Raw genomic sequence first — 60,948 nt, 5'->3', positions numbered from 1 at the left:
TCTCTGACTTTCCGTGGTAAACAGAGGACTGTGAGGCTAGCTGAACTGCCAGCCACTCAGACAAAGCTCCTGTGTGTCCCCAGCTCCACACCCAACATCGTTGTCTGCCTCCCCACACTCTGCAAGGGACCAGTCACAATTGTTTCTGGTCGGCAATGGCCTGTGCAGAATGGACACTGTGTTCCCTAAGTAAGGGACCGTGTCTTCCCCTGTTCTGCTGTGTTAGAAGTCCCTCGACTATACATCTGTTATAACAGACCCATGGGTCGGGTTCAATCCCCTATTACATTGGAGAAAGAACCTGTGGTGTGGAGTGGCACTATACAAGGGTCTACCACCAGGAGAGACCCAGACGAAGGCTGTTCCAGCAGGACATCCTGCAGGGATTCCTATTGTTGATGTCAGCTGTCCAGAGACGCATGTGCAGCGGGGCAGAACCCTGCAAATGGAAAAAACAAAGAAAGCAAATTCTCTGTGTTCTAATCCTGAGCCTTCCAAGAAGCAGTGAGTGTCCGCTGGGTATTTTAAGTGTGCCTAGAGAAGCAGCAAAGTGGCCACGGGTAAAGATGCTTGGGCAAGCCCCACCCCCAAGGAGAGAGGGGAATCCCACACACTGTCCTCCTACCTCTACACTCTGTGCTATTGCACACAAGCACACTCACGCACACAAACATACACAAGTGCACATGCACACAAACATGCACAAGTGCGTGCATACACACGCACAGAGACAGAGAACACATAGACTACATATATACAGCACACAGATACAATACAGCACACAGACACAAACAGGGACATACAGTGCACACACACACACACACACACACACACACACGAAGTAGGATAGGGAGCAGTTGGGCGGAGCATGAGGAGAGTTACAGGAGTGGAAGGAGACAGGGAGAAGGCAACACAGACTAGGATCACAACACACTGAACACAGATAAGAACTGCCAAATAGAAATTAACAACTGAGGCCTCTTCTCTACTGCCACACACTGCTAGTGTTGGGCTGCCAAACTCACACAAGCAGATTTTTTTATTCCAGGAAAGCTGTTTGAAAGCAGGGAAGCTGCATGCTCTCACAGGGGAACTGCATGCTCACACAGGGGAGCTGCATGCTCACACAGGGGAGCTGCATGCTCACACAGGGGAGCTGCATGCTCACACAGGGAAGCTGCATGCTCTCACAGGGGAGCTGCATGCTCACACAGGGGAGCTGCATGCTCACACAGGGGAGCTGCATGCTCTCACAGGGAAGTTGTATGCTCACACACTGAAAGACAAGGGAGCAGGGGAGTTTTGCTGTCTTTGCTTTGTTAACCTTGGATAAAGGACCCTGTTTGTAAGCAGATAAAGTCTTCATGAGCTTCTGGCATCCTGTTTTGCCTAGTCCCCCAAACCAACCAAATAGGTATATATTTTAATTATTTCTTCATAGCTGCTGAAACCAAAACTTTTTAAAAGACCTTATTTTTTAATGAGGTGTGTGTGTACATGTGAGCAGAGTACTCATGAAAGCCAGAGGATGGCCTCAAATTTCCTGCAGCTGGAGCTGCCCCAGCCAACATCTCCTTAAAATATCAAAGTTAGGGGGTGGAGATGCACTTGTCTCTTTTGTTACTTGTTCTGGGTTTGGGTTTTTGTTTTGTTTTGTTTTGTTTTGTTTTTGGTGGGGAGGGAAGTATTTTGGTTTGGGTTTATTTATTTAGGGTGTGTGTGTGTGTGTGTGTGTGTGTGTGTGTGTCTGTTTGTGTTTTACAGGGTCTCACTATGTAGCCCTCGCTGTCCTGAAACTCACTCTGTAGACCAGGCTGGCTTTGAACTCACAGAGATCTTCCCACCTCTCTTCCCAGCTGTTGGGATTACAGACTTGTGCCACCACACCCTGTCTTGTTTTTATTTTTAAAACTGGGTCTTGTTATGTTGCTCAAGCTGACCTCAAATTCACAGCCCTTGCTTATACTGGTTAGTTTGGGCTGTCAATGATACAACTTAGAATCAGCTGAGAAAAGAGTTTCAAACGGGGGGGGGGGGGGGGGGGCGCACATCAGATTGACCTACGGACATACATATCTTTGGATGATTGTCCGGATTGTTAATTGAGCCAACCTTTGTGGGTAACCCCAGGTCTTGGATAGGGGGCTCTGGGCTGCAGAATTATGCAGAGTCTGGCTGAGTGTGAGCAAGTGAGCAGGCAACGTGCAGAGTGCAGCCTGGGTGCGTTCATTTGTCTCTAAACTTGACTGAGGCAAACTGACTCCGCCTCTGCAAATTCCCTGCCGTATGGGACAGTAACCTGGATTCGTAAAACCCTTTCTCCCGTGTTGCTTTTAGTCAGCTTTTGTTTGGTTTGTTTTTAATCACAGCCACAAAAAGCAAACTAGAAGCTCTTCCTGCCTCGACTGTGATTTCTAGCTGGTGCCACAGGAAACAGAAGTAATTCCGGTCAGAAGGGGTCTGTGCTGGCAACCATGGTACTGCACTGCCCCCTGGTGGCCAGGGTAAGTCAGTACCAACAGTTAAAGGGTATTCAATTAGGATGGCTCTTCCTGGATTGCCCCTCCCTGTAGCTACCTTATGGTCACATAAAGCTGTGATATTAACCAAAACAGTTCCCAGACATCATCAGGTCCCACGGAAGGTAACTGACGTACTGACAGAGATCAGGAACTAGTCAGAACCTGAGCCTAGTTCACTGACAGTTCAAGAGTTTCCACGTTGTGACAGTATTGGTCCTAATCACTGTATTAAATATCCAGGGTGAACTGGGCACGGCGAATATGCACGGCGATGCTCACCTATCATCCCAGCACTTGGGAGGCTGAGGCAGGAAGTCTCTGTGAGTTCGGGGTTGGAAATGTAACTCTGTTGTTACCGTGCTTGTCTAGCATACAGAAAACCCTGGGTTCAAACCATACAGAAAACCCTGGGTTCAAACCATGCACTGAATAAATCCCAGCAAGGTGGCTATTGTGTAACTTTTCCTTGGGAAACGTAAACAAACATGTATTAACTTAGATAAGCACAGACAACAAAAAGAACAATTCCACCCACAAGTCTAGTTCAGTGAACTAACAAGTTTATGAATGTTATTTACAAGAGACTGGATGAGTTACAAGAACATAGATTACTCCAGGGAAGGTGGATCACCACTCCAGTACAGGTAACAACCCACAAAACCAGCATCCCTAAAGCTCCCTGCACAGTTTTCAGCCTGTCTGAGAGTGTATTTGTCCAGCAACCATGGATGACTTTATAACATTGGGGAGGCAGTCTTCTGAACCATGTAAATTTCAGGAGCTTCCTTAGACTTGTGTGTTTACTTTCTGGGTCTTAAGGAGCCCCTACCACTCCAGGCAGTTTCTCACAATAGAATCTGTGTCTGTGACACAAAAGCCCTCTTAACCTTGTTGTTCAGACTAGGTCCTTTCACTGGTGCTTCTGTATTTCTTAAGGTAATTGATATGTCTTTCTGGTCCAGGTTTCCAGCCTGGCTGACTGACTCTAAGTGGTGGATAATTCCCAGGTATACCTGCCCTTGGGAATGGTGGGAAAACAGCTGATGCCCCTCTACCTAGATAGTTCCAGAAACTAAAGTCACCCTCCAAGTACGTTTGAATTTGCATCTCAGTATCTCAGTTTCCCATTTGCTGTGAAGATCTCTCTTTTTTTTTTTTTTTGGTTTTTCAAGACAGGGTTTCTCTGTATAGCCTTGGCTGTCCTGGAACTCACTTGGTAGACCAGGCTGGCCTCAAACTCAGAAATCTGCCTGCCTCTGCCTCCCAAGTGCTGGGATTAAAGGCGTGCGCCACCACCGCCCGGCTAAAATGTGTAGCCCAGGCTGGCCTCGAACTCATGATCCTCCTGTCTCTGCCTCCTTCAGCAAATCCTACCGGCGTGCGCCACCACAACCAGCGTGAAGATCTCTTTACTGATGTTTTTATTTTTATGTATGGGTACTTTTGTGGGGAGGGGGGCCATGTGCACCAAGTGTATGCAGGAACCCAGGAGGCCAGAAGTGAGCATTGGATATCACACACACACACACACCACACACATTCTTTATTTTTTTTAACCTAGACACAGTAGTACACACTACTGTAATCCTAGCACTGGGGAAGCAGAGACAATAGGATCCCTAAGGATTGATGGCCATCAGTGTAGCTAACCTATTTGGAGGAACGTAGACCACCTAGAGCAGTGGTTCTCAACCTTCCTAATGCTGTGACACTTTATTACAGTCCCTCATGCTATGGTGACCCCCCACCCAGCCATAAAATTACTTTCATTGCTACTTCATAACTATAATTTTGCTACTGTTATGAATCATATTGTAAATATCTGTGTTTTTGATAGTCTTAGGGGACCCCTGTGAAAGGGTTTTGACCCCTAAAGGGGTCATGACCCACAGGTTGAGAATCACTGACCTAGAGACTCTGTCAAAAAAAAAAGTGATGTCATCAGAGCAATGACACTGAGGCTGTCTTGTGCGCGCGCACACACACACACAATCAGTTCATGACACTGGGCCTGTCGTCTTGACTTGTGCACAGAAACACACAATCAGTTCACATCATTTTTAAGCCAGGTATGGTAGCACACACCTCTAATTCCAGTGCCTGAGAGGCAGAGGCAAGTGGATGTATGTGAATTTGTGGCCAGCCTGGTTTACATAGTGAAGTGAGTTTCAGGTCAGGTGGGGCTACATAGTGAGGCCCTGTTTTTAAAAAAGAAACAAAAGGGAAACATACACTTTTTAAATAAAGTGGTAAAGAAACACCATACATGTTAATGCCCACATCCCACCCCTAAAGCTGCTATGTAATGGAGTTAAAGAGAAAGAGGCAAACCTCAGCTCAACCCCAGCACTCAGGAGGCTGAAACACCAGTTCTGCAAGTTCAAAGCGAGCTTGAGCTACATAGTACATTTCAGACCAGCATGGGCTGTGTCATGAGTTCCAGTACAGCATGGGCTGCAGTGTGAAATCCATCTGAAATACAATAATGATTTGAAATTCTTAAATATATATGTGTGTATATTTCCGTGATGGTTTGTATATACTGGGCCCAGGGAGTGGCACTACTAGGAAGTGTGACCCTGTTGGAGTAGGTGTGCCCTTGTTGGAGTAGGTGTGTTAACTGTGGGCATGAGCTTTGAAACCCTCATCCTAGATGCCTGGAAGCCAGTATTCTGCTAGCAGCCCTCAGATGAAGATGTAGAACTCTCAGCTCCTCCTGCACCATGCCTGTCTGGACACTGCCATGTTCCTGCCTTGATAATAATGGACTGAACTTCTGAGCCTGTAAGACAACCCCAATTAAATGTTGTCCTTATAAGAGTTGCCTGGTCATGGTGTCTGTTCACAGTAGTAAAACCCTAACTAAGACCATTTACATACATACTATACAATACATATATATGTTTGTGTGTGCATATATATAATATATGTATATATACATATACATGTGTATATACATATATTATAATACATATATATACATGTGTGTATATACATATATTATAATACATATATATATGTGTATATATATACATATATATTATAATTTGAGACTAGTAAGATTGGTAAGATGGCTCAGTGGTTAAGAGCACTGGCTGTTCTTGCAGAGGGCCCATGCTTGGTTCCCAGCACTTACATGGGAGACAGGCTCACAACGATTTTCTAAGCCCAGCTCCAGGAGATCCAATGTCCTCTTCTGCCTTCTGCCTGCCCTAGGCATGCATGTGGTGCGCAAACATATATGAAGTAAAACACTTACACAAAGCAAAAATAAATATTAAATTTATATCTAATTGAAAAATTTTAAATGCCACCCATTATTTTGTGCACCTAATTGGCATGTCCAAAGAACGTTCTGGCCTTTGGGCGGAGCTCCAGAGCTCATCTCTTAAGCCTGGTGGCATTATGTCTTGCCCATCACCTAATGACAGGAGACAATGTCTGTACCTGGAGGAGCAGGATTAAATGTCATCTGTGTGCCTGTCAATCACAGGGCAGGCACTAACTGTAACTCTCAATGCCAAGGCTCAGATGCACCTGGGAGAGACTCCTTAGATACAAAGTTCATGTCCATATCCTGGCCTACGAGACTTCAGCCACATTGCTGAGTCAGCTGCAGGCAGCAGATGGTGCAGGCTTGCAGGCAGACTCCTCTGACCATTCCTCAGTACTTCTCCGGGGATGAACAAACCTGAAAGTGGCCACAACTGCCTCTTAAGTTTGCATTAAAAAAAAAATTATATATATATATATATATATATATGTGTGTGTGTGTGTGTGTGTGTGTGTGTGTGTATCTATTATATATAAATTTAAATGTTTAATATATAATAAAATTTAAATATAAATAGAATTATAAACGTACGTAAAGATATAAATTTTAAATAGTATTTGATATAATAATATAAATAAAAATTTAAATTTAATAAAATTTCATTTTATTAAAAATAAATAAAACAATACAGCCGGGTGTGGTGGCACACATCTTTAAGCCCAGCACTCAGGAGGCAGAGACAAGTCATCTCTGAGTTTCTAGGCCAGCCTGGTCTACAAAATGAGTTCCAGGACAGCCGGGACTATGCAGAGAAACCCTTTCTCGAAAAACAAAAATAGATAGATAGATAGATAGAGAGAGAGAGAGAGAGAGAGAGAGATAAAATAAAGATTTTTGAATTACTTGAATTGGTATAAAGAGAGATTTAAGGGCTGGTGCCTCAAAGCCACAGGTGTTTCTTAGGTGTACGTTGTCAAAGTCCCATTTCTTTGTAGTGTGCACCGTGAATCTGGAAGCCCTCTCCTTCCGCAGAGACACTCAGAGGAGTGAGTGGTGCTGCTTTCGGGCACAAGGCCCCTTAAAGGAGGCCGAGGGCCGGCCACACAGGAGGCACCCCTAGTACAATACAACTCACCCTCCCTTCTGCCTAGGTCATGTAGACTCCTTGGAAACCCCATCCTCCACTTGTCTGGACTTGTTTCCTCGATCCCCACAACGCCAGTCACGCATCTGCTGGTCTCGTGGCGGCTTCTGCCTCTACTTTCCTCCCAGCTGTGTGTCAGAACCTCAGCTCAGCTCCAAATTCCTTCCCAGACTCTGCTGCTCCTTCAAGGACCTTGTTTCCCTCAGCGGCTCCTGGCCCAACCCAGGCTCTTCACTGGAAACACCCTCAACACCTCCAGGAAGGCATCTGGACCCAAGGGCCAGCCTAGACCTGTAAGGCAGGTAGGCTAAAGTCTAGCTGGCATCTTGAGGAGACAGGTGAGGACCCTTGGTGGGGAAGGGTGTTCAGGAGCACTGCGGGGACGCCTAGGGGCCCTTGAAGTCAACCACGCCCACTGTGGACTGGCTGGGGGATGCATTTATTGGAGGACACGAGGGACAGGGTGGAGACTGTTGGAGTTGATTGGGGCCGTTGGGGATAGGCCTGCGACCGTTGGGGACAGAAGGGTGTGGCTGGGAACTGATGACTTTTGGGGATAGGCTGCAGGCGGTCAGAAGCTGATCGGTGAACCTTGGGGACGGTCTGGGAGCTGTTGGGGCTGGGGGTTTGGCAGAAACCGTTGGGGACAGGTTAGGAACTCTTTCTTAGGACCAATTTGGAGACCCTGGGAGCTGGCTGGGTTGGGGCCACTAGGAATGCATGGAACCCTGAGGGAGGCCAAGGGTGTGTCTTGGGTGGATCATCCAGGACCACGGAGGCCAGAAAGTGGGAGCCAAGGAGCAGGCACAGTGGAGGCACACACCCACCAAAATGTCCTGCCCCTGTGGCCTCCACCCAACCTGGAACCTAGTAGGGTGAGGACCAATCCAACTTCCCACCCAGCTGTGGAACCAGGGCTGATGGGCGAGAGCATCCAGGGAACAGAGCACCAGGCCTGGGACTCAGCAAAGCCGGACCGGCATGGGGCTCAGTCAGTCTCCAAATCCCGGAACTCGCCTGCGCAGATCCAGGAGGTCCCTGCGAGTGGGCTGCTGAATCAACAGAAGGATGAGACCTTGGGTTGGACTCAGTTTCCCGTCATACTGTGGATGTTTCCAGACTTGTATGAACACAGGCTACAGTATTAGAGGTCTCTGACGGGCCAAATACCTCTGACTGAAGATACACTCTGTGAACCGCAATCCAGGTAGCTTGAGCCAGCTATGCAGCTTGTTCCTATGAAATCCTGGCGTAGGCCAGTGGTGCTCTGTGTCAGGTAGGTGTGTGTACATGTGTTTATGTGTGTGTTTGTATGTCAGCATGTGCTAGTGCACTGAGGCCAGTAGAGGCCATCAAACTCCCTGGAGCCGGAGCTAGAGCCCTCCGCAAAAGCAAGTGTTCTTGACCGCTAGCTACCTCCTAGCCGGGAACCTCCCTTTTATCATGGCAGCGCCTTTCAGAAATGCTGTCTTTGTTCCCTAGGCTGCGAATAAGCTCATGACCTTCTTTGTCTCCACTCATGGGTGTTACTGACAGGGGCGTGGACACTCAGATCCTGATGCTCTGCTTGTCGTTACTGACAGGTGAACAGTGAGGCCAATGTGACAAACAGGACAATTAGAGAGCAGTCGCCATAGGCAACCACACATCTCCCAGTCAAGCTGTCTTCTGCCTCTGGCCACATAGCCCACCCCAGGACCTCTAAGCCTGTGGAAGCCTGAGCTAAGATTTGGTGTCAGAAAGATCTATGACCTGCAAACCTGGTTCAAATCTCTGCGGTCCCTCCCCACCCCAGCTCCTGTCACTTGCGCATACCGTGAGTCTGGAGTCTGGAGGAGGCCCAGATATATATCTATTTCTAGATCTAGATCTAGATCTATAGACATATAGACATATAGACATATAGATATATAGATATATATAGGTATATATTTATATATCTATATATAAGATATATACTTTTTTTTTTCAAATTGTGGGGTTCATGTGAGGAAATCAGAAGACAGATTGCAGGAATCCAGTCTCTTTCCACCATAGTCTGAGGACAGAACTCAGGTCCTCAGGATCCATGGTAGGCACCTTGTTGAGCAACTCATGGCCAGTCAGCACTTTTTAACACGGGTGGCCCTTTACAAGTGTCACTTGGAGACTCTTTAGGAACTTTGTCCTCCCACTGTCACCCTTCTCCTTCCCCTCCGCAGGCATGGCTCCAGGCTCTTGACTAAGATCACCCCACGTGGGAGCCTGGAGGACAGCAGGACTCAAGAGGACCAACCTTCTGACCCTCACGCCCCATGGCCTATACCTGAAATGTTGCTGCAGAATTAAGCCCATGGGAAGAGGCCCTCCCACATCTGAGTTCAGGAATTAACGAGAGGAATGGTCAAGTTTGCAAGAATTCTGTCGGCCGTGCAGCTCCTGGCATGTGTTCTACAGAGAAACTGCTCGGAATTCATGCCCTAACAAGCATAAACCCAGCCCCCGACCCCCTCTGCCCATCTTCAGAAAGTGAACCCTAAAGGATGACTCCGCCAGCAGCTCCCCCACCTCTTTCTCTCCCAGCACAGGCTCTTCTCCATCCTGGACAAGGATGGAGCAAAAAGCTGTTCTAAATCTACCAGCTCCATGCCTACGACCGATGCACAAGAACCAAACTGTTTTGGTTCTGCTAAATTCCTCCATGCTTTATCTTTAGCCTATCAATGTCTTGGTCCTTAAGATTCCGACATTTGGAATCTCCCTGATCCATTTAAGTTTTTCTTGACAGTCCCAAGTTCAGAGGAGACAACAGGAAGTAAACCATGAGTGGCACTGCTGTGTCTGAGAAATGAGAAAGGCCAGCAACGTTGTGCACCTGCGCCAAACTGTGCCTTGTGGCTGACATGTTAGAGATGTCTTTTGTAGATCCTAGGGCAGAAGCTGTGAAAGTCCAGTGTCAAACTCAGCCGGAGCTTTTCTTCGTTCTCCTGTTTGTATCTTGCCCATTTCCCAAGCGTTATTTCCTCTTCAATTACAGCACTATGTTAAATAGCCATTGCTGTTTGTCTTACCTGAAATGTAAAACCTAGGAAAACATGGCAGTGGGGTTTAGTTTGGCTCATCCTGGATGGGCCTGACTCTATCTAGACTTTAGTTGCCCTGCTTGAGATGGTCTGAGGTCTAACCTGGGCTGGAAAGTGTAAAAGGCAGAAAGTCCTGCCCTAGGGACTTCCTTCTTGTAGCCATCAACTTCTCTTTGTAGCCATCAACTTCTCTCCAAGAGACTTGCCTTTGTTCTCTCCCCACTACCTCCTACCCTCAGGATTCTTGTGTGCTCCTATGGAGAGGCTTGGCCATCATGGCCTTAGTCTATCAAGTCTCTTAGGTGTATGAGTAGATACAAAACCACTACATGGTTGGGACTTCCTTCTCACTGAGAATTTCCTCTGGGGCCAACTAGAAGTTATGAGCGCAGTTGCTCTCCTAGAGCCCCTTTATGTTGTTTTAAACCTCATATGATAATGATATAAAATGTTTGGTTGTATACACACCACCTTCACAACAGACACCTGTATTCTCTCTGAATTAGAGTACTTCCTAAAGGATGGTTCCTGACTCTGTCGGAGATGGGGTTGGCTTTAGCACGTATTGCTAAATAGCAAAATGGTAAAGCTGACTTTGCTTATAAACAAAAATATTGAACATTCAAGTCAAGGGAAGAACAAAAAAGGCAAACAGAAAAGACAAAGAGCTTCAGAAAGTGTTTTGTCCCATCAAGAAAAAAATTACAAATAGGTTAGGTGACTTTAAATATTTGGTCGTCTTGCAGTGATTACACCTGTCCAAATCTTTTAAGTTCCTGTGGCAGCTGCAGTCCTGCCAATCTGAGGCAGAAGGGTCACCAGGCCAGCTGGGGCGACTTAGGGCTCCAATACACAAATGTCTTCCAAGAGCTCAGCAGGTGGTAGGCAGGGCCTATTTCCCAGTTCCTTAAGGAAGCACCTTGCGTTTTGCTTCATTTGTTGTGTGAAGCAGCACTTGCCACCTTAACTGTAAAAGACATAGACCCCTGGTGAGTATGTACGCAGGCAGTACCTGAAGAAGTGAAGCCACTACCATATTAATGTCTTAAAATGTTTAAGCTTTATTATGTATACAGCATTCTGCCAAATCAGAAGACTGCACCACTGCCGGGCGGTGGTGGCGCATGCCTTTAATCCCAGCACTTGGGAGGCAGGGGCAGGTGGATTTCTGAGTTCGAGGCCAGCCTGGTCTGCAGAGTGAGTTCCAGGACAGCCAGAGCTACACAGAGAAACCCTGTCTCGAGAAGAAAAAAAAAGACTGCACCAGATCCCTTTACAGATGGTTGTAAGCCTCCAGGTGGTTCCTGGGAATTGAACTCAAGACCTCTGGAAGAGCACAATGCTCTTACCCTCTGAGCCATCCATCTCTCCGGCCCTTAAAACGTTAACGCTTAACACCATTAAGCATAATGCTTATTTTAGCCATGCTTCAACAAACTTACACCCATCTTCATTCACTTGTCCTCAACTGCCTAGGCTTCCTTCTGAACTGGAAAATGTCACTCAAGAATGTGGACAATACAGATCCTTACCAAGGGCACAATTTGTCTCAATACCTGTGTGTAATGCAGTGTCTTTGTGTTAAGAATTACAAAGTACCATCTGTACACTAGACTGAAAACAGCAAGCATTGCTCAAAACTGTAAAACCAGCTCAAACCCTGGCCAGTCAGCCCAGCACACCATCATGGTTCCAAACAAGTAGCACTGGGAGAGAGAAAAGCTCTACAAAGATGGCTCCCTGGTAACAGCGTTCTCTTCCTTGCAACTCATGACTAGGATGGCCTCTAGAGGCAAACAGCCCCTAGGTTTGCTCGACAGTCTGCTCATGACTGGAAGCTCAGACTACTAAGGACTTGTCAGCAACTTAGTGCTGCTCTGACTTATGGAGAGCCATGGTTCCCAATCTCAAGGACATCAGCCCACCCTTCTTCCCCTCCCAGCCTGGCTAGGATCAACACACACCATTGGGGAATACTCCCTTTGCACACCAGATCCTGTTCACAGGCAGCTCAGTGTAGAGGATAGACACCCTTTCCTGCAAACTTTAGAACCCTTGTAAATTCCTGAGTGCGCCACCTCTGCAATGCCACCTCTCCACCTATCATGCAGCTCACAGAATGCCATCTGGCAATCCCAACCACTTCCTGAGGTGGCGACTATTAACTTTGTTTCTGGGACATAATCCTAATCTGGCCAGGTTGAGCAGTACAAACTTTCTCTCCAGTCTGGAAGCAGAAGGGTCTGTGAGGCATGACAGAACAGAGCCCATCTAGATCACATGTATGAAATTTCCAGAGGCACCAAGTAGCTATCAAAGCCAACTACCAATATTTACAGAATATTGTTACTGCATTTTGCATTAAAAAGCCCCAGTGTGTTCACAAAACTGGTCAGTAGAACTGGAGAGAAATGCACCCTCCCTCCCCTGTTCTATACCAAACACCAATTCAGGTATAGTCTGCAGTAAAGACCACAAAAAGCAGCTTTTGGGAACTTTATTTTTCTTCCACCTTTTTTCCCTTTGCTCAGGTGTCTGCAGATCAGCTCAGGACCACTCAGTGGTGGCTCCAACCCACTCGGTGGCCTGAGCTGTGGGAGCTGCTGACCAGTCCTCAGTGGCTGTCTGCGCACTCCAGTCTTCTGTTAAGGAAGTATAAAAAAAGTCATCAGCTCTAGGAACAGAGTGTAACTTTCCCCAAATCACCCCAAGAGCACACAATGCATCCACCCTCACATCCAGCCAGGAACCACGCACTCATGGCCACTGAAAGCTCACAGTCCATGCTATAAGTTCCCTGGCAGCCTGATGCCCTGGCCTTGATACGCACCCGTGGGGAACTGCTGGATGGGCACAGAGGGTACCTGCACACCCTCAGACCAGTCAGCCACCTCAGGCTGAGCAGCAGTGAACTCAGGAGCCGGTGCGGTCCATTCGCCCTGGAATTCCTCCTTGGTCACAGCCTTCTCAGCAGCAGCCTGTTCCTCCTTCTCAATCTAGTTTTTTAAAAGCAGAATGAACAAATTTAGCTTCGCTGGACCAGACCAAGGTGTCTCATCACTTAGTGGCCACCAGCATTTAATAGAGTAAGCCTTACCTCCTCTGGGTCTCTGTAGAAGTAAAGATCAGGCATAACCTCCCATGGGTGCTCACGGGAGATGGTACCTCGCATGCGGAGTACTTCCCGGGCCAGCATCCACCACATCAGACCCACTGAATGAGCTCCCTGCAAGAAGGACAGTCATTAAACACAAGCCAGGCCTCATTCACCTCACCCGGCCCTTGCCAGAGGTCCCTTTGTACCAAGCTTAGACTCCACACACCCACATGCAGCTCATTACCCCAGGTACAGGAGGAGCACACTGGGCACATACAATGACCCCTCATCCCTCCCCCCAAACATTAACATTTACTTGTGAGAACACACAGGCCCATGGTTCACACATCAAATTTGTAGCAAAGGTTACTATCAAACCCCACTCACTGGACCAGAGTGGGGTGTTAGCGAAAACCTTGCCACTCGTTTAGCACACTACCTACACTTGAGAGTTCATCGACCAGCATGTGACCTCAACTCCAAGCTCTAACAATGTGCAGGGGACCATGAAGGCTTTCCCAGTGCCTTCATCAACTCTGGAAGACCAAGTACCTTGTTGTTGCATGGGATGGCAATGTCCACATAGCGCAGGGGAGAATCTGTGTTACACAGAGCAATGGTGGGCAGGTTGACATAGGAGGCCTCTGTGAGGGGCTGGTGGTCAGCCCTGGGATCAGTCACCACCAGAAGCCGAGGCTCCCTGAAGGCTGCTTGGATCTGGTTAGTGAAGGTCCCAGGTGTGAAGCGGCCAGCAATTGGAGTGGCTCCCGTGGCAGCAGCAAACTTCAGCACAGCTCGCTTTGAAGGGAGATTTTGTCAGCATTATCATGCATGCCTTCACAGGGAAACTGCTGATACCCACTTCTAGTCACCTATCAAACACCAAAGCATCTAAGTAGCAGTTTGCTGAAGCACATTCTTAGGCTAATTGTAACACTTGCATGACCAACAGCAAACACCTCTGACTTCTGGACAAACTTATCAGAACACAGCAGGCACATCACCCCTCCTTCTCTAGTGGATAGTTTTTAATTTAACATAGGAGTGATTTGCTTGTAATGTATGTATATCACCCACATACATGGAGGTCTGGTATTGGATCCCCTTGAACTAAACTATGGATGGTTGTAAGCCACCATGCAAGTGATGGAACTGATCTAGGGCCTCATGAATTGACTCTTCACCAACTCAGGCAGCACATACCAAAAATATTCTCAATGCTTCATATCTCATACTTTACAACCCATATACTCAAGTTAGCAAAGACTCTTAACTTGGCTATTTTGTGGCTGACACAGCCTTTCCCTTTAAAGTCAGCAACAATTTTCTCTTAAACACACAGCACTGTCTGGCACTAAGTGACCCAGGATTGTTTCCTGCATGGTTTGCCTCCTCAGTCATTGTCCACAGGACTCTGAGAAGTTGTAGGAATATGCAGGTGCGAGCACAAAGCCCAGCTTTATCTCCAACGCTGTGGAAAGGGACTGTACATCACTGGGCAATGCCTATGCTCCCCTACGCCACTAGGACAGAGCCCAGGCAGAGTGACCTCCTGGGTTATCCACGTTGGGTACTTTGCTGTGTACTCCCAATGTATTCTGTCGATTACTGCCCCCAAACAAAACTCAAGCCCACTGCACAAACCTGGCCGGTGTTCCTGGAGGAGATGACGCTGACATCTGCAGGGTTCTCAATGGCAACAATGGCTCGAGCCGCGAGCAGCAGCTTCTCCCAGGTCCTCTTCAGATTTATGATGTAGATACCTACGCCAGCAAACGGAACTCTTAGACATGGCTGGTCAGAGATTTACCTGCCTGCCTCCTGAGCACTAGGATTAAAGGCATGAACACCACAACGGGCAACATGTGGATTTAAAGTGGGTGCCCCAGACAGGTTTGCTAAGCTCACTGTAAACAGACACTGTAGATATGTGGCAGTGACCACTACCAAACTCCAGTCATAGAGGCAAGCTCTACTGGTGTTAGCGAAAATCCTGCCGTAAATTCAATGTAGCACACTTCCGACACTCAGAAGTTCACTGGCCGGGACTGGCCTCCACCCTGAGCTTTAATAGTGTGCAGGTTCAGTCTGTCTCTTCCCTTCAGTCAACCATGCATCATGTCCTCTGGCCTCCTTCCCAAACATCCTCTTGGATACATCTCACAAGTAGTAGTCCCCCAAACACCAAACATTCAGTACCAACACTACACCCACTAGAACACCAGTCAGGAACTATCAAAAGTGGCAACTGACCATCGCTTTTCCTCTTGTAGATGTACTGCTCCATCTGAAAGTCAAGGTTGGTGCCACCTAAGTGGGTTCCTGCAGCAAGGAATTTGAGGACATCCTCCTCCTTCATCTGCAGGACGTCAAGGGCTCCGGACATTGTGTAAGTTTCCCTTTTAAGTTACGACGGGAACCTAGAAAAGGAATAATTCATCCATTTTTTTTCTTCTCTGAGACTAGAACCCACAAGATTACCCTGCCTCCGGAGAGGGGGATTAAAGGCGGATGCCACCAGGCTCGGCACATCAACTGAGTAAAGCTGGTTGTATTCTTACTCCTCTGTCCCTTTCAACTTATCTGGCCATTTAATCACTAAGTGGCTTTAGCAGCAGGGCACATGTAAAAAAAAAACTGGCCAGTTATAAGTTAGAACTTCCGCAGCCAGACTAAGCAAAAAATAGTTATTACTAAAGTGCAGTTTCGTTTCTGCACGATGTGCAAAGACAGCCATGTTTGGGGTGCTTCGGGTTTTGTATTTCGAGACTGACCGGCAGTTCCCGCCCCATCTCCATGCGCCTCAGAAGCACTTTTCCCAGCATCTTGCCGACAGGCCCCTCGTGCCTGGTACGAACCGCAGAAGGGCCTCGGAGTAGCGCCCGCCACACCTCACCACAAGCCATCACGGGCCACCACGTGGCGCCGCCGCCGGGAACCAAGCCGCTCCCGCACACGCAGCCTCGGCGCCCTCCGAGCCCATCCATGGGGCGGGAAGCTCGAGATCGCGGCGTCGAGTGGCCCCGAAGGCTCCACGTGAGACTCACCAAGAACAACGCCGTATGGGCCCGTACCCGAGTAGCGCGGAAAGGACGGGCGGCCGGAAATGACGCCCTTAAATAACCCACAGCCAGCCAATAGCAAAGCAGGTTGTTCAAAAAGAGGGCAGAACTTCCGCTCCGGAAAGAGACTGTAGCGCACGCGCAGATTCAGCCAGCGGGCCCGCCGTCGCTCACGCGCGGAGCGGAAGTTAAAGTGGCCTCCGCCTGCCGGGCTGCAGCCGCCGCTTATACCGCGGCCCGGAAATAGCTGATGGTTGGAAGCCCGTAGTTTGCATATCTTGTTGGACGATTTATAGAAATCAGGTCTGTGTACAGCAAGCACAGCCTGAAGGATCGCCGCGTGGTCTCTGGAGGACGGTTTACCGACGGACGGGCAATTCAGACTTTATCTCTGGGATGTTTTCTCGAAAGTATAAGGCACAAGACTGTACGCATAAAATTATTTTTTTGGCCAAAGCGAAAATGCAGTTAGTAAGTTTGTTCTGTCCAATGGAACGCTATACGGCCATTTAAGGATAAATAGGTCCTATGGTACAAAAGAATTGGAACGTGAGAACAAAAATGACACCCTGTGTATGAAAGATGACGGTCAGTGAAAACAAGGTGTTTACTTTCCCTCACAGGCAGCCTAGGGCATGGCGGTATACTCTCCCCATTTCTTTGGCTATCAGCACCACAGCTAAGTGAAGAACAGGCTTCAAGCCTGGGCCACCTGTGTCAGAACTAATTCACTTAAAGGAGCAGATACCCACCTGCTCCTTGAAGAAAGTACTGGCTTCTTCCTACATTTGAGAACAACAAAATGGCTACCCAGTAAGATATTACAAAAGTGTTGAAGGGGGTGGGGAGAAATCTGGACGAGTCATCTGTTAACAAAGCTTTTATACTGTATTCCATGTAACAAATAATCTGGAGTGGCAGCCTATGCCCATAATCCTAGCTAGCACTCCAATCCTGGTTTACAAAAGTGAGTTCCAGGACAGCCAAAGCTACACAGAAATCTTGTCTTGAAAAAGAATAGAAAGTGATTGGTGGGTCTGGGAATGAGGATTATGAGTGGGTATGATACCTTATGGGGGCGGTGGGGAGCAGGGGTGGAAATGTTCTAAAACTAGTTTAGGGTCGTGGCTACACTTAGAGGGTCTCACAAGTGTAGGATGACTGGGCTTCCAGTTCTGTCTCTGGCTTCCGAAGAGGGGACGGCAAGCTTGCATCCCACACTGGACCTGTTTGCTCTGATGCTGATACAGATGATCCCACAATTATTTATTAATTAGCATGACACTCAGCCACACATCCAGCCCCAAACCACCAAACTGTGGGCTTCAAACAAGTAGGAAGCCTCTTTGAATACATAAACTAAAGGCACATTTGTTTTTCCTTTGGTTTTTGAGACAGGGTTTCTCTGTGGAGCCCTGGCTGACCTAGAACTTGCTCTGTCAAAACAGGCTGGCCTTGAACTCAAGAGATCTTCCTACCTTTGCCTGCTGAGTGCTGGGATGAAAGGCGTGTGCCACTGTGCCCAGCTCCAAAGCTGCTTTTAAAAGTTAAGCTCCCGCCGGGCCGGTGGTGGCGCACGCCTTTAATCCCAGCACTTGGGAGGCAGAGGCAGGCGGATTTCTGAGTTCGAGGCTAGCCTGGTCTACAGAGTGAGGTCCAGGACAGCCAGGACTACACAGAGAAACCCTGTCTCAAAAAACCAAAAAAAAAAAAAAAGTTAAGCTCCCATGGCAGGTTAAAAACGATGTCACCCTAAAGCTACTTTGCTATTCTCAAGGAGTGAGACATATTAGTTAGGTTTAAAAACCAGATCTTTTTTTATATGTATAAATAAATACAGGGTTTGGTCACATAGCCCTGGCTGACCTACCTCTCCCTCAAGTGCTGGGATAAATGGCTTGTTCCTATTTCTGTATGTGAGTACACCATCGATGTCTTCAGACACACCAGAAGAGGGCATCGGATCCCATTACAGATGGTTATGAGCCAACCATGTGGTTGCTGGGAACTGAACTCAGGACCTCTGGAAGAGCAGTCAGTGCTCTTAACCACTGAGCCATCTCTTTAGCCCCCTCTGCTATGGTGTCAAACTGCTGTCATTCAAAGGGCTCTATTGTGTTCGTCTGAACTTTAATTATGGAAAGTGTGACAACAGCACAGATTACAACAGTACATTTGAAGCCTGGGAAGGCCCATCCCATTCATTCTCTGGGGCCTACAGGAGGTTCCCTAAGAACAAAACTAATGCCTGTCTTGGTTTTCTAGTTCTGTTTTTTTTGTCACAGACAGTATCCACCATGCTGATGTCTTTATTTAGAAAAGTATTCACTTATTTGTTTATTGGGTCTGGGTGCTTGCCACAATGCACAGGAGGAAGTCAGGGGACAACTTGCAGCAATTCTTTCCTCCACCTCGTGGGTCTGGCGAGCCAGCGCAGGCCTCTGACAAGCACCTTTCCTTGCTGAGCCATCTCACTGGTCCACCGTAGCTCTCTTAGGTCCAGTCTTCCCTAACTTGAGACTCCTGCCCTCAGACATGGCAGGAGGCCCACACCTTCTCTATTGTGGGATTCCTTCGTTACCAGCATTCTAAGACGCCCTGTAATGTAGGCAGGTGGCTGAAATGGAGACCTCGCAGAGGCCTTCTCTCAAGTAGCCTTGTGGGGCAGCCATGGTCGACTTCCACTGATGCAGCACTGATGGGGAGTGTGCACGGAGCGATGGGCACTGGCAACTCCACACCTGTGGCTCCAGGCACCCAGCTACTCTCTCTGAATGCAGGGCTAAAGGCAACAGCACGTGTGCCTGGCTCTTCAGACAGCACACTCCTCAGCCGACTACAGGAGAGTGAGCTACAGCAGCTCACAGCAGGAACCAGCAGGACTGCTGAGCTTCCTTTCCCAGCCCTCTTGTCAGGACTTCAGGCCCATCCTGGCCATCATCTCTTCATAGACAGTCCATGCCATGGCGGCCATCAGCGTTCTACGGAGGGCCCGGGGAACACTACCATGAAAGAAGCCACGCAGCCCATGGTTCTGTGATGGAAACAAGAAAGAAGCCTTCAGAAGCAAAGCAGCAATGACACCAGACAGGGTGCTACACCACTTTAGAATCTTGTTTAAATGTCATGCCAAACCTATGACTTATGGGCCCAAGGAGATAACCAATGAACCTCCACTTTTACTGTAACTGTTGAGGCCCACCCCTTTAGATCTGCACTACCTACAAAAACTTCTTAGTTTAAAAAAAAGAATATTTAGAGCAAGCAGTGGTGGCGCACACCTTTAATCCTGGCACTCGGGAGGCAAAGGCAAATTCTGAGTTCAAGGCCAGTCTGGTTTATATAACAAGTTCCAGGACAGCCAGAGCTATGTAATAGAGAAGCCCTGTCTCCAAAAAAAAAAAAAAAAAAAAAAAAAAAAAAAAAAAAAAAAAAAAAAAAAAAAAAAAAAAAAAAAAAAGGACATTTAGGAACCAGAAAGACAGATCTTGCTGCCCTTCCAGAGTGTGCTTCCCAGCACCCACATGGCAGCTCACAATCGTCTTTAACTCCAGTACCAGGCGATGTAATATCCTCTTCTAGCCTCCACAAGCACACATGCTCACAAACATACACGCATGCATACATACATACACCACAGGCACACACACACATGCATGCATGCATACATACACCCACACACATACACCCTTTTAAATTAAAGGGATTTTTAGAAGAACATTAAAAAGTTCTTCTGGGGTGCCAGCAATTAAAACCAGACCCAGACGCTAAAAAGCTCTCTGTACTGGGAACTCTCTTAGTTGAAATGTAGGCTTGTGTGTACAGTTTTGGTTGGTGTGTATGTGGTTCTGTTTTTATTGTTCTGGTTCATTTCCTCACTTTGAGATGATCCTCCTTCCACAGATCTCAGAGCTAAGATGGCAGGTGTGCACCACTGTTCAGCCAGCTGTACCATTTATACACTGTAAACAAATGCCAAGCAGCATTCAAAATACAGACAAGGGCTGTCTGCCAAACCAGGGATCAGGCCATCAGAGATGACATCCTCTGCAGGAGACATTAACTGCTGAGCCATTGCTGCAGCCCCTGGGAAGGCACAATTCTAATGCTCCCCAGTGTTGCTAACACACTGGGCGGGGTCTGTCCAGCTGCTCCAGAGACATCGCCAACCACAAGAGCAGCACACATTTTGCAGCCTTACCTTGAAGATGACAGTGGCCACTTGACCAATCCACTGACACTTCACTGGGGAAAGCTGCATATGAGTTTTGATCACATCTGCAGGTTGAGTCACCAGTGAAGCCAGAACACCAGCAAATATCCCACAGCTGAAATTAACAAGGGGCATCAGAGCAGCATCCAGCTGGGCTGAAACAACAGGGGCAGCAAAAGGTTACAAAACTCAGATTCTTTAGACACTGTGCTCAGAGCAGACCTGACCAAGGTCTGTGATGTGTCTATCACTGAAAGCTGTGCAACACCTAACTCGAACAATGCAGGTGTAGACTCTCTCTGACTGGAACAATGCAGGTATAGACTCTCTCTGACTAGAACAATGCAGGTGTAGACTCTCTCTGACTGGAACAATGCAGGTGTAGACTCTCTCTGACTGGAACAATGCAGGTGTAGACACACTGACTGGAACAATGCAGGTGTAGACACACTGACTGGAACAATGCAGGTGTAGACTCTCTCTGACTGGAACAATGCAGGTGTGGACACACTGACTGGAACAATGCAGGTGTAGACTCTCTCTGACTGGAACAATGCAGGTGTAGACTCTCTCTGACTGGAACAATGCAGGTGTAGACTCTCTCTGACTGGAACAATGCAGGTGTAGACTCTGACTGGAACAATGCAGGTGTAGACTCTCTCTGACTGGAACAATGCAGGTGTGGACACACTGACTGGAACAATGCAGGTGTAGACTCTCTCTGACTAGAACAATGCAGGTGTAGACTCTCTGACTAGAACAATGCAGGTGTGGACACTCTTACCTTGTTACTGACTCTAGAAAGGAAAACTTGAGTTTTTACTCATCAAGAAGATTAAATATATCCATTATTTTAAAATTACTGATTCTAATTTTAAGAGATTTTTTATAACTAATGGGTGGGAAATTTTATTTTTTTACTTAACATGTATTAATTGTACAAGATGGGTCAAGCCTGGTGATTCATCTTAGTTCTAGTGCTCCAGAGATGAAGACAGGCTGATCTCTAAAAGTCTGAGGCTAGCCTGGTTTTCAACAGCGAATTCCAGGCCAGCCAGGATGACGTAATAAGGCTGGGCTTCAAAACAAAAACAAAATACAACCTCTATGTTTCCTTACTGTCTTAAATTTCTGTTGCAAAATGAGGCTGTAACCTGCAGGGTCACACCTGATCCCTGGGGGAGAAGCCAATCTCCTCATACACTCTCATTGCAGCTGACTGGCAGTCCTGGGGTAATGTGTTCACTTCCACAGTTGTCCACATACTTTCCTGAGTCCAGGTCACCCGGCAGAATAGGTTTCAGGCAACTCTGCTCTGTTTGGAAAGCATTTAGCACCCACAGGCATGGCCCATGTGTGGTCCACAAGCTTATTGGTGAGAAAAGCCTACAACAAACACCTCAAGTTTACAGCTCTACTTCCACCCAAATGAAGGGCTCAAAAGAACAGGGAATACAGAAAGGGAAGGAGAGGAAACTTATTTTTCCTCAAGTCCACAGCTATCAGTGTTCCCAAACTGGTCTGGGGGAGTCACACCAAGTACACACTGGAAAAACAGACTCTCAAGGCTGCACCCCAAAGCTCTGTCCTAGGGTCCCTCAGGTCATGTGTGCAGCAGTGCTGTTGCAAAACCTTGGCAAAACACACTTGTCTCTCCCCTAGCCTACCCTCTTCCCTTAGAAGACACAAGGCTTCTGTTGGGGCAGAGTCTGACACCCTACCTCTGCATCCCAGCTCCCAGCCCCAAAGTGGCTCCATTCCTAAAGCTGCTAAGAATACCCCAGAGAAAAAGGCAAAAACCCAGAGGCTCTGCCACTCCTCTGCCCACTACACTCTTACCTGTGCCATGGAGCACTGTGGTTCTGGTCTGGCTGTAAAACATCAGGTAGAGCCCTGAGAAGGGGGCATCACGGAGGAGAGTTGCTGTCAGCCCCCTGAAGAGGCCACGGTGGCCCTCGCTGCAATAGATGCTCCTCAGGGCTGCATAGATGCTCTCATAGCTGTAAGCCCCACTCTGCAAAGGGAGGGCAGAGGTAAGTGACTGGCACAGGCCAGCATCTGAGTGGTGGCCTAATGTCAGGAGCAGCTTTGCTTATACACTGAAGGCCTGGAATCAGCCATAGGCCTAAGTCAGCCTGCTAGCACAAAGTCTTGGGTGTCTGTGGAAAACACTGGAACAGATGACTATAAGGTATTGTAAACAGGCAGCTTTGGTGGAAATAGCTGGACAGGAACAAGTAGTCATAGGTCTTGTGGACAGTCATAGACCTTGGGTAGCCTTGGTAGACAGTACCAACTTAGATAAGGACAAGTGAATCATAGGCGGAGTCATAGTGACCTGTCCCCTAAACCTTCACCCAGCTGACACTCTGTTCTGGAAGATATCTGTACTCCCCCTGAACACCTACGTTCCTGCGTCATCCCCTTCCCCACATCCTGCCTCTATGTGCATATAACCCCTGTGTGAAAAAGTAAAAATGGTGATTTGATCAGCCTAGACAGATCGCCATTCTTTGTGTCTTTGCCTGCCCCCCCCCCACCCCACTGCTCTCTTTCAGGTGACCTCCCTGGACCCTTGTTTAGTGCCCTGCTGGACAGGACAGCCTAAGCAGACTTCATGTTACATGCCAGCCAAGTCACCAAGGCTTTGGTGCACATATGGCTTGCCCTGCCTACAAAAGTGAGTTATCTGAACATATTTGACCCTAAGTCAGACTACACACCCAGGGCTGACACCAGTGCTCGATACCCAGAACCCCAAGGTTCTAGAACTATGAGCTCACCTCATAGCGTGTCTTGATCACTGTGATGGGTGACATGCAGACTCCTGCCACAGAGCGTGAGCCCATGCCCAGGATGACCGACTCCAGGGCAGTGGGAGGATGGCCTCGCAAGAAATACTGCTTTGAAGAATACAGGGTACCAAAGTAGATTCCTACACCAGGGACACATCTCAAGATGGACTGCAGGGAAAGGCAAAGGGAAGAAAGAGGGAACCAAAGACTCAGAACTGCAAGATGCCTCTGAAGGGTGGTCTCTAGAGATCCCAGGTGATCCACATGCAAGGTGTTTATGGTGTGAAGGGAATGCCAGAGAGAGGGGCAGAGAGGACAGGCAGCAGCCAATAAAGAGCGTATTAAAGCAGTTACAGCTGTGGGTGAGTTAGTTCTCCCCCCATCCCACCCCCTACCCCACAAGCTCTAGCAATCAGTGAACACCCCACCCTCTGGGATCTTTCTGCTGAGGGGGAGGGTGTAGTTTAAACATCACTTTCCATCTTCTAGTGGCTGGAGGCTGCTGTGGGGAGGGTGGAAACCAATGCCTTGGTACTTCCAGCAAGGTGGGTCCTTAGAGCCAGAAAAAGCCTTTGGGCAAAGAAATAAAGGTGTGGGTGTCCCAGCCCATTTTCCCAGTGGTAGCCAAGGCGAGGCTGCATGGGCTAGCAGTGCACGCCAGCTTTAGAGCTGGTGCTGTGCTAACAGTCATACTTCAGAGGAATGAACAGTCTCCACATATATGTTGGGGTAGCCAGACCAATGGATGACAGAGCCCTACGCACACTACTGTCTCGACTGTCCAAACACACATAAGCTTCACTTACAAACAAGGCATAGCAACTAACAAAACGTGTGTGACTACACCCTCCCTCGCCTCACATCCCACTGTCCGCTTCTCCCTCTTCCTGTGTTGTTGGAACCAATGAAGGGCCTGGGTGAGATGAGGTAGGAGCACTAGGTAGGTCAGGCTCCTACTGACCTTGACCTGTCATGGGGGATCGAGCCATGTGACCTCATGTCTGGGCTGAGGAGCAGGTGATGCCGACAGATGAAAAGTTGACTTATTTCTGAAACTGCTCAGAACACCACCATGATCCGGTGTCTTCCCTTCAACTCATCAAAGCTGCAGGAGCCACAGCCTTCAGGGCTCACTCAAGGGCGATCTGATCCCACAATCTTGTCCTTTACTGTACAATCTGGAACATTTTGGCAAATTTCAATATCCACATGGCTGGATCTGATCTATTTTTTCTCCATCTTCTGATATGTGACTCACCGAATCCTTCCCACTCTTTGCTTTGTTTCAGACAGGGTCTCACTATATAGCCTTGGCTGGCTGCTAATTCATAGATCCCCTGCCTCTGCCTCCTGAGTGCTGGAATTATGCCCAACAGTTACTTTTTTCAAAGCTTATTTTAATTATGTATACACACGTGTGTCAGTATATAGGCTTGCATGTGTGTATGAACAGAGTTCAGAAAAGGGTGCTGGCTCTCCTGGACCTAGAGTTACAGGCAGCTGTGAGCTGCCTGATGTGGGTCCTCTGCAAGAGCAGAGCATGGCCCCACAGGCTGGGCACCTCTGAGAAAAGGCTCACTGCTTCATGTCTGACTGCCTGCAGTCTCCTTTCTCCACAGTCATGTCAACTGTGCCGGAAATGTGTCAGCAGCTCCGTGGCACATGTGGCCTGTCCCTCAGGGAACTGTATCTCTCACTTGTGCTGAGTAGCAGTGGCCACTCATTTCAGGAGATTTCTCACTGAAATCTTCGAGCAGGCTCAGTGCCCTCCAGTATAACATACTGTCATCAAGTAGACTGTATTCTCTGTTCCTGTCCTGCTCACAAATGCAGTGACCTAGCACCATCCACACACTGAGGCTGTGACTGATCTAAACTATGACAACAAAAACTGTGGGTTTCTTCTTCTTCTCCACAATGTCATGGCCACAGTACTGCTTCCTGCTGAAGGGAGGGTTTTCTTTTCTTCTTAAGAGTTTCCGCCGGGCGGTGGTGGCGCACGCCTTTAATCCCAGCACTTGGGAGGCAGAGGCAGGCGGATTTCTGAGTTTGAGGCCAGCCTGGTCTACAGAGTGAGTTCCAGGACAGCCAGGGCTACACAGAGAAACCCTGTCTCGAAAAACCAAAAAAAAAAAAAAAGAGTTTCCACCTTCCCAGAAAGCCTTTCCCAGCTTCTTGCTGGCACACCATACTGCCAGCGCTCCTGTGCTCTGAGAACCTCACTAAGTAAAATATGGGTCCTGCCTGGTGACTCCCCAGCAGGTGATCTGGCCATGAAGCAGCCACAGTGAATGAAGGCAAGTGGACCACAGCTAGGACATGCCGCATGGACAACAGTGAAGCCTCACACAAACTCAGAACAGGGCGCAACTAAAAAACTATCAGCTAGTCATTATAGAACTGGACAGGAGTAACTGGGGAGCAAAGCCAAAGAACACAGTTTGAAAGGCTTCCCTCCCTCCCTCACAGGCCATGTGTCTAGACACCCTGTCCCCACTTGGTGGCGCTGTTTCGAGAGGTTGGAGAACAAGAGGTGGGAGGAGTGGCTGCTGGCAAAGTCATTGGAGTTGGCTTCTGAGCTACATCATAGCCCCGCCTACAGCTAGCTAAGGCTCTCTGCTTCCTGTTTGCTGAGGTGTGACCAGCTGCCTCATGCCCCTCCCACAAGGATGCTGAGAGCTACTCCAACTGTTGGGCTTTTCCCATCCAGATAGACTACATCCTCACACAAGCCCAGATTAGTGTCTCCTCTCTTAAGCTGCTTCTGTCAAGGACCTGGTCCCAGCAGTATGCAGTAACTGATCCACACAATGAGGAGGGCCCACGCCACGGGAAGCCTGAGCTCCAGGTGGGGAGGAAGGGGTGAGTGAGTGCTGAGAAAGCCCAGATCCGAAAGGCAGCTTACAGGAGACATCCCTTTCCAAAGGCCCAGAAGACTTTCTGTGCGAACCACCTTCAAGAACACAGCCAGCATCCCAACTCGCCTGGGCCTGAAGAAGACAAAACGGACAGGGCAAGAAACAGAGTCTGTTAAGACATCCTCACTGTGGATTTTCCCTCGCACAGACGATCTGAACACACAGCAATCTCTATACTGCATCTTAGAACTGCTTTTAAAATTTTATTACAGTGTGTGTGTGTGTGTGTGTACATGTACACACGTGTGGAGGTCAGAGGACAACTTGCAGGAGTCAGTTCTCTCCTATCAAGTGAGTCCTAGGGATCAAGCTCAGGTTGTCTGGCTTGGCAGCAAACACTTTTACCAGCTGTCCCATCACACCTGCCCAAGAATCAGTCTTGATTTTCATGTGTTCATGGTTTGGCACATACATACTTACCTATCTTCACACCACAAGCAATGAGATAAATTCCACTTTCAGACACTAATGTGTAGTGCCCATATTGCCAGTAGACACAAAACACACATTTAAAATGGATGTTATTTCCACAAAACCCAGTACTAGGCAGCACAGTTATAACAATGCAAGCTAGCAAAAGAAAATGGCAAACATCGCCCAGGGAGGCCCTCTGGAGCCCATCTAGTCAACAAAATTAAATTATAATATGTATGTATATAAAACTACATTAACTTTTTTCTTCAGAAAACAGTATCCACAAAGCACACGGCCCAGAACTCAGGAAATGAGGCAGGAGGATTGCAAGTTCAAAGTCAGCATGGGATACAGGAAGAAAACTCTTGTCTAAGCAAACACAACAACAGACAGGAATTCCAGCCTAGCTTGTGTTTCTCTAACGTAATGAAGTAATTTAATCCTGGCTCCTCTACCAGACAGGGCAATGGCCTACCCTAGGTCTGAGGGCTGCAGGGTCTGAAGGCGGGTTTTGAGGAGATCCAGAGGCTGGAAGAGGAGCGTGGAACAGGTCCCACTGATGGAGCCACAAAGGAAAGCCTTAATCACTGGATGTAACTGCAAGACAAGAGAGAACATGGCATCAGCAGACCTGCCCACCACACCCAGCTCCTTTCTCCACATATGCATCTGTGGTTTCTCCTCTGAAGCCCTTCAGGGACCACCTGTCACAGCCTGGTTCTATCTCCCCCTCTCTGAAATGTGCACAGCAAAAGGGGTCCCTCTGGTCTCATATCCACTGAGCAACATGTCCATTTTCTTAGCACACTTCCTGTCCAGCATAACTGAAACACTACTGACCATCTCCTTATGTTGCATATACCTTTAGCTGCCGGCTTCCCCAGGCTACCTGGTTAGAGGATCTGTAAATATTTATAGAAACATGTCAAAGCATGAAAACATAAGCTTGGCCACTGTGTATAGTACTCCATGTGGTAGTGCACGCCTTTAATCCCAGCACTTGGGAGGCAGAGGCAGGCGGATTTCTGAGTTTGAGGCCAGCCTGGTCTACAGAGTGAGTGCCAGGACAGCCAGGGCTACACAGAGAAACCCTGTCTCGAAAAACAACAACAACAACAACAAAAAAAAAAAAAAAAAATTACTCTGCCTTTCAAGCTGTCGGTGAGGCACACCTTTAATCTCAGCACTGGGGTCGGGGTAGGACGGTAGATCTCTGAGTTCCAGGCCATCCTGGTCTACATAGAGAATGACCAACAACAACCCTGCACAACTGTCACTTCTGGCTTATGAACCCTCCCTCAGCATCCAGAAACTGGCTTATCTTCTGACTCCACACAGAAGGGCAGCACTCTTTCAGATACAGAAGTATCGCCCTCAGGCATGCCCCAGGAGCCTCGGGGCAGGATACTGGAGCTTCCTTTAACAGTGTCCCTTTTCCAGAAGGCAGCAGAATCCCAATGACAACAAACAGGCACTTGGATACTCCCTCTCCTCCAAACAGGACACCCGGCAAGCCCATCTGGAGCCCAGCTCTTCCCCCATTTAGTGGCATCTGCACACTCCCCCACCCCCACTCCTGAGATCAGACCAGAGTGGATGCATTCCAGGTGTGGTCATAGACTACTGTTTAAATAACTGACACATTGTAGCCCTGATGGCTTACTACAATGGCTCTGAAGTCTCTGTTACACCAAATTACCAGGAACCAAAATGTCATCTAGAGTATCCACTTCAAAGAAGAGAAACTGCCTTAACTTCTATCAAGTACGAGGAGTTAGTTTCAAGACCACTGGGACTAAATAAGTTCTGAGGGGTGAATGAATACTGGGCCTGACCACAGCCCTGGGGTGCCAGCAGGGGCTCTCAGAGGACAGCAGGCAAACCCAGACAGTGTGTATTTCAACACATCTGCTATACTGGAAGCCTATGCTCCCTCCCCAGAGCTGCCCGGTTCTTCCACTGATGAATGCTTCCAAAACTGCACCTCAGCCTCACCTGAGCCTTTACAGTGTTGGGGAGTTCAACCTCCTCACACACACGGTCGTTTTCTTCCTGAGACATCTCTTCTTTGCCTGGAAACCAGTCCCAGAGCCTCTGTGTCCAGTGCCACACTGTGCCACCTCCATTCCCCCTCTGCCAGTCACCCTTCAAACCTTGGGCTCGCCATCAAGTCAGAAGCCTCCAGTAAGGCTCTGGAGACTCAGCCTAGGCCCCACCTTCTGCCCTCTCCTTAACTCACTTAAACCCTTAGGTACATTTGATATCAGTGACTACTTTTCTCTAAGTACTGGATTCTTCCACTGGCACCGCACCCACCCCACCCCAATTGGCTACAGGTTTCTCTTCCCCCTGCCTGCTCCTCAGAGATGCTGCATCTCTCATCTCCTCAATCTGCAGCCCTTTCAGAACAGCCTCACCCACGACCAGACTTCACAACATTCCCACTGTGCCATCCCATCCTGTCCACTCTGCCACCGTGTCCCCTCCTGCCCATGGCAATCTCAAAGTCAACAGTCCAAACTGGAAACGTGGGCAACAACCCTCCACACATACTTCCTTCCTAGACCCAGGAGACTCTGCCTGCTGCTTCCTGACCTCTCCTGATGATGACCCTCAGTCTGCCCTATCTGCTCCTTGAGCCTGAACAGCAGAGAGATACTAAAGACTGAATCTACTCAGGAACGAGCTAGGGGTTACAAGTGTGGTGGTGTGCCAGGAGAAAGCAGACATACTCGTGAGTCCTCTTCCCCGGCCAGCCCCAGCGATGCACCCATCCTCTCGTCTTGGTTCGTTCACCTCTCATGTCTCTGGCCACTGCTCACTCTCTTCTTCCACTGAACCATGCTGTCACAGCCCTCAGCCAGCGTCAGTTTCTATCCTTCCATCCGTACAGAACCACTCCACACAAACCCACACTGCCCTTGCTCAGATATCTAACAGGCACCTCAGTGACACTCACAGACACTCACTGAGCTTATCTCTCTCCCTCACTTCAGCCTGCTGCTCCTCAGCAGACCCAAGGGAACACCCATTCCGGGCTGGGCCTCTCCAAACTTGCTCATTCAGCTTCTTGATCAGCTCCCAACCCACCTCCTTGAGCCATCCTGGTTCAAAGGTCCACACTTTCCTTCCCTGCTGACTGCCACAACCTTTTTACCTCAACCCTTGACCCCTCCAATCTACTTCCTATCCTGCAGCCAGGGTCATCTTTAAAAACTGCCAACTGGAGCCTCAATTCCAATGAGACGGTGCTCTGTTCACATATAAGTCACCAGCTCAAACAAGAAAACAGGATGTCATCAAAATTATTAGTAATGATAAATGTATTAGAAATTACTAAATATGACAAATTTGTCATTAGTCCTCATCTGGTGTAAATAAAAATACGATTTGGCTGCTCCATCTCTCTCCAAGACAATGTCAGTGCTACTGCAAGGCCTGAGGCAGCACACAGCCTGCTGACCCCCCTGACCCACACACGCCATACTCTACTGCCATAATGCCACTTTCCCTGCCTTCCTCTCACCTCAAACACCAGACATCATCCTTCTGGCTCAGCTCCTCTTCTGCTCACAAAGCCCTGTGTCAGGGCCCAGTGACTGGAGCAGTCCCCGTGGCCATCATCCTTACGACGCAGGACAAGAACAGACCCCCCCCCCCCCCAGTCCTTCATGACACTGTGAGGAACTGACATGGAAGCAAGGCAGGGTGGCACATACTCATTCCCAGCATTCCAGAGGAAAGGCAGGAGCAGCTCTGGGAATTGGGGGTCAGCCTCATCTACATTTTGAGCTCCAGGACAGCCAGAACCACATAGAGAGAACCTCTCTCAAACAAAACAAAACAAAAGAAGACTGACCACGGAACTGGACTGCAATACAGACATGCAATACAGCTTGAGCAGAGACCCACAGGAGAAAACCCAGCAGCCCCTGGATGTCCCATCGCAGCAAAGGTTAAAATCTCCCTCCAAGCTCTTTCCAGCTGTTTGGTGCAGCAAGGCTACAAGAAGGGACAGTACCCTCAAAGGCACTGGACCCATTTATCCATCTGTTCTGGGAACTGAACCTAGGGCCTCATGCCTGCTGGGCAGACTTGTTACTACCGAGCTGTATTCCCAGCCCTGTACCCACTTATTTTAAGGTTGGCTGCTGTCCTTCAACTTCTGATGACAGAAATTGCTTTTTAAATGTCTTACCTTCACAGCACAGTGACTGAGAACATCACTGGCCCAATACTCATAGAAGCAACAAAAAAAGCCAACAGCTTTTTTTTTTTTTTTTTTTTTTTTTTTTTTTTTAAATACAGGGCTTTTCTATTAACTCTGGCTCTATAGACCAAGCTGCCCTTGAACTCAAAAGAGCCACCTGAATCTGAGTTCTGGAATTAAAGGTGTGTACCACCACCACCTTAATGTCGATTCTAATAGATAAACCGAAAACTATTAAAAAAAAAAAAAAAAAAAAAAAAAAAAAAGCAGTAAAGCAGTTAACTTGAACAGCCTTGTGCTTACAGCATATCCTTTGAGAATGGATTCTGTGGGTCTGTTGTACTTGGGTTATTTTTGTTTTTTGTTTTGTTTTTTTAAAGATTATTTATTTCTTTCATGTCTGTGGGTACACTGTCGCTGTCTTGAGACACACCAGAAGAGGGCATCGGATGCCCGTTACAGATGGCTGTGAGCCACCATGTGGTAGCTGGGAATTGAACTCAGGACTTCTGGAAGAGCAGTCAACTGCTGAGCCATCTCTCCAGTCCTGTACTTGTTTTGAGACAGTCTCACACAAGTAGCTCACAAGCCTGCCTCTTCCTGAGCCAACATGCTCGTCCTGGGCTTAGTTTTGTTATAGTGATAGAGACAAAGGTGCTTTCCTGAAAGGCTACACCTCTGACTTTAAAACAGATTTAATTTATTTTAGTAGCTCAACCTTATTCACGGCTTAAAGCTAAATATTCCAATTTCTCTAAGAGTGAGAACAGATCAAAATAACCAGAAAGGGCTAATTGACAAAAGTGAACAGTATTCTTCTAGAGGGACCATAAGGTTCCCAGCACCCATACGGAAAGGGGTGCTCACAACCAACTCTAACTCTAACTCCAGCTCCAGGGTATACCAAACGCCTTCTTTTGGCCTTCTTGGTCCTCTGCACTCTTGCGCACCTACCCCCAACACACACATGAATAAAAATAAAAACTAAAAGCACAATGAGCAAACAGCACTACACAAAGCACGATGGGAGTAAGCAGCATTTCAACAGCCAAATAGTTCCACAATTTCTACCACCCCGCAGCAAAACGAGAAACAACAAAATCTCTACGTCCAACACAAATCAGAAAGGGAAAGATGGCGGGCCAGAGAGAAAAGGTATGCAGTTTTGAAAGGCATGGTCCTGGAGCCACAGTGGTTATCTTTAAAGATTTCCAAAAAGAGCCAGACATAGGGGAGCACACCCCATTAATATTAGCACTCTGGAGTTCGAAGCCAGCCTGGTTTAAATAGCGAGTTCTAGCCCGATCTACACAGTGAGATTCCCGACTCAAAAAAATAAGAATTTTTAAAAAGGCATCCCCAAAGCTGGGCATCCTCGCCCCTCGGAGGCGCATCCCTGCCCAGGCCCGCCCTCCGTCTATGGTTGGCTGCGAGGAACTCCGCCCCGCCCCGCCCCGTCTCCACCAATAGCATCCCAGCAGCGCAGCCAACCCGGAGTAAGGGGCGTGGCCTCGGCGAGCCAGGAAAGCTGAGGCAGCACCCTGCAGGGAAGCGGGCGATCCGAGGGAGGCCCGAGGTGCCCCGAAGCGCTCATATCGGTTACCGTTATAATGTTCTAGACTGTTCTAGAAGCATTGTCCTGCCTCACAATGCCGTTCCCGTCCCGGTCCCTTGTACCCACGAGCTCACCATGAGCGTCTCCACCGTGTCCTCTACATCCTGCGACGGCAGCAGCGCCGAACGCGCCTTCTCGATCACCGGGGACGCGAGCCCGGTCCCGGCGACTGAGAGGCTCCGGGACTCCGCGCTCACGCCCATCCCTCTCCGCCCGTCCGCCCGGCCTCAGGCATCAGTACCTGAGACAAGCCGCTCTATGTTTCCGGGGGAGGGGAAAGCTGGAGGAACGAGTCAAAAAGGTGAGATCCTGCTTCCGGTGACGTACGCATCCGGCGACGAGATCTCATCGCCACCTGGTGGCTGCACCCAGAACTGCAGGGTCCGGGGTTCTCTGTTGCAGAGCTATAAACTTGCCTCCTGCTCGGCGCTTTTTTTTTTTTTTTTTTTTTTTTTTTTTTTTTTGGCACCTAAAACGCTTTTTGAAATGGGTGACTGGCTGAGTTTTAATTGTATTTAATTTATATTTAAGAACTGATGCAGGGGGCTGGAGAGATGGCTCAGTGGTTAAGAGCATTGACTGCTCTTCCAGAGGTCCTGAATTCAATTCCCAGCAACCACATGGTGGCTCACAACCATCTGTAATGGGATCCAATGCCCTCTTCTGGTGTGTCAGAAGGCAGCAATAGTGTACTTATACATAAACTAAATAAATATTTAAAAAAAAAAAAAAAAAAGAACTGAAGCAGGGTGGAATGCCTTCTTTTTATACAAGAATCTTTAAAATTATAATCCACATATCTCCTTTTTTGTTTGCTTTTTGTTTTTTGGAGACAGGTTTTTCTCTGTATAGCCCTGGCTGCCCTGGACCCTCTGTGTCTCGATCTCTGTGTGTCTGTGTGTAGACCAGGCAACCTTGAACTCCTAGAGCTCCACCTGCCTCTTTAGCCCCAAGTACTGGGACTAAAGGCATGCTCACCATGCCTGGCTTTTATTTTTAGTTGTATGCATGGGTGTGTATGTGTGAGTAGCTTCTTGCATTGCCCAGGTGCTCAAAGGCAGTCCTGAGCTGCCCTTCCTGGGCGCTGGAAACCAACCTCAGATCCTCTGCAAAGCAAGTGATCCAACCGCTGCCTCTGAAGCCTCATCTTTATGCTTTTTGTTCGTTTGTTTTGTTTTTCCAGACAAGGTTTTCCTTTATTTTTCTTTTTAACATTTATTTATGTATGTATTTATTTAGTTATGTATTTTATGTGAGTACACTGTAGCTGTCTTCAGACACACCAGAAGAGTACACTGGATCCCATTACAGATGGTCATGAGCCACCACGTGGTTGCTGGGGATTGGACTCAGGACCTCTGGGAGAGCAGTCACTGTTCTTAACCGCAGAGTCATCTCTCTAGCCCCAGATAAGGTTTTTCTTTGGAGCCCTGGCTGTCCTAGAACTCATTCTGTAGACCAGGATGGCCTCAAGCTCAGAGATCCGCCTGCCTCTGCCTCCCCAGTGCTGGGACTAGAGGCTTTGTCAACACATCTGGCTGCTTTTTTTTTTTTTAATAAGGGGAAAACTAAACCTGGGACCTTCAAACACCAAGTGAGTGCGCTAGCATTAAGCTTTTAGCCCCAGTCATCTTTGCTTTCTATTTTGAGAGGGAAAAAAAATTTTTTTTCATGAAATTGCTCATACATACAGACATTGGATGGATGGAGCAGAGCCCCAACAGCCAGACTTTATTTTTTTTCTCTCAGCATTTTTATACCTTCTTAAACAAAAGTTCTTTATAAAATTACCTCATAGATAAAATGTTACACAAAAAAAAAGGAGTTACAGAAGGAAATTGCAAAAAAGAAAAAAAAGAAAAGAAAAAAAAAAAGAAATTGCTCATACTGCATCTAACTCACTCTGTAGCCCAGGCAATCCTCCTGCCTCTGTCTCCTGAGTCATAAAAACCCAGGGTTTTTTATATTATTGATTAGTTGGGATTCTTACACTGAAGACCCCCAAACTTGGGAGACCCTTTGTTGAGGCCCACACTAGCCCACGTTTTGGGGCCAAAAATGTTGAGGCTCGCACTAGCCCATGTTCGGGCGACAAAAATGTTGAGGCCCTCTCCACTCCATGCTTGGCGGCCACTGTTTCCCGGACCAAGCTGCTGCTCTGGTCTGCGGGTTATGGTTCAGCAAGAGAGTGAGGACGGACTCGAAGAATGGAGACCAGACAGAGTGTGATTCAATCCCGTTTATTCTTCAGTCTCTCTTCCAAGTCCAAATCCCAAGTCTTGAGTTCCTAGTTCCTAGTTGTACTCCTTTTGTTCCTTTCGAGTGTCTAATGTCTACTCCTGCTCCTAGTGTCTGAATCTCTGTTACCCCAAATTGTTCTCTCTAAAGTGTCTGATTCTCTCACCTTTTATTTGTCTCACTTCTAAGCCATGCCTTTTGGTCACACCTTTAAGTCTTGCCCTTAGGTCTTGTCTCTAAATCTGATCTCTAAGTCACACTCTTAAGTTACACACCTTTAATCTCACACACCTTTAATCTCACACACCTTTAATCTCACACACCCATGGAAAGATCCTGGGTACCTAAAGCAAGATGTTATCAGAGTGTGCTCAGCTGTTGTAGGCTATTGTAATCCAAGTCTCATGTCAGGGTATATGGCTCAAGATGGCTGCAAAACTGATAGCCGCTTTCTGCTAAAAGTCGGCTCCCAACAACCCTTCCTCGAGTCCCAGGAAATCACGACCACCCAAAAATCACGAGAAACCATATCTGGATGCAATTAGCAGAGGTTTATTAGGGAGAAAGTTGGCTACCCAAGGTCAAAACTGCTCATCCACGCAGGAACAGAATTTGACAAAAGGCCAGCAAGCTGAGGGTTTTTTTTATAGCATGGGGTAGAGAAAGGGAGGAATTTTCAAGCAGTTACACATGAACAATTGAACCTGGGTCTTCCAGCAAGAGTGGTAAGCATCTTAACTGCTGAGCTACCTCTCCATCCATAGCTCTCCCTGGTTCTTAATGATCTTCAAGGGCTAGCTTCTCAATTCACCCCACAAACACACAAAGGCTGGGATCTGGGATATGGCAATGAACAAGACAGGCAGGGGATTCCAATCGTACCCCAGACACTGTTGGAAGCGTTTACCTGCTTGCTTGTCAACATGTATTCAACTACATAGTGGAAATGCAGGTTTGCCAGATGATCCCAAAGCATCCTGCATGTGTTTCAAGGTCGCACATTCCAGTGAGCCATCCTTGAATCTAGATCAGCTCTTCAGCCTTCCCTTGATAACATGTTCTTAACTGGAACTGCTCTAGTAGACAAGAACTTGTGGTTCTGTTGACTGTGAGCGTATGGAGCCAATGAATCCTAAAGGACTAAAGCTTCCACAGGGATCCCATGCAGGGGAAGGGGAAGGCTGAGCCCTGACAACAGCAAGAAGACAGACTTGAACCTGCCTCCAGCAAGCAATCACACACAGTTCAGCCACTTGCTTGACCACCGTGCCGGAGAGATGGAGCCCAGACAGCGAAGATGTCTGGGACCACACTTACCAGGACTGCTTAGCTCTACATCTGGCTTGCCATCTATTTAAACCCAGGTCTTGTGTCAGGACCCTGAAGATGGATGTGGGAATCTCTAGATCACTGTATTTGTTCCTCTTCCCAACATCACCACATTGAAGAAACCTCTGCATTTCACCATGACTTTTCTCTGTTTTATAAAAGCGGGGGAGGGGGAGGCATGGAGTGTGTGCTTGGGCATCAGATCCACTACAGCTGGAGTGACAGGCAGTTACGAGCTGTCAAACCAACCTGCCAAACTTGGGTACTGGGAACCGAACTCAGGCCCTCTTGCAGGAGCAGTCCGTGCTTTTAGCTACTAAACCATCTGTTCACCTCTATGACTCACCTTGTTTAATTGGCATGTTTGGGAAGAGTGGGTGAGTGTAGCTTTCTGGCACCCCAGGAATAACGAGGCATGTGGACACACGGATGCACACTGTGAAATGAGAAGTCCAGTTTTTTTGCGACTGTGGGCAGCTGGTGGTACCGCTAGTCCATGACCAGCAGGTGGCGATAGAGCACAACTTCCTTGTTCTAACCAGTTCCTCAGCCAGCTCTAAGGAATTGGAAGCCAGCAAACAGGTAAATCAAGTAACCCCAAGTTTGATAACCAACAAACAAACAAACAAACACCCTATCTACTGTTTATTTTATTACATTACTAAAATGTATCGTTGAAGAGTGCGAAGGGAGTTTACATAAGGATATCAGGCAGCTGGGTGGGCAGGCAGTCTCTGCTGATCCCAGCCCCATCTCACCCACGGCACGGCCTCCTGAGTTCAGAGAGGCCAGCTGTACGTGATGCAGCGGAACCGAGTCAAGTCCTTGCCCCATCAGAAAGCTCGATGTGATTCAAAACGCCAGAGTGGCTCTTGTTACAGGAGCATCTGAGCCGGACACAAGGAAGGGAATCCTGGGAGCTGACAGTCTGGTAAAATGTCCGGGACATCCCCTCTCCACTCTCCGAGCCGAGCCTCACACACACTGCAGAGCTGCCTGTCCCGCCCTGGGCTACACAGTGAGTTCCAGGATAGCTAGGGCTATGTAGAGAGATCCTGTCACAAACCTACCCACCAAAAAGAGGTATTGTTGGCCATGAAAGGGATTTCATAGTAACAAAAGAGGCTATTTGATTTTTAAAAAACATGCAGAACAATTCTTTATTTGTCTGTATCCAATGACAGCTTCAAAATATACAGTAAAAATAAACAGAATTAAAATGGAAAATAAATAAACCATAATCAAAGTTGGGTGTTTTGATGTACCTTTCCTACCAACCAGGGAAAAAAAAGTCATCAAGGATTCAGTCGCTCAAAGGTGAAGGTGCCTGAATTCCAGGGAAGAGACTGCCAACCCTGCAAGTCATCTTCTCACCTGACCTCCACACTCATAATAAACAATTTTTTAAAATAAAAGTTATTTTAAGCAAATAAAGAATGCAAATGTCTTGGTGGGCAGACATTTTCTTCATTGACGTGGCCCCTGGTAGTTGCTCATCCTCCTGCAAAACACTCTTCACCCACAGAGCTCTGAAAGCAACCCTCATTAAACTCACTGACTCACAAAAGCAACAAGAAGGAAGCAGAAAGGAAAGAAGCAGAAGAAGAGCTGGAACTCGGAAGCCTTGAACGGTGTCACCAGCTTCCCGCAGAAGCAACCTGAGAAGAGTGTACGTAGGCAACCTGAGAAGAGTGTACGTACATACCTAGATACCGTATGAATGTTAAGTGAGAACCACCCCATAGGTTCCTATATTTGCATGCTTAGTCCCTGGTTGGTGAACTGCTTGAAAGGGATTAGAAGGCATGGCCTTGTTGAAGAAGGCCTGTAACTGGAAGTGGGCTCTGGGGTTTCAAAAGCTCACTCCAGACCCACGCTCTCCCTTCTCCCTTCCTTCTCCCTTCTCCCTTCTCCCTTCTCCCTTCTTCTCCCTTCTTCTCCCTTCTTCTCCCTTCTTCTCCCGTCTTCTCCCTTCTCCCTTCTTCTCCTTTCTCCCTTCTCCCTTCTCCCTTCTTCTCCCTTCTCCCTTCTCCCTTCTCCCTTCTCCTCCCCTCTCCTCCCTTCTCCTCCCTTCTCCCTTCTCCCTTCTCCTCCCTTCTCCCTTCTCCCTTCTCCCTTCTTCTCCCTTCTTCTCCCTTCTTTTCTCCCTTCTCCCTTCTCTTCTCCCTTCTCCCTTCTCCCTTCTTCTCCCTTCTCCCTTCTCCCTTCTCCTCCCCTCTCCCTTCTCCCTTCTCCCTTCTCCTCCCTTCTCCCTTCTCCCTTCTCCCTTCTTCCTCTCCCTTCTCCCTTCTCCCTTCTCCCTCTCCTTCCCCTCCTCTGTCTCCTCTCTCTCTCTCCCTCTCTCTCTCTCTGCCTGCTGCCTAGCTGTTTCTCTAGCACCATGTCTCCCTACCTGCCACCCTGCTCCCCACCATGATGATAAAGGACTAACCATCTGAAACTTTCAACAAGCCCCCAATTAAATTTTTTTTTAATAAGTCACTTTGGCCGTGGTGTCTCTTCACAGCAATAGAACAGTGGCTAAGACAGGAGTAGAAGACAACTTCTCAGAATTCTGGCTAAGATCAAACTTAAAATGTGTAAATTGGGGGGGGGGGGGGCTCAGTAGTTAAGAGCACTGACTGCTCTTTCAGAGGTCCCGAGTTCAATTCCCAGCAACCACATGGTGGCTCACAACTATCTATAATGGGATCTGATGCCCTCTTCTAGTGTGTCTGAAGACAGTGACAGTGTACTCCTACATAAAATAAATAAGTAAATCTTTAAAAAAAAAAAAAAAAGATTTGTGTACCCCAAAACAAAAGTGCTCAGATGAGACTATGTAGCACTGAGTAACTACTTAGATAATTGAAGATTCCAGGAGCCCATAGGAAATGAAACACAAAGCAAATAGGTGAAATGAAAATAAAAACAGAAATCAATGAGCAGAGGAAGCAGGAAGTCAGTGAGGTCAAAGGCTGGCTCCCTGTAAAGATTTAAGCAACAGATAAGTCCCACAAAACTGATCTAAGAGAGAGGGGGGGGAAGGGGGAAGGGGGAGGGAAAGAGGAGGGGGAGTGGGAGTGGAAGAGGGAGAGACAGAGAGAGAGAGAGAGAGAGAGAGAGAGAGAGAGAGAGAGAGAGAGAGAGAGAGAGAACCACAAAGTATAAGCATCAGGACCGGGAAGGGCCATCCCCATGCTAAAGAAAGATTGTTCAACAAAATTAATTGTCAAAATTTCAAGTTCATGTATTTGTGAACTTAAAGAGAATAGCAGAATTTCTTACAAACCACAAGCAGATAAAAGGGCTGAATGTTTCTGTCTGGTAAATGAAATGCAAATCTTTGTACAGAAGTACCCTGGATTGCTTTATTAATAAGTTGTACCAAACCTTCAAAGAGAAAGTAATGCCATTTTTTTACACAAACCATTTCAGAGAATAGACTTTTGTTTTATTCTGTTCTGTGTGTGTAAGTGCTTCGCCTGCAGTTATGTGTGCTCACTATATGTGTTCCTAGTGTCCACAGAACCAGATGGGGACACCAGATCCCCTGAAACTGGAGTCATGGATGGTTTGAACCACCATGTGGGTGCTGAGAACTGGACTCAGTTCTCAGAGTAAGAACAAGTGCTCTTAGCTGCAGAGCCATCTTTTCAGCTCCCGAGAATAGGAGTATTTGTCAATACATTTTAGGAAACCAAACCGGGCCAGATCATTATAAGTGAGAAAAACCTATAAGACATTATGTGTCGTAGACACAGGCACAAAAATCCCAAAACTAAGAGGTCACTTTTTTCAAGGAAGAAAACCATGTATTCTGTCTCTTTTAAAGTAGGGTGGGGCTGGTCCAGCACTCAGGAGGCTGCAGAAGGGTTGAGAGTTCAAAGCCAGACTGGGCTATAGTGAGACTCTTGTCTCTGTGAGCCAGAATTAGGAGAAGGAGGGGAAAGGAGAAATGAGTTGGGGGAGGGGAGAAGATTGGGGGCAGGAAGGGCAACGCAGGTGGAGGCTGCCTGCCATGCACACCACCCCTACAAAATGTAGTCCAGCGTAGAAGAGTGGGAAGATCGCTGGTTCGAGGACAGCTGCCTTTCCAACCCCCCAACTGGCATTTGTCTCCCTACGTAGAGGAAGATATGGCTGCAGGTCTTTTGAAACACATCTATGAGGTGTTTCTTGAACTTCTCTCCTATGAATGCATAGATGACAGGGTTCACGCAGCAGTGTGCAAAAGAGATGGCCTCTGTGACATGGGTGGCCAGAGCCAGCCTCTGCCTTGTGGCACAACCATCCAAGATGTGCATTTCGTGCAGGGATGTGAGGAAGAGGGCCACGTTGAATGGGACCCAGAAGAGTAAAGACACGGTGACTATGGTGAGCACCAGCTTGATGGCTCTGGTCCTGTTGTGGTTCAGGCAGCCTCGCAGCTGCTGCAGGATCCTGACGTAGCAGAACAGAAGGATGGCGAAGGGAAGCAACAGACCCAAGGTGTTGATTTCAAAGTGGGTGAAAAGCTTCCACCTCAAAGACTGCTGGTCATAGAATTGGAAGCATTGTAGCATGCCGTCTTCAGAGGACACTTGGTAAAAAACCATCAATGGGATGGTGGCTGTGATGGCAACCAGCCACACTGCCAGGCTCAAGGCTGTGCCCACACTGGCCGTCCTCACCTTGATGGCATAGACAGCGTGGACAATAGCCAGGTACCTGTCCATGCTCATGAGGGTGATGAAGAACATACTGCTGAAAAAACCAATGTAATAAAGGCCAGAGACCACCTTACACATCGCAGTCCCAAACACCCACTGGTCCAGCAGGTTGTGGGTCTGAAAGGGAATAGAGAGGACAAAGAGGAGGTCAGAAGCGGCCAGGTTCAGGAGGTAGATGTCTGTGATGCTCCTCAGTTTCTTGTAGACCACGAGGACTAAAATGACCAAGCTGTTTCCCAGAAGGCCCAGCACAAACAAGATGCAGTACAAGACGGCCAGATACAACATGCTGCCTCCGACGAGGAGCTCTGTGTCACAGGGGCTGGTGGAGAAATCAGGGTAGTAGTCCGTCATCGTGACATCGGGCTCCAACGTGTAATCCATCGAGACAGGAAGACCTGGTCAAACAGGCACATGAGAGGTGCTGAGAACTTTAGTCAACACCCCCCTCTCTCCCTGGGGCTCAATATCAGTGTTAGTGTGTGGCAAGTGCTCTCCCACCTACCTGTTCTCCCCACATGATCCTCCTGCCTCAGCCTCCTAAATGGAGGTATTACAGATCTGTACCACTTTGCTTAGTTTCCTCTCTCTTTCTCTCTTCCTCTGTCTCTCTCTCTTTGTCTCTCTCTCATTGTAATTAGTTAATTTTAGTATTTTTAAGATAGGTCTCAACCAGGCAATGGTGGCTCACGCCTTTAATCCCAGCACTTGGGAGGCAGAAGCAGGCCGATTTCTGAGTTCAAGGCCAGCCTGGTCTACAGAGTGAGTTCCAGGACAGCCTGGGCTATACAGAGAAACCCTGTCTCGAAAAACAAAACAACAACAACAAAACGATAGGTCTCACAATGTAGCCCTAGTTGTCCTGGGACTTACTATGTAGACCAAGCTGACCTCAGAGATCCACCTGCCTCTGCTTCCCAGGTGCTGGGATTAAAAGCATGAGTCACCATACATAGCTTCTCTTTCATTTTATGTATCCACAAACAAACTACAGGCCAGGTGTGTTGGTACACATCTTTAGTCCCAGCACTTGGGAGGCAGAAGAGGGTGGATCTCTGAGTTTGAGACTAGCTTGGTCTACAGAGTGAGTTCCAGGATGATCAGGGCCACACAGAGAAACCCTGTCTCAAATAAAGTATATATGTATGTAATAGACAATATTTGTATACACATTCCTAAGCTCTATGCATGATGTCTCATTTTGTATTTTGCTTTAGATGTATCCCATAATAGTCATTAATTTAGTTCATTCATTCATTGCTTCCATAATCCCCCAAAATGATTTAAAATGCAATAGAAAAGAAATGATTCTAATTACTCTCAAAGTGAAAAGCACCAGGTTCACCAGAAGTAAACCTAGTAAAGACTGAAATTCAGTCATGTCAAACACCGGGGCTGAGGAGACATCTCAGTAAGCGAGGTGCCTGCGAAACAAGCATGGGGACCACAGCAAACCCATGCGTGGTGGTGTGTACTTGCAGTCCCCATGCTGAGGAGGCAGAGACAGGCAGATCTCCATGGCCCTGGCCAGCCTGGCCTGCTTGGTGAACACAAAGCCAAGGAGAGAGCTCCTGAGGGACAGAACCAAAGCTGACCTCTGACCTCTTGTACATGCACACATACACATATTCAGACACACACAAAACTAACACAAAATAAAACATACAGGGCTCACTGGTAGAACACATGTTTAACCTACCCAAGGCCGTTCCCAACACCCCCACACCCACACACGCAGATTCTAAAACTCCATTGAAAGACATATGAGCAGGTTGGATTGAATGGAAGTTTTCTGTGTAGAAAGGTTGACCGACCCACCCCCCCCCCCAAGAAGATCCTGTCTTGCTTAAATTTTCCAATCTTGTGAGAGCTTTCAGCCCTTTCTCTGTCCTGAAGAGCAAGGGACATGCTCCTGTCAGCCACCAAGAGATACACACACTTGTGGGCTCAGGCTGTGGAGACACTCAAAATTTTTAGGATCCGGTCATATGAGCCTTCTCCTGACCTCTCTGTGAGGAGATGAAAGTGGCCCCTACCACCGCCCCTGAGCCCTAACCCCAAGGACGCTTCTTACCAGGTACCTGAGCAAGCCTTTCTTCTGAGGTTTCAGAGCTACCCACTCCTGTGCTGCATGTCTGCTGCTGTGCTGACTCCTCTTCCTGGGCACTTCAGCTATATACCGTGCTTCAGCCAATCCAAAGGATGGAACTGAGACAGTCAGACCTACCTCTCTGTCTTACAGCCCCAACCCCTCTGGGGTTTGAGACAGTCCCTCCCTGTCTCCAGAGCAATGGAGCAGCATGCTACACAAAGGAGGCTCCTTGCCTCTTGAGTTTCAGTGCATTCTTCCTGTCTTTTTACCTCTTTACCTCAGATCTGAGGCAGAGACAAGCAGGGGTCATCACCTTTCCTCAGGACAGTTGTATGGGAGAGAATCTGTCCATCTACTCTTGGTTCCAGTTTGTTTGCTTATTTGTTTTGTTGTTCAAGATGGGGGTTTCTCTGCGTAGCACTGGCTGTCCTAGAACTCACTCTGCAGACCAAGCTGGTCTTGAACTCAGAGATCCACCTGCCTGGGCCTCTGGAGTGCTGGGACTAAAGGCGTGCACCACCACTGCTTGGCACAACTCTTGCTCTTAATATCTCTCTCTCTCTCTCTCTCTCTCTCTCTCTCTCTCTCTCTCTCTCACTCTCGCTCTCCCTCTCTTTCTCTCTCTCAGTTTTTCGAGACAGGGTTTCTCTGTGTAGCCCTGGCTGTCCTGGAATTCACTCTGTAGATCAGGCTGGCCTCTGACCTCTGGCCTCAAACTCAGAAATCCTCCTGCCTCTGCCTCCCAAGTGCTGGGATCAAAGGCGTGCGCCACCACTGCCTGGCACTTAATATGTCTCTTACCATTTGCTTCTGTTGTTTTGATGTGGTCTCTCCAGAGAACCCCAGGGATCCACATAACACTGTTGCCTCCCTGAGAACCAGAATTGCAAGCTTGTGCTACCCTGCCTGGTTTTTGTTACTAACATGGGTTCTGGGGGTGAATGCAGCTCCTCGCACTTGCAAGACAAGCCTTCTACTCTTACTCTGTCTCTCTGTCTCTCTGTCTCTCTGTCTCTCTGTCCCCCCACCCCTGCCGCCTCAGCACTTGGATGCTATTCAGGTGACAATGTGTTCCTCTCAGCTTCTGTTCTGTGACCGGTGGATCTAACTACCTTCCGACTAGTGAGTTTATCACTTAGCAACATCTCTGACACCTCAGTTCATGCCTATAATTTCCCTCACCAAGAGGTTTTAACCGAGTTCGGGGGAAGCCCTGGCCTTTAAGACAGCATAGCGAGCGACAAGAAAATGTCAGTACTGAGCTGACTGTGAACACTGGACTCTCAGGTGCTGCTGATGCTTGTCATGGAAACTATGAATCCAACTCCAATCAGTGATGTGCCAAGTCAGAGACAACTGGCTCCCATCCCTGCCCAGCACACTTGCACATCTGCCCTCACCCTGCATGTTAGTCCCCTCTGGAGACTGTGACTTGGTGCCAGTGGCTTAAAACAATGCTTGCTCTACAGTCCTGGAGACAGGATGGGTACCATTTCCCAGGAGGACCTTCCCTGGGAAGCTCAAAGGACAACCCTTGCTGTCGATTCCAAGTGCTACCCAGCGAGTGACCGTGGGCTTCTGCCCACATCTCTCCATCTTGGTCTCCATCTTCATATCTCCTTCTCAGTGTGTCTATGACCAGTCTTTCTGCTTCTCATCTGCAAATGTTGTGACCAACCAGATAATCCACAGTAAACTCCCTACCTCAAGACAGTTGACTGAATTACACCCTCAAAGTCCTTCTACCCAAATAATGTAACAAGTACAAATTCCAGAGGTTGGGAGGTTGGGAATATGGAATGGGAGGCTATTCAGTCTGTGGCATTCTGTTCTGCAGACAGGCGGACAGCAGCTTAAAAGAGAGGCCTTTCTAGGCGTGGTGGTAGACATATATGGTCTCAGAATTTGGGAAATGGAGGCAGGAAGATTGAGAGTTCAAGACCACCCTCAGATACATAGTAAGATCAAGGCCAGCCTGGGCTACATGAAACCTTGTCTCAAAAGAAGGAAAGGAAAGAAAAGAAAAAGAGAGGAGAGAAAAAGGAAAAGGAAAGGTCCTTGAACATTTGTTGAAAGCATCAGAAAGTAATTATAAAGATTTGTTTGTGACAGGCTCTTACTATTTAGCCCTGGATGGCCTGGAATTCTCTGTGTAGACTAAGCTAGCCTGGAGCTCCCTATATAGACTAGGCTGGCCTACTACTCAAGAGACCTGCCTGATTCTGTCTCCTGAATAGTGGGATTAAAATTATTACACCTGGCAATTTGTTTTATATTTACTTACATGTGTCTGTGTATATGCACACATGCATCCAAGTAGCCTTAGAAGGGGACAGATTCCCCAGGATCTGGAGATACAGGCAGGTATGAGCTTCTGAACTTGATCCTCTGCAAGAGCAGGGCACACTCTTAACCACTGAGCCATCTCTCCGATGCCTTCCCCTTAAAAAAAAATTCTTTAGTTTTAAAGAGTTGATTATAAAAGCAAAGTCATGGATAACTTCCCTGTCAATGGCCTCTCCAAGGCACACTCTGTCACCCAGAGACTCAGTTGAACTGCAGCACTGGAATGGCTCTGCCAGGAGGTGGCCTCGATTGTCACTGTGCTAGGTTAGGTTTCCAGGGTCCCCAGCCTTTTGTTTTAGAGTGAAGAAGATACAAGGGAGTTCATTGCCCCTCTTTTCTCCCAAATGATGAGACTCCAACAGTGGTTTCAACCCCACATATACACAGAAGGACTGCCATTCATTTCTAAGACACGTCTCATGGTGTATAGGGAAGGAGGTGACATCAGCCTCCCAGTCTGTCTTTCTTCTCTCACACTCAAACTCTTTCACTCTGAATGTTTAATTCCACAGAAGTGAAATGAATCACTCCAGTATCACAGCACGATGGGGAGAGATTGGGTAGGCAAAATGCATGCTGAGCAAGCATAAGGACTCATAATCCACATAACAGGCTGAGCTCGGAGCACCTACCTGGGATCCCAGTCTGTGGACGAGACAGAGACTGAGGATCCATAGAGTGTCACAGCCAAGCATCCTGACAGAACCAAGCCCCAGGTTCAGTGAAAGCCTCTTTCTTAAAGGGTGGAGTGGGAATTGACTGAGGACTATACCTAGCAAAAACTTCTGGCCTTCAAACTGAATGTGCACACATGTGCACACCCATGCACACGTACACACACACACAAACCAGGAGCAAGGGGACACACACATGCATGCATGCATGCATGCACACACACACACACAAACCAGGAGGAAGAGCACACACACATGCATGCACAGATGCATGTGCATGTACACACACACACATACACACACATGCACACACACACACCCATACACACACAACTAATTGGTAGTAGTGCCAAAGCCTGCACTGAAACTTCCTGAAGCACAGCTCAGGAGGACCTTTTATTAACCTGCATTATAACTTGTCATATGATAAATATCAAGACAGATGACACTAGAAAAAAATCTTTTAGGATTATCTGTTATGAAAATTTTCAGAACTGAAATGGAGTGGCTTATGCTGACCCTAATGAGAAATAAATAAAGGAGCCGGAGAGTGGCTCAGCAGGTAAGAGCATTACAGGCTGCCCTTCCAAAGGACCTGGGTTCACTCCCAGCACCCACATGGCTGGCAACACACAACTGACTTTAAATCCAGTCCGGGAAATGCCATGCCCTCTGCTGGCCTTCTCCAGTACCAGGCACATATGTGGTGCACAGACAGACATGCAGGCAAAAGACCTGTTCACATGAGATAAATCTTTAAAATCTTTAAGTCTTTAAAAACAAAACACGTTGGGACCACCTGAGGGAGGAAGAAGGATGAGCAAAAAAAAAAAAAAGAATTAATGAATGAACAAACAAACCAGGATTTGGTTCCCAGCACCTGAGTAACAAGCTGACATTCTGCGAAAGCTTGTAACAATAGCTCTAAGAAGAGCAAAGATGACAGGGTTTCTAGGCTTGTTGGTGTCCAGCCAACCACAGAAATCATGAATTCTGCGAGAGCCTTTGCTTCATAGGAGGAGGCAGAGAGTGATGCCTCTACTGACCTCCACAGGACCACTCAAACAAGCAAACACACGTACGTGTGTGTACATCACACACAAAACAAAATCTTTTAATAAGGGATATAGTTTTATTTTTATCTCTACATTTGCATGTGACAGTGAATGTCACGTGTGTGCAGTGCCCACGGTAGCCAGTAGAGTATCTCCTGGATACAGGAGATACTGGATAATATCTCCTGGAGCTGGAGTTATGAGCCACCATGCAAGTGCTAGGAACTGAACTTGGGCCTCTGCAAGAGCAGCAGCCTTCTTAATTACCGACTCTGTAGCCTCAAATAAAGTAAACTTTACCAACAAACCACTGTCCAAACCACACCCCACACAATGTCCCCACAACCTTACACAGAAAACATCCTCCAGGACGTTGGTCTGTCCACTGTGAGTTCAGACTCAGACTGGCCCGATTAGTATTAATCCTTGGGGCCAGGGAATACTGTTTCAAAGTATCTTACCCAATTTTCATTTTTGTGTTTCTGGATTTTCCATGCTTCACCCTCATTGCATAAACTGGTGGTTACTGTGAATCTTGCTGCATTGTAACACTGTACTCTTTTCGAATCAACATTGTTTTTCTTTGGAGTGTGCCTCTCTGTTATCTACAGTAAAGCTCTCCTTTCCAACTACGAATCCACTAACATTTGCTTACAAGAGTTTGTAGACAGAAACCTGTATTTAACAAAAGCTCACACAGAGGAAAATAAAAAAAAAATTAATGAAAAGTTCACATGTTACCAGTTGTAAAACGAACCTACCAGAAAAGTCTTTGGCATCTAATTCATTTATTTTCCCACATAAGTTACAGAAGATCTGACATTTACAGGGATATTGCCACATACCACTAAAGATACAACCACAAGACAACAGGGTTGGGTATGAAAACCCATAGCTAATGGCAGGGTATTGATATTTTAGGCACTTTTTTCCCCCAAGAGATTTATAGTATGCTGTATACAAGAAGACTGATTACAACTATCACCCTTGAGGTGGAGCATAGTAGGCTTTCCTGGGGTACCTGGTGTCCCTACTTCATGGGAACTAGATAGACACTGAGGCAGGGAGCTTTTGACACTCGCTCATTCCCAAGATTGATTTTCTAACACTGTTTTATTTCTGTCACCATGATATAACAGGCTGACAAAAGGCATCCTAGGAGACTGTTATAATTACTGTTCTATCACTGTGAAGAGACACTATGACCACAGCAACTCTCATAAGAAGGCAATGGGGGCTTGCTTACAGCTTCAAAAGGTTAGCTCATTATCATCCTGACAGTGACAAGGCGGGCATGTGCTGGAGAAAGTAGTTGAGAGCTTTACAAGAGAGAGAAACTGGGCCTGGCATGAACTTTTGAAACCTCAGAGCCCACTGGGCTCTTCCAACACCTCCTCCAGAAAAGTCATTGTAATAGTTTATATATGCTCTGCCCAAGGAATGGCACTACTAGAAGGTGTGGCTCTGTTAGAGTAGGTGTGTCCCTGTGGGTATGGGCTAGAAGACCCTTAGCTGCCTGGCAGTCAGTCTTCCACTAGCAGCCTTCAGATGAAGATGTAGAACTCTCAGCTCCTCCTGCACCATGCCAGACTGGATGCTGCCATGCTCTTGCTTTAACAATAATGGACTGAACCTCTGAACCTGTAAGCCAGCCCCAAATAAATGTTGTCCTTATAAGAGTTGCCTTGGTCATGGTGTCTGTTCACAGCAGTAAAACCCTAACTAAGACAGCCATGCCTTCTAATCCGTCCTCAACAGTTTTACCAGCTGGGAAGCAAGCATTCAAACATATGAGCCTATGGGGGCTATTATCATTCAGACCACCACAGAGACCAAAAAGTTTGCTTGGCTCACAATTCCAGCCATAGTACATAACTGCTGGGAAGTCATGGTGGCAAGAGCTTAAAACAACTAGTCACATCACAGTCAAGAGCAAGGAAAATTGGTGCACGTATGGTGCTGACTTGTGCTCACCTAGCTTTCTTCTCTGTTATTCAGTCAGGGACTCCAAGCATAGGGAATGTTGCCACCCACAGTGGACTGGGTCTTTCCATATCAACTAAAGCAATCAAGGTAGTTCCCCATAGACACGCCCACAGGTCTATCTGGTCTGGACAGCCCCTGGACACTGTCCAGGTGATTCCCAGTTGTATCAAGTTGACAATCAAATTAGCCAGCACACAACCCCTCTTTTCCCCCCGAAGCTTCAAACACTTGTAATTAGAAAGAATGAAAAAAAATTAAATTATATAATTAGCCTTTAAGGGGTTGAACAATCAAGACCTTTTCATATCACAAAAGTCTAAGGAGGAGTAATGAATAAAAGAGAGAAGACCATTTCAATGCCCAGAAAAAAAATATTTATTGTAAAAAATATCTAATTAAAACCAGGCATCGTGACACATGCCTATAACCCTTGTGACTGGAAAGCTATGGTAGAATGCTTTTAAGTTTGGGGGGAGGTATGGTGGGCTCCATAGGCCATGTTGCCAGACTCTATCTAAACAAAGAAACAAGCAAAATCAGATTAAGATGTCCCATGTACTATGGTGTGTCGGTACCAAGCATGAGTGTGTTGGGACACACCCCAGAGTGAATTGGGCAGGAGTCATGGGGGATACGATAATCTCCACATAAAGGGATTGTTTAGAAGATGAGCCATCTCCTCCCAAGAAATCTAAAACCAAGTATGTGTTAAGAGTTACACTTTATTACCTACCGCTAAAGTGACCCTTGTCTCTTACCTAGATGCCCTCTCACTCCCTGCAGGCAAACATCTTCCTTATGCTTCTAGAATGATACAGAAAGGGACACTGGACAGTGCATATGGAAAGCTGTGATCTCTTCTTCCAGATGGACCGAGTAGTAACATTCTCATGACCTACCTTCATCATTCTCTCTATGTGCTCGGTAGATTTTTCTGAATCATTTGAGAAAAAATAATGGGTTCCTCTGTGTTCCTTCTTCCCTAACTGAAGAAATTCTGTAAAAGCAAGGAGGCATTTTTCTTCTAAAATGGTGGTACCATTATCAACACCAAGAAATTTACCACCAGGAGCTGGCAAAGAGACAAGGTGGTTAGGGGGACTGGCTGCCTTTCTAGAGGACTCATGTTCCCCTCCCTGGAACCTCCCCTCCTGTGCCCTCTTCTTGACCTCCTCAGGTCAAAAGACACATGCAGGCAAAATACCTATCCGTATATAGGAAATAAAATAATTTTTTTTTTTTTTTTGGTTTTTTTGAGACAGAGTTTCTCTGTGTAGCCCTGGCTAGCCTGAAACTCACTCTGTAGATGAGGCTGGTCTCGAACTCAGAAATCCGCCTGCCTCTGCCTCCCAAGTGCTGGGATTAAAGGCGTGTGCCACCACTGCCCGGCTAAAATAATTTTTTAAACTTAACACCAACACAATAAACACTATTGTGAAGAAAGTACATACTCTAACGTCACCAATGGCTTTAGTAATATTTTTCTTTCTCAGCATTCAATTCTATTCACTAACTGCATAGAGTGAAGAACCTTAATTGGATTTTGGCTAGAAACAATGTTTCCTCTTCATTTCTAAGTATTGCCCAAGTCACAATAGGAATATCACACAGCCAGATAGAATGGCATTGTCTCATTTGGAGCAATTGAATGAATGGGGGATGGTATCGCAGTCCAAAAATTAAGCCAGACACAGAACTACATGTAGTGTGCACTTCTGTCATCTACAGAAACTTTAAAAATAAAAAAAGAGCCAAAAATGGTGGCACACTCAGAAGGTAAAGGCAGAGACAGGAGGATCTTTGTGAGTTGGAGGCCAACCTAGTTCCAGGATAGCCAGGCTGCATAGTAAGGCCTTGTCTTAACAAAACAAAAGATAAGTAAATAAAGTAAAAATAAAGTAAGATAAAATGTAAAGAGCTAAAAAAAAAGGGGGGGAGGGGGCTACCAAGGAACAGGAATGAGACTTGGGGAGCCTGTTATTTTGGGCAACTAATATGCATTAATAATTATAATTGGGAGCTGGGCGGTGGTGGTGCACGCCTTTAATCCCAGCACTTGGGAGGCAGAGGCAGGTGGATTTCTGAGTTCCAGGCCAGCCTGGTCTACAGAGTGAGTTCCAGGACAGCCAAGCCTACACAGAGAAACCCTGTCTCGAAAAACCAAAAACAAAACAAATAATAATTATTATAATTGGGAACTGGCAGGGGATTGGTCTCAAGCTCTCACAATTATTGACTGTATCAAAGGGGAGAAGCTTTGAGATTTAAGGGGATTCGGTCTCATTGTCCATGTGTCAGAAGTGGTATCCACCCTGGCTCTCCATCACAGCGCACAGCTGATTTCCTGTGCATGGATCGTGCACACAAACCTTCCCCCTGCACAGAAACTTCAAACTTCAAAGCAGCCACATCGCATTCTCTAAGGCCTGCCCTGGCTTTAGGTTAGTTCAGTGGTCTCACACACAGCTGGATGGTGGTTAGGCAGGAAGGATGCTTTTTATCAAAAGGTATCCTGTGCACTGGTGTGAGGTACAAGGCTGCAGATGAGAAGTGGTAGTGAGCTGCTGGCTTATTCTTCACTGCATGTGTAGAGACTCCGATGGCTTTGTTTGCAATTTATATTCTACAAGTAAATAACAATTATGGTTCATATGCATCCTCAAGGGTTCTCAATTTTATCCATTTTTAGGATTGTGGAGAATGTTAAAAATGTTGGTGCCGAGGTCCTGCGTTCCAGATGGGTGGAGCCTCAATCTCTGAGTCTGAAATCTCCTGTGTGTGTGCAAAAGAGTGTGAGTGTATGTGTGTGTGTACATGTGTATGTATACATGTGTGTGTACATATGTGTGTGGATACATTTGTGTGTGTGTGTGAGGCCAGAGGTTGATATTGTGTGTCTTCTTCAAACTCTACCTTATTTCTTTGAGACAGAGCATCTCACTGAACCTAAAGCTGTCAGTGAGCCTCAGAGCACCTTCCCTCCCAGCCTCCCCCATGCTGGGATTGCAGCAGCAGGTGGAAGAGCTAAGGAGAAGAATTTATAATAACCCTCAATAAACTCAATTTCTAGATCTGTGTCCACTCTCCATTGCAGGTGCTACTGAGGACAGACACCCTCTGCGCTCAGCCTCTGAACTTCCCGGTATCCATGGTGGACAGTGTCTGTCAAGTTCATAGCTTCTCTTTCCTGGCACGGCCTAAGGTCTAGAAGAGCCAGAAAAAAAGAAGCAAGAGTCTCTGCTCAGTCCCTGCGTGGCAGGAATCTGTGGTTTGATCTCCAGCACCCTCCTTGCTCTGTGGGCAGAATCATCTTCAGAGAAAGCCACAAAGATGACATCTTTTGAAGTTCCAGTTCTAGCTCTGTCTGTACTTGTGGGCAAGACAAGAACCTGGAGGAGGCGGCGGAAGGAAAAGAGGAGGAGGGAGGCTGAGGCCCTGGGGCTTAATGAGCTAGGTAAGACGGGGAGATGGGGAGAGCCAAGAAATAGGAAAGGCCTGCCGCAGTGAGAGCCATCCACCACAGAAGGACCCAGGTCTGGGACAGCAGGGAAGGGACACCGCCTTCTGTGCCTCTCATCTGCACCAGGCAGCAGCTCCTAGCTGAAGCCCATCAATAGCAATTGATTGATATATTCTCTCATATATCACATCCCAATCTCAGTGTCCCCTCAACCCCCAACCTTAATGTCACTGTGTGAGTTACTGGGCAAATTCTCCAGATTAGCTCCTGTGATAAAGCAAGGAAGGAAGGTGAGGCTTATTTTGGCCCCCTGTTTAAGAGCACAGTCCATCACAGTGGGAGTGGTTTTCAGTGTGAACTGTCAGATTGACAGGATCTGGGGTCATCTGGGAGCTAAGCCCCAAACATGACTGTAGGGGTTAATAACAGGGATTTGTTGAAATGGGAAGACAGCCTGACTGTGGGCAGCACGGTTCCCTGGTTGGGATCCTGGACTGTGGGGACACAGAAAGGGAGCTGGGAAGCATCAAGTGCTCATCCATCTTGGCTATAGATATGATCTGACCAAGGGCTCCTCAACTTCCCTGCCACATCGGACTGCACCCAGGATCCTTGGGTGAACCACGCCCAGGAGCCTCGAGCCAGGATCAGCCCTGTCTCCTTAAAATTGTCAGAGTACCTATCACAGCAACAGAAAAAGAAGGTAAGTTGGCTGGAGTGTGAGGTATCTGATCACAGGGTATCACAGTCAGGGAGCACAGAGCCATGGATGCTGGTCACAAGTGTCCAGTCAGGGAGCACAGAGCCATAGATGCTGGTCACAGGGTGTCACAGTCAGGGAGCACAGAGTGATGGATGCTGGTCACAGGGTGTCATAGTCAGGGAGCACAGAGCAATGGATGCTGGTCACAGGGTGTCCACAGTCAGGGAGCACAGAGCAATGGATGCTGGTACTCCACTTGTGTGGGGTTTTGTTTGTTTGCTTATTTATTTTGTATTTTGTTTTACTGAGCCCCAGGTTACATTCTCTGTTTTGCCTGTGTCCTGGAAAAATTGAAGAAACTTTGAGAGCACAGTGGGCTGGAGAGATAGTTCATCAGTCAGAAGCACTGGCTGCAGAGGACGGGTCAGCTCCCAGCACCCACGTGGCAGCTCACAACCATCTGTAACTCCACTCCAGGGGGATCTGGTGCCCTCTTCTGACCACTGTGGGCAGTCCACACATGTGGCACATATGCATACATGCAGACAAAGCAACTATACATATAAAATAAAACTTGAAAAAGAAAGGTGATGCATACTGGGACAACAGAAAAGGTGCCTTTAGTGCATAAAGAAATTTATAGACCCCCACCTATTGCAGACTCCAAGGTATAAAGCTGAATATATGCATTTGAAAGATTTTTATTTTAAAGGATTTCAATGAGGGGTGTGATGCTTGAGCAAGGTTTCCTGAGGAAGCATTTTCTCAGACCCTGCCATCCAGACACTAGTGGCTGGCTGAGGCAGCTCTGCTCAGGGCCTGACCACTGCACAGGCTAGTGGCAGAGGTTGTGTTCGGCTTTGCTTCCATGGCACGGTTTTTACAGCCATGCAGAATACATGAGTCACAGGTTTGTGAAGGCTTGCATCCAGAATTTATATATATACATATTTGCATCCAGAATTTCAATATGTGTGTGTGTGTGTGTGTGTGTGTGTGTGTGTGTGTGTATTTTTAATTTGTGTATGAGTTTGTGTGTCACACATGTGTATATGCCCTAAGAGGCCAGAAGGGGGTGCCAGATGCCCTGGAGCTGGAGTTACGAGTGCCTGAAAGCCACGGATTTACTTGGGTGCTAGGTATGAAAGTTGGGTCCTCTGGAAGAGCAGCAAGTGTTCTTGATGGCCAAGCCATTTCTCTAGCCACTGCATCCAGATTTTTAAGGAAAGCCTGTGATGTTTGCCAATGTGGAATAGGATCATAGCTCTAGGGAGCCTCTGGGAAGCCAGTGCATGAACCTTCGAGGATGAAACTTCCGTGGAAAATGGTCACCTTTGCTACCCAGAGAAGCTTTGGGCTAGAGGCAATCCCATCTGTTGGTTCTCAACACTGGGATCCTGAGTTTCTGGGGTCTAGTCAGAAGCTCGGTGCTCATACCTTCGCCCTAGTTTCCTCTACTTGTTTCTTCTGGGGTTTTTTGTTTGTTTATTTGGTGTTTTGTTTTGTTTTGTTTTTTGAAACAGGGACTGTCTCCATAGCCAATTAACAGCAATTCTCTGACTCCCAGCAAGCCAGGCCCCCAAGTTTCAGGCATGAGTGAGTATTTAGTTGTTTCAACGTTTTAAGTCTGCAATAATGTCTATTTGTTTTTACAATTTTACACATACGTAATGTACTTTAATAAACTTCAGCCCCAATTACTTTCTCTTTGCTTGCATCAAGGCTACTGCAAGACTGTCTTCCTACTTCTTAGCATAGCTGTCTCTGGCACACAGAGAAGCTGCTGGTTTTGTGTGTTGATTTTGAACCTGATTTATCGCTAAAAGTGTTTTATCAGATTTAAGGGTTTACTGCCTCCCTTCCCCCTGATGTCCATGATTACGAAAGCTAACAAGTGACAAAATCCGTTGATATTCAAAACCACTCACCCAGCACCAGTGCTCTGTGAAAGAGTTCTGGTTTTAGGTGTGCAAGGCAGCCTGCTGCAACACAACTCAAACAGCCTTTTATAACTAGTTCCATCCTGACAAAAAAAATGCTAACTCCACTCTCTGGTGTTGAAGGGGCATCCCTCCAGCTGGTGATAATTTGAGTGTATGTGTGAGTGCTTACATGTATGTCTGTGTATCATGTGAATTCAGTGCCTATGAAGGTCAGAAGAAGGCACTCTGGACCCCTGGAACTGGAGTTATACACGGATGTGAGCCACCATGCGGGTGCTAGGAACCAAATCCAGGTCCTCTGGAAGAGCAGTCAGGGTTCTTAGCTGCTGAATCATCTCTCCAGCCCCAAATTGTCTATATTTAATTTTAGAGTAACCAGATAAGTATCAAGTGTGACATTATAAGTCCAGTAACCCACAATGTCAAGATCCCTTAAAACTCATATCATATTCTCATTTTGTACAAAATATGTTTGAATGTCACTTGACACACCAGCTAAAATCATTCTCTGTAGGAGTCCAAATGCAGTCAGTAAGAAAAATGTGAGGAAACGTTGAAGAAAGAGGTTTTTCTGGCTAACGTAAAAGATATAGCAGAACCTTCTAGAAAGCAAGCTGTTCAGTACAGGGTGATTTGCCCTACTGTGCTGTACAGTTAGCTTATGCTATATAGTGTGAAACTCTGTCTCAAAAACAAACAACCTAAGAGCTTCTTGGTTGCCCACAAGAACAGAATCGCAAGACCCTATTGCTGAAGACAAAACACACCATGGTTGAAGAATACAGAGAAGCCATGCAATAGTGGCACATTGGTTATAGGCGTAGCCTAGTAATTTACACTTGAATCTGATGCCCACTCTGCAGAAGAAAGTTCATGCTTGGTGTTGTGTACCTGGTCACAGGCCCATGACTGGAGAGGTCAAAAGCAAAAGAGGGCACACAACTTTTGGATTGCTAAACAAACATTGTCAGACTGGCTTCCTAATATTTATGTTTCCACCTATAGACTGGTGCAGTTCTCAGCCTTATCAAAGAAGTGTTTCTTTGTGGTAAAGGGAAGTTAATGTGGAGACTCAGGGACAGTCAGGGTGATGTAGAGATGCACACATGATCAGGGTGCTGGGAACAAGAGTCTCTTGAGTGTTCAGCCTTAAACAGGACATTCCTATGTCCTCCCTCAGGACACATGGAAGAAGGAGATAAAAGCAAGAGTTATAGGGTATCAGTGACTTCTGTCTTTAATCCCAGCACTCAGGAGGCTGAGACAGGTGAATCTCTGTGAGTTTGAGGTCAGCCTGCTCAACATGTTAGTCCCAGGACAGTCAGAAACCCTGCCTCCAAAAACAAAAACATAAACAAAACAGACAAAAAGAATGTAAGAGTCAGAGATAGTTAGAAGAAAGGTGGTCAAATACTGTTAGGGTGTGGCATAGCCCCTGTACTCATGAGCTCACAGGAGCTGTGAATCTGCACAAGCCTGAGCCCAGAAACATCATCATAGATGGGTGAAGGGCTCATGGATCCCCACCCAGGGGAATCCTTGAGGAACAGAAGTCATTGTCTTCCAAAGCCATTGTGAGTTCATCATGCCCAGAAAAACTCACATAGTTGGTTGGCTTTATCTCCTGCCGCTACTGCCTCCTCTTTCTTCCCCAGTTCTCTCCATTCTCCATGCATCCTCCAGAGGAACTCTAAGTGACCCCCCCCCCACTGTCCCCAGTCATTGCTATCTCTATTGATCCATCAAGAACCAGCTGGGGAACAGGACCTTAGTGTCATAAGCACCCTCTACAGATCAAGGCAAGTTTTACCTTCATTTGCCCTAAACCCTTTAGCATACAACCAATGTTATGAGCTCCCAGCCCTGAACAGATCCTATGGAGAAAGAACCCACAAGAGAACCTGCTAGCACAAAAGACATCTCAACCTACGTGACACTACATCATGGAAGACATGCCCCACGCCCCACTATCTCTTTCTACGGTCTAGTGGTTAGAAGCAAGCCATGGGTTCTGACCACACTCCACACAGGATATTACGAAGGGACATGGACAGCAGGAGATGGTGGTTGGACTGAGTCTTCCCTGGCAGTTGTCTTCTGAGACTGATGAGACCTGTGCCAAGAAGTCCTCATCCTGTATCTCACCCCTGATCTTTCTTACCCTTCAGCCTTGTGCCTTTCTGTACATAAGTCTGACAATACCACCACCAAAACTTCCTTAAAGTCTGTTGTTCTTCATCTTTGTTTACCCTGATACTCAACTCATTATTGAATTTCATATTTCCAGTCAGCCTGCGTAGTTTATGGCTAGTGCATCTAGTCTGTGTTTTCAATACCTTCCTGTGTGTCCTTGGGCGTATTAGCATTCTAATTGTGTATTCTTTAGTTTGATTGGGGTGGGAGCGTGTTTTTTGTTTTTCAAGACAGGGTTTCTCTGTGTACCCCCAGGCTGTCCTGAAACTCACTCTGTAGACCAGGTTGGCCTCAGACTCAGAGATCCACCTGCCTCTGCCTCTAAAGTGCTGGGATTCAAAGTGTGCACCACCACCACCCAGCTAATTTTATATTCTTTATTTACGATGTCTGCATCTAAAGTCTTTGTGGTTCTGCTGTTGGGAACTGATGCCTTTGCTGATTCTTATTCTTGGCAGCCTGTCCTTGTGTGCTCTGAATTCCTGATTGTGAGTTCGTATTCCCAGACCTTTCCCTGAGTCATGTCAGCGGTGATCAGCTTGATCCCTGTGGTTTCCGTGAGAAGTGTCCCCCTAATTTTCCCTATTGACCTCTTTGAAACCTACCATTGTACTAGCTCCTGGATCTCTTGCCAAAAGGTTCCTCCTGCAGGGCACTCTCTGGAGTGCATGGTTGTCTGGTTTTAGTTCTGGAAGCCTCTACCTCCCTTTGCTTCCTTAAGCTTAAGGTGACCATCAACCAAAGGGTCCTCACTATGACCAAAAACTGACAAGAAGCTGCCCAAGGACTTATCGTGGCATAGGATTCAAGGGGCGCAGTCCATCATACAGGGAGATCATGGCGGTGGGAGCAGCTCCTGTCAGTGGCAGCTCACATCTCGATGGAACAAGAAGCAGAGACAGGGGAATGCCATTGTTGGGATGGCTTTTTCTTCCCCCATTTTACTCAGTCCAGGACCTCAGCCCAAGGGATGGGACCTCTTATATTCAGTGTTCTAACCCCTCTCAGGTTACTCTTCTCTGGAAATACACTCATAGACATGTGCCCCTCCCCCTCAAAAAAAAAAAAAAACTTGTAAAATCTAAGTATGGTGGGAGTGTCTATAGCTCTAGTCCTAGAATGTAGGAGCACTCTCCAGCCAGGAGCCCCTTGGAGAGAAACTTTGCTTCAAAAAAAAAAAAAAAAACAAGGGGAAGAGCTTTTAGAATTTTTTTTTCCTAGCAGGAGAGAACTGTCTCTAGCAAAGAAAGCTGTCTTGAGCAGACTACAGAGCCAAGAAGAGCCATCTGCAGAGCTGTCTGGAGAGCTATCTCCAGCAGAACACAAGGCCGTCAGCTTGTACCTTATGGTTGACTTCTAGTCGTTTCTTTTGCTGCTCCCAAACACCCCTTCCTCAGGACCCTCTCTTCAAGTCGAGGATGGTCTCTAGCATACATGCACATGGGAACACACATCAGTAGGCACATAATCATTCATGCACACATATGTACACACACACACACACTCACACACCACAACTCATACATACATACACATAAACACACACATACACACACATAAATACACATACACACGGAGACCAGGGCTTGCTGTGCCTACAGAGGCAAGGGTTTGTCCAGCACCTACAGAGGTAGAAAGGACAGAGGGCTTTGGTGGAAAGAAGAGCATAAGGCCATGACATCTATCAAACAGGCTTGATAATGTTCTTAGACATGTCTATTGTCTGTGGGGCCTGTTACATATGGACTAAGGCAGCCAGGGCAGAGAGGAAGCGCACCATCCCAAGGGTTCCTTTGATCTAGGTTTTACACAGAGTTCCACCCCCAAGGTAGGCTGTGGAGAACACAAACTGTGGATAGCCAGCCATAGGAAAAATACTGACTCAGGTAACAGCTAAGTTAGAGAATGACCTTCCAAAGACTCCTTCTCTCACAGAGAGGCAGCGTGATGCCTCCAAACACTGCTGATCCTTCTTCCCCCTGGCTGGCTTTCCCGGCTTCTGCTGGCTGGAGCAATTGGCTCTGAGGAAATGGCCGAGTGAGTTTTAATGGGTGACTTTATTCTGAGTTCCCATGCGGGTGTATAGATAGTCTCATAATGAAAATGTTTCCGTCAACAGTGCATCACGTCTTCAATGGAAGTTCTAAGAGATCATATCTCCTAATGACGTGTGTACCTCTCAGTTCGTGTAAGGGCACCCTGTGATGTTCTGATAACGACAGAAGTACCTAGTGACATTTTTCTCAGGTGAGTCTCCTCTGTCAAGGAACACATGACTGTATGGTGTATGTATCTTCTCTTCATACAGAATAAGAACTGTTGACTGGGAGTGGAAATTGAGAACTATTTTTGGAAATATTCTTTGGTCATTCTTCCAACCCACCCATAACTGTGTGTGAAGAGCTGACTGAGCACTCGTGTAATGCGTCATACCTTGGGGAGAGGGCTGGCCTTGTCCTTCCTCGAAAGCTCTCCAACTCTGAGAGACTGAAGTGCACTCTCAGTGTCGCGTGACCCAGTTCTGGTGGCAGCACAGAATCCTCAGGCCTGAGAGATAGCCCCTAAAATACTTTGTTTCTCTCTTTCTTTCTTTCTTCCTTCCTTCTTTCCTTTCTTTTTGTTATTGTTCTTTTGTTTCATTTTCTTTTTTTGAGACAGAGTTTCTCTCTAACTCTGTGTAGCTTTGACTGTCCTGGAACCCACTCTGTAGATAGGCTGGCCTGGGGCTCAGAGATCCGCCTGTCTCTGTACCCACCAAGTGCTGGGATCAAAGGCGGGTACCTCCCATCCTAAAGCACATTCATAAATGCATAAATGGTTGTTCTGCAGGAAGCCATGGGAAATCCTTGTCCAAAAGCAAATCTAGAGATGTACACTGGGAATCAGACTGGTCCTGAGGTCCCCTGGGTCCTTGACCTCACTTCTGCTTCTTAATGTGTGGTACGCCTGAGAACTCGCAGCTCACAAACTGATGGGTGGAGCTCCGATGAGAGCCTGGCCTTTAGGTGCGCAGGACAGACTTAGATGTGCAATTCTCAGCTCTGGATGTCTGTCCTGCTGCCCAGCCTATCTCATTCCAGGCCTCAGGAAGCAGTTCACCTCATCACCTCAAGGGGGAGCTCCAAGGTTTCCAGATAGGAAATTGTTGGAAGGTGGGACCGACCAAGCCAGCCTTTTCCAGTCCCCAGCTGCAGCTGCTTCGGTGGAGAAAGGGCCTTGGGAAAGGCAAGTGGCCTTGAAGGCACCTGCTCTGGGCTCTAGAACCTTACAGAAGCCATCTTGTTTCCAGGGCCAGATGTTGCACATGTAAATCTCTGATGTGTAAATCTTGAGGTGACAGGTAGCCTCAAGTTGTCCCTTTAATGTCCTCCAGCCTCAGTCTCCTCAGCTGACAGGGAAGATTGAAAATTAAAGCACAGGTGCCAACCAGGGAGAAGAAGAGAGGAGGAATGGGAAGGGTGAAGGATGGGCTGGGAATCCCAATAAAGTACAAAGATACAACAAAAACTCCAAACCCATTATTCTGAGTAGGCAAAACGTCACACACATGTAACCTCAGCACTCAGGAGGTGGAAAAAGGAGGATCAGGAGTTCAAGGCCATCCTCAGCTTCATAGTGAGATCCTGGATAACCTGATAAATTTAACGTCTGACTTTTTATCTCAATTGCCAAGGCTACTGTGACAACCATGACAATCTGGGACCTTAGACAATAGCACATTATTTCTGATGGTTTTGGAGCCTGGGAGACCAAGATCCAAGTGTCAGTGAGTTTGTTCTGAGGATTCCATCTGTGGATTGCAGATAGCCATGGCTAGCTGTGTCCCCTGTCCATGCACCTCCCAGGCTGGTCTCGAACTTGCTACGTAGCCAAGGATGAGCTTTGAGTCCTCATCCTCCACCTCTGAGTGCT

General features: G+C 47.3%; 3 protein-coding genes and 3 non-coding genes across 8 annotated transcripts; all 6 read right to left on the bottom strand.

Moving 5' to 3' along the window:
• Nucleotides 1-12,484: 12,484 nt before the first annotated feature.
• On the bottom strand, nucleotides 12,485-16,294 carry Rpsa (ribosomal protein SA). The gene is made up of 7 exons (XM_034484100.2): nucleotides 16,147-16,294; nucleotides 15,353-15,519; nucleotides 14,744-14,862; nucleotides 13,652-13,897; nucleotides 13,100-13,228; nucleotides 12,833-12,998; nucleotides 12,485-12,644 (listed from the first exon to the last, which is right to left on the bottom strand). Exons 2-7 carry the CDS (start codon nucleotides 15,483-15,485, stop codon nucleotides 12,550-12,552), a joined length of 888 nt encoding a protein of 295 aa, XP_034339991.1. The 5' UTR covers nucleotides 15,486-15,519; nucleotides 16,147-16,294; the 3' UTR covers nucleotides 12,485-12,549.
• LOC117693910 (small nucleolar RNA SNORA62/SNORA6 family) lies at nucleotides 13,452-13,600 on the bottom strand. The gene has a single exon (XR_004604498.1). It is a non-coding gene; the product is annotated as a small nucleolar RNA SNORA62/SNORA6 family (small nucleolar RNA).
• LOC117693908 (small nucleolar RNA SNORA73 family) lies at nucleotides 14,467-14,669 on the bottom strand. The gene has a single exon (XR_004604496.1). It is a non-coding gene; the product is annotated as a small nucleolar RNA SNORA73 family (small nucleolar RNA).
• On the bottom strand, nucleotides 15,026-15,181 carry LOC117693909 (small nucleolar RNA SNORA62/SNORA6 family). The gene has a single exon (XR_004604497.1). It is a non-coding gene; the product is annotated as a small nucleolar RNA SNORA62/SNORA6 family (small nucleolar RNA).
• Nucleotides 16,295-18,272: 1,978 nt separating the features above from the next.
• Slc25a38 (solute carrier family 25 member 38) lies at nucleotides 18,273-32,610 on the bottom strand. 3 transcript variants are annotated; one of them, XM_034484531.2, is made up of 7 exons: nucleotides 32,401-32,610; nucleotides 26,977-27,098; nucleotides 26,075-26,159; nucleotides 23,158-23,337; nucleotides 22,214-22,388; nucleotides 20,363-20,529; nucleotides 18,273-19,195 (listed from the first exon to the last, which is right to left on the bottom strand). In XM_034484531.2, the coding sequence occupies exons 1-7, from the start codon at nucleotides 32,527-32,529 to the stop codon at nucleotides 19,073-19,075; spliced, it is 981 nt and encodes a 326-aa protein (XP_034340422.1). In that variant the 5' UTR covers nucleotides 32,530-32,610; the 3' UTR covers nucleotides 18,273-19,072. The 3 variants fall into 3 exon arrangements, with proteins under 3 accessions (XP_034340422.1, XP_076773725.1, XP_076773724.1); XM_076917610.1 differs by lacking the exon at nucleotides 32,401-32,610 and adding an exon at nucleotides 29,234-29,454; XM_076917609.1 differs by lacking the exon at nucleotides 32,401-32,610 and adding an exon at nucleotides 28,497-28,709.
• Nucleotides 32,611-39,157: 6,547 nt separating this feature from the next.
• On the bottom strand, nucleotides 39,158-40,968 carry Ccr8 (C-C motif chemokine receptor 8). The gene has a single exon (XM_034484530.2). It carries the CDS (start codon nucleotides 40,966-40,968, stop codon nucleotides 39,907-39,909), a length of 1,062 nt encoding a protein of 353 aa, XP_034340421.1. The 3' UTR covers nucleotides 39,158-39,906.
• Between the last annotated feature and the right edge of the window lie 19,980 nt (nucleotides 40,969-60,948).

The sequence above is a fragment of the Arvicanthis niloticus genome, chromosome 21, assembly GCF_011762505.2.
Source record: "Arvicanthis niloticus isolate mArvNil1 chromosome 21, mArvNil1.pat.X, whole genome shotgun sequence".
In the NCBI taxonomy this organism is placed as follows: domain Eukaryota; kingdom Metazoa; phylum Chordata; class Mammalia; order Rodentia; family Muridae; genus Arvicanthis; species Arvicanthis niloticus.
The sequence above is the reverse complement of the archived record's forward strand: the minus strand, read 5'-3'. Positions and strand labels throughout refer to the sequence as shown.

Excerpts from the sequence above, each read along its gene's own strand:
- Rpsa (XM_034484100.2), bottom strand. The coding sequence starts at position 15,485 with ATGTCCGGAGCCCTTGACGTCCTGCAGATGAAGGAGGAGGATGTCCTC. Across the intron at positions 13,898-14,743 it reads CCTCCAGGAACACCGGCCAG|CGAGCTGTGCTGAAGTTTGC; the intron begins GTTTGTGCAGTG and ends CTCCCTTCAAAG. Across the intron at positions 13,229-13,651 it reads CCATCCCATGCAACAACAAG|GGAGCTCATTCAGTGGGTCT; the intron begins GTACTTGGTCTT and ends TCCTTCTTGCAG.
- Slc25a38 (XM_034484531.2), bottom strand. The coding sequence starts at position 32,529 with ATGGGCGTGAGCGCGGAGTCCCGGAGCCTCTCAGTCGCCGGGACCGGG. Across the intron at positions 26,160-26,976 it reads CTGCAGCCCTCAGACCTAGG|GCCCAGGCGAGTTGGGATGC; the intron begins GTAGGCCATTGC and ends TGTCTTCTTCAG. Across the intron at positions 20,530-22,213 it reads CACAGTGCTCCATGGCACAG|CCCAGCTGGATGCTGCTCTG; the intron begins GTAAGAGTGTAG and ends CTGTTGTTTCAG.
- Ccr8 (XM_034484530.2), bottom strand. The coding sequence starts at position 40,968 with ATGGATTACACGTTGGAGCCCGATGTCACGATGACGGACTACTACCCT.